This window comes from Lolium rigidum, chromosome 1, assembly GCF_022539505.1.
Source record: "Lolium rigidum isolate FL_2022 chromosome 1, APGP_CSIRO_Lrig_0.1, whole genome shotgun sequence".
NCBI classification, from domain to species: Eukaryota; Viridiplantae; Streptophyta; class Magnoliopsida; order Poales; family Poaceae; genus Lolium; species Lolium rigidum.
In genome coordinates this window covers 142,876,793-142,935,935 of record NC_061508.1, presented here as the reverse complement: position 1 = coordinate 142,935,935, position 59,143 = coordinate 142,876,793, and the positions used below count along the sequence as shown (strand labels likewise).

The window sequence follows — 59,143 nt, the reverse complement described above, 5'->3', positions numbered from 1 at the left end:
CAATGGTAATGACATTGAGCAAAACAAGCTGAATACTGGCAAAGGTGCACTTTTCATGAATAGTACTTCAAGACAAGCATCAATAAGTCTTGCATAAGAGTTAATCTCATAAAAGCAATAAATCAAAGTAGAAGGTATTGAAGCAACACAAAGGAAGATTATGTTTATATGGTCTGTTTTCAACTTGTAACATGTAGTATCTCATGGATAATTGTCAACATAGAGTACATAACACAAGTGCAACATGCAAGCATAGGATCAATGCACAGTTCACAAGTGTTTGCTTCGAGGTGGAGAGATAGAGGCGAACTGATCAAAATAGAAAGAATGGTCCTTCGTGAGGAGCATCGATCGCTATATTGTAGCTAGAGCTTTTATTTTGAAACATGAAACAATTTTGTCAACGGTAGTAATAGCATATGAGTTATGTAAATTATATCTACAAGTTGCAAGCCTCATGCATAGTATATTTCTAGCATTGCCTGCACTCAGCTTGGACTACCGATCTTTGCACGGCACAGTTCTGACCAAGTGTCACAATGTAGTCTACCATCACGTCGATAGTCTAAGGAGAAAGCTCGCATTTTGGATTTCGCTTTTTGATTATTCTCAACTTAGACATCCATACCGATGACATGGACAACAGATAATGGACCCTTCTTATGCGTAGCATGTGGCAACAATTATTATCATATGAGATTGAGGATATGTCCAAGACTGAAACTTCCAACTCATGGATCTTGCTTAGTTAGCGGCCCAAAGTTCTCTCAATAACTATGCATGCTCCAAACCATAAGGTGGTAGATTCTCTTACTTCAGACAAGACGGACTGCTATAGTAACTCACATGATATTCAACAGATAGCTGATGGCGTCCCCAGAAAGCATGGTTACCGCACAACAAGCAACTTAACAGAGATAAAGTGCATAAGTACATATTCAATACACAATAGTTTTTAGCTATTTGTCCCTATGAGCTATATATTGCAAAGGTGAATGATGGAATTTTAAAGGTAGTTACTCAAGCAATTTACTTTGGAATGGCGGATAAATACCATGTGAGTAGGCATGGTGGACACATAACGGCATAGTGGTTGGCTCAGGATGCTATGAGATAGTATTCCTCCGATACAAGGCTTTAGGCTAGCAAGGTTATTTGAAACAAACAAGGATGAACAAGTGTAGCAAAACTCACATAAAAGACATATTGTAAACATTATAAGATTCTACACCGTCTTCCTTGTTGTTCAAAACTCAATACTAGATATTATCTAGACTCTAGAGAAACCAAATATGCAAACCAAATTAGCAAGCTCTAAGTGTTTCTTCATTAATGGGTGCAAAGTATACTGATGCAAGAGCTTAAACATGAGCACAACAATTGCCAAGTATCAAATTATTCCAAGACATTTTACTAATTACTACATGTAGCATTTTCCGTTTCCAACCATATAAAAATGTAACGAAGGCTTCTCAGCTTAACGCCATGGACATTAAAGCTAAGAACACATGTGTTCATACGTAGCCAAGCGAGCGTGCCTCTCTCCCACACTAAGCATTTATTCTAAACAAAAGCAAAACAAAGCAAACCTGACGCCTCCAAGCAAAGTACATAAGATGTGACCGAATAAAAATATAGTTTCAAGAGGAGGAACCCGATAGTGTTGTCGATGAAGAAGGGGATGCCTTGGAGCATCCCTGCTTAGACGCTTGAGTCTCTTAGAAATATGCAGGGTGAACCACCTGGGCATCCCCAAGCTTAGAGCTTTCACTCCTTGATCATATGTGTATCATACCTCCTCTCTTTGACCCTTAGAAAACTTCCTCCACTACCAAACTCGAAACAAGCTCATTTGAGGGTTAGTGCATAATCAAAACTCACATGTTCAGGTAGTTGTTGGCACAATCATTCTTAACACTTCTCTGGACATTGCTCAAAGACTACTGGAAGGGTAATGGAATTCAAAAGAAAATCCACCCAACACAGCGAAAGAAGCAATGCGAGACAAGAAGGCTAGAATCTGTCAAAAGCAGAACAGTCCGTACAGCACGAATAGTTTCAAAAAGGGCACCAGACTTGCTCAAATGAAAATGCCCAAATCCTATATAACTAAAAAGTTCATCCCCACTAACCTATTTATCTTGACATGCAGCCTATCCACCTCAGCAGTGGGCCACATCAGCAAATAATAACATGCTTTCTTTAACTTTTTTTGGTCGTGGTTCAGCCACACGAACCGCGACTAAAGACGCCATTAGTCGCGGTTCCTTTACCTTCGCGACTTATGGGGCTTCCCGGAAGCCTGTTTTTCCACCAGTGGGAGGAAGCGAAGCAGAACGGACGGGATCAAGTTATGATTTGCTCGTCTTCTCCTATGCCCGAGTCAGTTGAAAAGGCTGAGTCGACAGTGCGTCGCATCCCGAAAATATTAATAACGCGATTGCCGGGCTCGCCAATACCAAAAAAAGTTAAAGAAAGCATGTTATTATTTGCTGATGTGGCCCACTGCTGAGGTGGATAGGCTGCATGTCAAGATAAATAGGTTAGTGGGGATGAACTTTTTAGTTATATAGGATTTGGGCATTTTCATTTGAGCAAGTCTGGTGCCCTTTTAAAATTCGTCTTTACGGACTGTTCTGTTTTGACAGATTCTGCCTTTTATTTCGCATTGCTTCTTTCGCTGTGTTGGGTGGATTTCTTTGTTCCATTACCTTCCAAGTAGCTTTGAGAAATGTCCAGAAGTGTTAAGAATGATTGTGTCACCTCTGAACATGTGAGTTTTTGATTATGCACTAACCCTCTAATGAGTTTGTTTCGAGTTTGGTGTGGAGGAAGTTTTCAAGGGTCAAGAGAGGAGGATGATATACTATGATCAAGGAGAGTGAAAACTCTAAGCTTGGGGATGCCCCGGTGGTTCACCCCTGCATATTTTAAGAAGACTCAAGCGTCTAAGCTTGGGGATGCCCAAGGCATCCCCTTCTTCATCGACAACATTATCAGGTTCCTCCCTCGAAACTATATTTTTATTCCGTCACATCTTATGCACTTTGCTTGGAGCGTCGGTTTGCTTTTATTTTTGTTTTTGTTTGAATAAATGCTTGTGTGGGAGAGAGACACGCTCCGCTGGTTCGTATGAACACATGTGTTCTTAGCTTTTAATGTTCATGGCGAAGGTTGAAACTGCTTCGTTCATTTGTTATATGGTTGGAAACTGGAAAATGACTACATGTAGTAATTCTAAAATGTCTTGGATAATTTGATACTTGGCAATTGTTGTGCTCATGTTTAAGCTCTTGCATCATATACTTTGCACTCATTAATGAAGAAACACTTAGAGCTTGCTAATTTGGTTTGCATATTTGGTTTCTCTAGAGTCTAGATAATATCTAGTATTGAGTTTTGAACAACAAGGAAGACGGTGTAGAGTCTTATAATGTTTACAATATGTCTTTTATGTGAGTTTTGCTGCACCGGTTCATCCTTGTGTTTGTTTCAAATAACCTTGCTAGCCTAAGCCTTGTATCGAGAGGGAATACTTCTCATGCATCCAAAATACTTGAGCCAACCACTATGCCATTTGTGTCCACCATACCTACCTACTACATGGTATTTATCCGCCATTCCAAAGTAAATTGCTTGAGTGCTACCTTTAAAATTCCATCATTCACCTTTGCAATATATAGCTCATGGGACAAATAGCTTAAAAACTATTGTGGTATTGAATATGTACTTATGCACTTTATCTCTTATTAAGTTGCTTGTTGTGCGATAACCATGCTTCGGGGACGCCATCAACTATTCTTTGTTGAATATCATGTGAGTTGCTATGCATGTCCGTCTTGTCTCGAAGTAAGAGAGATCTACCACCTTTATGGTTGGAGCATGCATATTGTTAGAGAAGAACTTTGGGCCGCTAACTAGAGCCATGATTCATGGTGGAAGTTTCGAGCTTGGACATATATCCTCAATCTCATATGAGAATAATAATTGTTGCCACATGCTTATGCATTAAAGAGGAGTCCATTATCTCGTTGTCCATGTTGTCCCGGTATGGATGTCTAAGTTGAGAATAATCAAAAGCGAGAAATCCAAAATGCGAGCTTTCTCCTTAGACCTTTGTACAGAGCGGCATGGAGGTACCCCATTGTGACACTTGGTTAAAACATGTGCATTGCAAAGATCCGGTAGTCCAAGCTAATTAGGACAAGGTGCGGGCACTATTAGTATACTATGCATGAGGCTTGCAACTTGTAAGATATAATTTACATAACTCATATGCTTTATTACTACCGTTGACAAAATTGTTTCATGTTTTCAAAATAAAAGCTCTAGCACAAATATAGCAATCGATGCTTTCCTCTTTGAAGGACCATTCTCTTTACTTTTATGTTGAGTCGGCTTCACCTATCTCTCTCCACCTCAAGAAGCAAACACTTGTGTGAACTGTGCATTGATTCCTACATACTTGCATATTGCACTTGTTATATTACTCTATGTTGACTATTATCCATGAGATATACATGTTACAAGTTGAAAGCAACCGCTGAAACTTAATCTTCCTTTGTGTTGCTTCAATACCTTTACTTTGATTTATTGCTTTATGAGTTAACTCTTATGCAAGACTTATTAATACTTGTCTTGAAGTACTATTCATGAAAAGTCTTTGCTTTATGATTCACTTGTTTACTCATGTCATTACCATTGTTTTGATCGCTGCATTCATTACATATGTTTACAAATAGTATGATCAAGTTTATGATGGCATGTCACTCCGTAAATTATCTTTGTTATCGTTTTACTCTGCTCGGGACGAGCAGAACTAAGCTTGGGGATGCTTGATACGTCTCCGACGTATCGATAATTTCTTGTGTTCCATGCCATATTATTGATGATACCTACATGTTTTATGCACACTTTATGTCATATTCGTGCATTTTCTGGAACTAACCTATTAACAAGATGCCGAAGTGCCGCTTCCGTTTTCTGCTGTTTTTGGTTTCGTAAATCCTAGTAACGAAATATTCTCGGAATTGGACGAAACGAAGACCCAGTGTTCCTATTTTCACCGGAAGCATCCGAACACCCGGAAGGACCGAGAGGGGGCACCGGGCCCCCGCACCATAGGCCGGCGCGGCCCAGTGCCCCGGCCGCGCCGCCATATGGTGTGGCCACCCCTTCGACCCTCCCGCGCCGCCTCTTCGCCTATATAAAGCCTCCGTCGCGAAACCCCCGATGCGAAGAACCACGATACGGAAAACCTTCCGCAGCCGCCGCCATCGCGAAGCCAAGATCCGGGGGACATGAGTCTCCTGCTCCGGCACGCTGCCGGAGCGGGGAAGTGCCCCTGAAGGCTTCTCCATCGACACCGCTGCCATCTCCACCGCCATCTTCATCACCGCCGCTCGCTCCCATGAGGAGGGAGTAGTTCTCCATCGAGGCTCGGGGCCGTACTCGGTAGCTATGTGGTTCATCTCTCTCCTATGTGCTTCAATACAATAATCTCATGAGCTGCCTTACATGATTGAGATTCATATGATGATGCTTGTAATCTAGATGTCATTATGCTAGTCAAGTGAGTTTTACTTATGTGATCTCCGGAGACTCCTTGTCCCACGTGTGTAAAGGTGACAAGTGTGTGCACCGTGTGGGTCTCTTAGGCTATATTTCACGTAATACTTATTCACCGTTGAATGGCGTAGTGAGGTGCTTATTTATATCTCTTTATGATTGCAATGTGTTTGTATCACAATTTATCTATGTGCTACTCTAGCAATGTTATTAAAGTAGTTTTATTCCTCCCGCACGTGTGCAAAGGTGACAAGTGTGTGCACCGTGTTAGTACTTGGTTTATGCTATGATCATGATCTCTTGTAGATTGCGAAGTTAACTATTGCTATGATAATATTGATGTGATCTATTCCTCCTACATATGCATGAAGGTGACAAGTGTGCATGCTATGTTAGTACTTGGTTTAGTCTTTTGATCTATCTTACACTAAAGGTTACTAAAATATGAGCATTATTGTGGAGCTTGTTAACTCCGGCATTGAGGGTTCGTGTAATCCTACGCAATGTGTTCATCATCCAACAAGAGTGTAGAGTATGCATTTATCTAGTCTGTTATGTGATCAATGTTGAGAGTGTCCACTAGTGAAAGTCTAATCCCTAGGCCTTGTTCCTAAATATCGCTATCGCTCCTTGTTTACTCGTTTTATCGCGTTACTACCGCTGCGTTACTACCGCTTGTTTACTCGTCCTAGGCAAAGCACTTTTCTCGGTGCCGTTGCTACTACTTATTCATACCACCTCGTATTTCACTATCTCTTCGCCGAACTAGTGCACCTATTAGGTGTGTTGGGGACACAAGAGACTTCTTGCTTTGTGGTTGCAGGGTTGCACGAGAGGGATATATTTGACCTCTTCCTCCCTGAGTTCGATAAACCTTGGGTGATCCACTTAAGAGAAACTTGCTGCTGTTCTACAAACCTCTGCTCTTGGAGGCCCAACACTGTCTACAAGAATAGAAGCACCCGTAGACATCAGCAACCATGGTCGCGCACTAAGGAGGAGGTGGATGAACATATGAAGATACAAGATTTCCACCAGCAGCATGACTCCGAGGACGCCGAGCCCTCCTACGACTACACCGTCACGTATCCGGGTGCTTCTTCTAGCACATACCCGGAATATGATCCATCTTCGTCGTACTACGGGGATACTACCTCATGGCCTCGATGGGATTGAAGTCCACTTAGACCAAAAGCCTAAGCTTGGGGGGAGGTATACCGGCATCACTCATTCTTTGCATATTATGGTTGCTGGATACTTGTATATACTTGTTTAGTCTCTTTGAGTGGTTTTCTAATGAGAGGAAGATGATATTTGGGGAAGTGCTGCTTGAAAACAGATTCTGGACTGTTACCGTAAAAATTCGTGCGCACAGCCAGAACGTTATTTTGCGAAGCCAATTTCTGTGCATGTTCCCCAGGTTGTTATCTAACTTTCATTAGTTGAACACTTTTCGAGATGAGCAACGTAAGATTTTTGTAAAAATCGATTTCTGTACTGCTGTCAGGTTTTGGCAGATTTCTGCTATCTCGCTTTTCTGTGTTTCTTTTAGTTTGCTATTTCTTGCTTTCGCTTTGTTTCTTTCCCAAAACACAAAAAGACCAAAAATATTTCTGTTGTTTCTCTTCACCATTTGTTTATCTTGGTTTCTTGCATTTGTTTCTCTTTATTTGCTATTGCTAGTTTGCTATAAGAAAACCCAAAAAGATTTTGCTTTGTTTGCTTGTTTCCTTTTGTTCTTGTTCTCAAATTCGAAAACACAAAAAATATTTGCTGTTCTTCTTTGGTTTTTAAAGTTCATTATGAGTTCAATGGTCTTCGGTGGCTGGAGCGTGGTTTTCATTTCATATTATCCAAGCTACACAAGTGAAAAGGCAATAATGACGATCTACGGCAATCTGATTGTGGTGAGAGGCTGGTATGAACTCTATTTGTTTTCATTTTTGTACATATACTCATCCATGTGAGCATGCTTAGTTGGTTCATGTGAGGTATATGTCATTTAAGAAAGTCTAGTAGTTCATGATCTCTCATGATTAGCTCCAATTTATTAATATGAGTAGCATGTCATGGATGTTTGCTTGCATTGTTTTATTCATAAGTAAGTATGGCATTGTGGTATCCTCCTCTGAATAATTCATTTATATCGACTTGGCACATGCTCACGCATGCATATGACTGAACAAGAGTCAATTAAGCCTCAATGATTTACATTGCTTCAGTAGTTCTTGTATCACTTTTATGCCTCGCTTAATTTATTTTGCCGCAAGCATGATTATGACAATTCATCGCTCTCTTGATTTGTCGCTCCCTAGTCTTTTGCTAGCCTTCACTTGTACCGAGCGGGAACGCTGCTCGTGCCTCCAAACACATGAAAACCAAGTTATTCCAGAGTGTCCACCATAAATACCTATGCATGGCATTTAAAACCATTCCAAGTAAATTCTCATGCGCTACCTTTAAAACCTTCAAAATGCTTCTCAATTTGTGTTAATGTTTCATAGCTCATGAGGAAGTATGTGGTGTTTATCTTTCAACCTTGTCATTTACTTTTGACGGACTCTCATATGGACTAGTGGCACATCCGCTTATCCAATAATTTTGCAAAAAGAGCTGGCAATGGGATTCCCGAGTCCCGAATTAATTAACTTAAATAGACACTCCTCCATGGTTTGTGATTGTTGGACGGCACCCGAAGGATTCGGTTAGCCATGGCTTGTGTAAGCAAAGGTTGGGGGGAGTGTCCTCATCATAATAAAACTAAGTTAAAAAGGCACTCCTTCATGGTATGTGATTGTTGGCAGGCACCCGAAGATTCGGTTAGCCATGGTTTGTGTAAGAAAGGTTGGAAGGAGTGCCACATAAACATGCAAATAATTCATGGGAGCCGCTCTTGAAAGTCCGGTTGGCGAGGTAGTTGGTGTACCCATTACCATTCGTTGACAACAACAAACACCTCTCAAAATAATTTTACTCCTGATTTACAAATGAAAAGCTCTAGCGCATGTTAATCCCTGCTTCCCTTTGCGAAGGGTCAATCTTTTACTTTTATGTTGTGTCTCCATCCTTTCTTTGAGCACTTTCTTGAGAGCACAACTGTCATTCTTAGTATAATATGCTTGTCTCAAAATATGATTGATTGTGGTATAACTTTGATGCTTTTATCTTTGACAATCACTACTTCTAGTCTTTCTATGAACTCCGGAGGTGCCCGGGCATTTATGTTTTGCCGATCAAATACAGGCAAGCGAGATACCACTCTATCATACTCTCTTATGAACATTGCAATCCTCGCTTATATACATGATTCATGATGCTTATTATTAATTGTTGGTACCTCTTCATGATTGACATAGCTGTTAGATGATCTTATTTGCATGTATCTTATTATGAACTGCTTAAGTATTAGCCATATCATGAGAATATATACATCATATGAACAAATGTGTTCGTGAAAGTTCTTTTATCGCTCGGTTGTTAACTGAATTGCTTGAGGACAAGCAATAAGCTAAGCTTGGGGGAGTTGATACGTCCAAAACGTATCTACTTTCCCGAACACTTTTGCTATTGTTTTGCCTCTAATTTGTGTATTTTGGATGCAACTAACACGGACTAACGCCGTTTTCAGCAGAACCGTTCCGGTGTCTCGTTTTTGTGCGGAAATCCAACTTTCAGGAAAAACCTCGGGATTTTGACGGAAGGCCCTATTTTCCCGGAATACGACGGAGCCAGAAGGACAAATCAAGTGGAGGCCCGAGGGCCCCACACCATAAGGCGGCGCGGCCTAGGGGGGGCCCGCGCGGCCCTATGGTGTGGCCCCCTCGGCCGGCCTCCGACGCCCTCCTTCGGACTACTTATTCGCCTTGACCTAAAAACGCACGGGGAGAAGTCGAAGTCGCCAGAAACCCTCCAGAACGCCGCCACATCGCGAAACTCCGTCTCGGGAGCCAGAAGTCTCCGTTCTGGCACTCCGACGGGACGGGGAATTGGAGGAGATCATCACCGCCATCACCGCCAACGCCTCTCCATCAACCAGCCATGTTTCCCCCATCCATGTGTGAGTAATTCCCCCGCTGTAGGCCGAAGGGGATGGTAGGGATTGGATGAGATTGGTCATGTAATAGCATAAGATTGTTAGGGCATAGTGCCTAGTGTCCGTAATTGGTACTTTGATGATATTGTTGCAACTTGTTATGCTTAATGCTTGTCACTAGGGCCCGAGTGCCATGATCTTAGATCTGAACATGTTATTATTTCATCATGATATTCATTATTTATGGTCTTACCTGCAAGTTGTATACACATGTCGCTGTCCGGAACCAATGGCCCCGAAGTGACAGAAATCGGGACAACCGGAGGGAATGGTGGCGATGTGAGGATCACATGTGTTCACGGAGTGTTAATGCTTTGCTCCGGTACTCTATTAAAAGGAGTACCTTAATATCCAGTAGTTTCCCTTGAGGCCCGGATGCCACCGGCTGGTAGGACAAAAGATGTTGTGCAAGTTTCTCATTGCGAGCACGTACGACTATAATTGGAACACATGCCTATTGATTGATTAGTACTTGGATACCGTTTTATTATTATCTGCAAATGCCCTCGCTATGATTGTTACATGAGTTTCTCTCATCCATGCAACGCCCGTCATCCGTCCCCGTGCCTACAGTATTTTAATCCTCGCTGTTTACTAAAATCACTACCGCTGTCTTTGTTACTCTGTCGTCGTTATTTCACTATCGCTACTCGCTATAAAACTCGTTACTACTCGATAAACTCTTGCGAGCAAGTCTCGTTTCCAGTGTGCAGCTGAATTGACAACTCCGCTGTTAAGGCTTTCAAGTATTCTTTGTCTCCCCTCGTGTCGAATCAATAAATTGGGTTTTACTTCCCTCGAAGACTGTTGCGATCCCCTATACTTGTGGGTCATCATGGCCCAGTACCATGTTCAGTGTCTCTAGACCGTCCATGACCCATAGGTCTCTTTGCGGGAACACGTTGAATTGAACTGCCGGTTAGCTTTTATTAATGGCAACAACGGTTTTCTAGGCGGAGGCACGTGAAATGTCTTGTCGCCGCTATGCCTTCCACACACCACAACGTCAATGCACATCATTGCTTCTTACTGCCCTCCCCTCTTCCCGCCTCTGTTTCTTGCGTCATCTTCGACTATAAAAGCTTGTCCACCGCGTGCTTTCTCGCCTCCCTCGCCTGCAAAAATGCCCCACCTAGCAACCATCTACGCTATGTTGGGCCACAATGTCATGCTATTGGATCCACACCTAAGGCTGGTGCCAATGCATCACCCCACTATCACCCGCCACGTTAGCTTTTTTCCTCACTCTCACCCCACTCTCACCCCACGGTGCCAGTGCACAGGCTATAGTGCCAGCTCTCACTTCTCTCTCCTCCACATCAGCTTTTCTCTCTCCTCGACATCAGCATTTCTTTTTCAGATTACAACATTCAAAATAATGCAAGAAAATTATTTTATTCAACTAAAATTGTTACCGATTACATTATAAAAAAATTAAATAAAAATTTGAAAAAATCACATGAAAATTTGAAAAAATTACATAATCTAGGCATTAGCCCACACATGCTCAATCAAATCATGCTGGAGCTGTGTATACATCGGTGAGTCCCTCATTTCGTTTTCCATCTGAATCCTGGCTGCTAGGCTTGGTGGTGCATGGTTGTGTATCGCAGGGCCGACAATGGAATAACCTGTCTCATAGATGTTCTCCAAATTTGTATCACGCTCATCGTCGATGATCATGTTGTGCAGAATGACACATGCACGCATGATCAACCCAAGAGTACGCCTCGAGTAGGAGCGTCCCAGAACTGCTAGAATGTTGAACCTAGCCTTCGAGCACTCCAAAGGCACACTCGACATCTTTGCGCCAAGCTGATTGAGCAGCGAGTGAACATTCGATGCTTTTCACTTTGTGGAAGAGTAACACCTTTCATGAACACCGGCCAGGAGGGGTAGATGCCGTCGGCAAGGTAGTAACCATAGTTGTACTCGTGTCCATTCACCGTGAAGTTCACTATGGGTGCTTCTCCCCTAAGCACATCAGTGAACAATCTGATGAAGTTTGTCTAGCTAACTTAAGCCACTCATCTATCGTATCTGTAGCGGCTCCATAAGCTAACAAACGCAAAGCCGCAGTACACTTTTGTAGGGGAGAAAACCCAGCACGGTTGAGAGCATCAACTCTTTGGGTGAAATATGGAGAGTATTCACCCAATCTATCCACAATGCGTAGAAAAAGGGATCGCCTCATCCGATACCTTCGCCGAAAGAAGCTCGGAGGATAATTGCAGTCGTCGGCGAAGTAGTCCTCATAGAGCCGATCGTGGGCACCCAGACGATCACGCCTGATGAACTCTGGGCGGCATCGCGGCCGTCTTGGCTTCGCCTCCTCGTTGAGCATCGCCTCCTCATACTCCGCCTGGAATGCACCGATCATATCACCCTCCATTCCGTCGCTCGAACTGCTGCTAGACGAAGACATGGCGTTGAGAGGAGTGGAAATGGAGAGTGGAGGAGATGAAGTGAGGTGTTGAATGAGTGAAACCATATGGGGGTATTTATAGGGGGTGGGGATGAATTTTTGGCTTTTTTTCGAATTTTTTGAGCCAGCAACGGCTACCCCAACGGCTAGCTGACGTGGACGAATCAGATCGCGCCACCTCAGCTAGCCGTTACCCCTCCCTCTCACCCCGACCTGCCAACGCTGCCGCCTCCCTCTCGCCCCCCTCTCGCCCCCAGCGCGGGCGGCAGCCGGGCGGTAGCGGGCGCTACCGCCGGGCGGTGGATCCACCGCCCCGCGCTGTCGTCTCGCCCGCCTGTCGCCTCCCTCTCGCCCCGCCTCGGGCGGTAGCGCCCCCCCTAGCGCCCGCGTTGGCACCAGCCTAAGTCCCCTGCCATCAGAAGACGACTTCGAAGGGCGGATGCTCTATAGCAGCAGAGGAGGAGGCGCGGTGGGAGGATAAGCACACGGACCCGAAGTAGGGGGGGCACCTCGCCTCTGTGGTGACCCGGCATACCACTGCATGGTGTAGTATGCAAGTCTGATATAATACTAATGAAACACCGTTCCACGAGTATTATATCGCTCAGAGTGGTACAACAGAAACATATGCGGGTCCAAGGCATGTCTATAGAATTACAACATTGACTCTGTTACATCAGATCATCACAGCCTCCTACTTTACAATGAGGTAAAACTGCAGATAAACTCCAGAAGAACGACTCGTGGTCTAATCCTAACACGAACTCTACTTGTAGAGTATTTAACTAGCTACAGAGGCTATGAATAGATTCTAGCTAAATAGGAGCTAAGTTTAGGAAGCTAGTTCCTTTCTATTGCTAATCTAGGTTTCTCCTTGTTGGATGTGGTATCCGACTCTTCCGACAGGTTCCTCGTCCCTTGAAGTAGTTGTTGACTCCTCGGTCTTCGAGTTGCACTCGTAGATCCTCCTTCGATGCCTCCATATCTAAGCAGGGGATTTAAGAGTGGGATGAGTACGAGCGTACTCAACAAGTTCATTATAGGAAAGAGGTGTCTAATGCACTAGCTACGGCATTAGACCAGAAAGTCTAATACCAATGCAAGTTTTCATAACCATTTCTTCAAAAGGTTGCTTTTATTCGGAAGAACTATGTCCGTCGGCCTTCACCGGTTTACTAGAACTTCATGGAGCTCCTTTCCGGCCGCGTTCGCAGCTTCCATATCCCGGAACAGGGAGTGACAGGTCACGGTTCTTTACACTCGCAGAGGTGTGTTGCTTTACCCATAAGAGATCTTAACCTTGGTGCCAACCGAGTTGCATGCCCGTTCACACTTCCTTTGGTGTGAGGCCCGGTATAAGGTCATAGCCAATCATATTCCTCCGCTACCTCATACACCCACCCTTTGCTGCAAACTCCGACCCTGGGTCCTCGCCGGTGCTCTTATACCAATTAAGGACGGCCCCCGACCACGACAACAGTTCAGGTCTCTACCATGAACTCCTTCGCCGGCAGCTGCAACCCATCATAGACCGCAATTACCGTGGGGACTTCATCGGGACCCCCACCCTACCACTTGTCCTCTCTTGGATCAAGGGTACCACTTGTCCTCTCTTGGATCAAGGGTCTACGGTAAAGCGCATCCGTTGATGTACAAGAGGTGGAAATACAATTGACTATTCCGTCCCACTCCAGATCTTATGGTTAACACGGGTATTACGGCACAAGAATCACTTGACGACATTTGTTGTTTAATCCTAGATGGATATAAACCCTTGCAATGGAACCTCCACCATATCAACACAATCCATGGTTCCATTGCCCACCACATAGTCATATTCATAGTTATGAAAATAGTGGTTTTGGTTTTTATGCAATAGTGATAAATATAGTACTTTGCAAGTAATTTGGTAAAAATACTCAAATGACATGAGCAAGCGATGAACTTGCCTTTCTTGACCGCAAGATTATGCGGTCAAGGTCTTCGATACGCAATAACTCCAAATTCTGAAATAGCATCACCGTCCGGTAGGGACGATGTTTAAAAGATTGGCAAGGATGCAATAATGCATAAGTATGAGATGCAATCGCTCTAAGCGTAACATAACCCCGATGTTTTAGGATTAGTGAGTTGTAAGGATTTCTTTAGGGTGTGTTGCACTTTTAGAGTGATTCCACAAACAAGGTTCTTATTAGGGTTTTGATTAGCTTGGTGTCATAAACAAGTGGTATAATAAAGCATAGTAATCAAGTTAGCACACAAGGAAAGGTAGTTGGTATAATGTTAACATGTAAAGAACAATTGTTGGTCTTGATACTATAGGATATGATTAATGATTACTTATCATATACTTCAAAAGAATAACTTTTGAAGAACATGTTCTTTAATAAAGAACAAGTATGATAATTAGGGTTGTGGAGTTCTATGGTTTACTATGGTTCTAATTAGTTTCGGAGTAAGTATTAGATGGATCACAACAAGATTGGATTCATCAAGCAACTAGGGTTTGCATGGTTTTAGTTAAGTATAAGCATCTTAAGCAATTACATGGTTGCTATCAAGGTTGGTATATCTTACTGGTGATAACTGGCTATTGTCTATAGGTCCTATTAGGCAGGGTTGATGATGACTCTCTATTTACTTCAAAAGAATCACTGTTGAAGAACATAATTCTTAAGTAATAAGAAGTATTCGAATTAAGTTTGAGTGTGTCTAGGGTTTGCTATTGGATTCACTAAGTAAGGAATAGTTGGTTCCTAAATAGGATGGTTCATAATTCTTTAGTACTTGTAGTGTTTAGTGGAGTATTGATATGTAAGGCAAAATATTGGACATGGTTGCTATTAGAGTTCATCACAATGATGTGAGGCTAAATAAGGATAATTAAGGATGATGGCTTTGGTGATAGGAACTAGGGTTTACACTTGGTTGACCCTACTTGATCATCTGTGTTTTATTTAGATGCGTACATGAAATACCAACTTATAAGTATTATGGCTTCTAGTATTTTATGGGAACAAGAACAAGTACTTAGTTGCCAATTTTATAGATCTATGAGTGAATGTTAAGTTCATATGATCGCATTTCACAATTCCTAGGGTTTTAGAGTTTCACATAAAATGATGGAGTTGGGGTTTTATTCCTAATAGAATTAGGGTTGCATTTGGAATTATGGAATTAAGATTTCCTATTTGTCATATAATGGATTGATGAGCAAATTGAATTCAGTAAATCCTAAGTACATTATTATTGAGTTTGGCATTTATCTTATTTTTTTATCACTTAAAAGAAAATATAAATAAGGTAAATGTAACTTAGGGTTTTAAAATCCCATAATAATAATATTGATGCTAATATGATGAAAGAGAATTATTTTTAGTGTTTTATTTATTAAACCATATTAGATAATTGTGAAAAATATATTTATGAATTTGTGTCAAAAATATATTATAACATGATTAAGGTTGGATTAACATTTTAAATTCAAATTAAGCGTAATAAATATATTTCTAGAGTTCAATGTACAATTTGTATTTTTAGAATGTTTGTTTGATTGCTTAGAGTAATTTAATTTTATATTCTCCAGATCATAATCAAACAATTACACAAATTATCAATGCAAAATTAGGTTAGTGGTAATTTTATAAAACATGTGAAACCTACACATATTAGTAAACTAAGCACATGTTAGTCCTATACATCCGTGTACACATTAATAAGCTAGTTTGGCTAGAGCGAATTGGGTCAATAGCACACGCGTATATTAACAGATGTACCACGCACTAACCGGTTTGAGCCCAGCCCAAAGTGCAGTCACGCACAGGTCACGCACACACGCTACCTTGCCCCCACTTGCATTCTCTTGATCGATCCCCACCTCTCGCACATGACACCCAGCACGCCTCCGCGATACGACCGCCGCCTGTCGTCGCTCCGGTTATCGCCGGCCGTCTCCGACGCCGCCGTCAGTCGGCGTAGCTCCGCCACCTTCTCCTCCACCGAGCCCCTACGAACGCCCCACCATTTCGACCTCGAGCACAACACCATGGCTAACCCTATCCCGTGGGTCTGGCGCGGTTGTCGGCGTGGCTCCGCCACGCCAACGCCTTCCGGCCCTCTCCAGCTCCGGCGTGATGGGGTTCTAGATCGCCTCGACTAGCTCTACAACTCCCTCCGGTTCGATCTGATTTTCTTGGCCTAGGTCGCTCGCCCACGACCCCAGGAACCTCGCGGTGGCCGGTCGATTTGACCGCTGCCGGCCTCTTCTGGTGTCGCCGTCTGCCGGAGTGGCTTTGCCATCGACTTCTCTTCAACAGCCGCCGCCACGACGCTTCCTAGCGCTTACACACGCGCAGACACGGGACCCTAGCTGTGGTTCAGCTGGTCGATGCGGACGCTGGCGCGCTCCCGTGGCTCGGTCTGTACCTCTTCGACGAACTCCCCGAGCTCCTAGTCGACCTCGTCGACAACCTCGACCACTTACTGCTGTTTTACTACACCGCATCCTCCCGGTATAATCTCAGTTCTCCCTACTTGTGTATGGTGATTTGTTGATGTTTTGTCTGCGGAGTACTGGGCTTCTATGTGGCTGTAGTTGCACTAATGGTCTCCTAATCACCTTGCTATTTTCGTGGCTGGTGTGTTCTGGTACATGGGATGGAGTCATGGAATTTATGCAAACTGGTGGTATGGTGGTTTGCTGGATATGTAGGTAACATGTGTGGCGATTACGCACTCATGATGTGGTTGTGCTAATGGTATGAACCATTGTCAGAAACGAACTGCTATTGTATGTATGTGTGAATATATACTCTAACGGATAGATAGATACATCTACTAAAGAGAAAATACTGTGAGTTGTCTTTGGTTTGCTGCTGTATGTGATGTCTCAAGTTGGGTGGCTTTATCATCCATGATATGTGTGCTTTGTAGTTTTGCTATTACTGTCAAAACTGAAGTTAAATATGGTTAAGTTCATTGTTGAACTTTGGAACAGCTTACATAGGAATTCAAATTTGTTGACTTAAGATTGGGTTACACATATATGTTGGATGTAGGCCCGTGCTTATTAATTGAATTGCTATCATGCTGCATGCATTTTAGTGGATGATGATATAGTATTAATGCACTGTTGTATTTTCTGATTTATGTTGCATATTTGAGATGATGAGATTCTCCTCCGATCATGTGTGTATTCTTGATATTTCATTGATATGGTTATAGCCTCATTCTTGGGTTTTGTTGATGGACCCATATGATATAATGATCCCTTTTATCACTTGTAAGTGTGGAATAGCAACTATTGGCATGTAGCTGTGCAAAATAGGTGTGTTGCTAAATTCATGTACCTTATGTACTGGATGGTTTCTTTTTATTCATGGGCTTGCTGCTCTGATAGCCTCTATTTACGTAGAACTGATAAGAACAGATCTTGTCTTGTTTCTTGGCCCTGCCCATGATGCATAGGTTCAGGCACAAATGTTTAATAAGAACATATACTGCCATGTTGCCTTTTCATCTCTGTGATGATTTAGCATAGCACTACTATGCAAGATCTGAGAGAAATCTTACTCACTTACTTTGTATTTTCTTGTGCTTACTTTTTATATATAGTTGATAAGATCAGATAGATATTTCTCTAGATGTTTGTATAAAGATTTCTAGCTCCTGATCTTGAACTTGCAGATGTTGTTGCTTCCCTATTTCTCTCTTCCCCTTACATGCTACTAAGAACAGATGCTTTTATGAAAATGTTGTCTATCCAACCTGTTGCACTTCTGTAGCTTGGTCTTCTGGCATCTGAAATAACCTTCTTCTTGTGGTCAGCCTGCTCCTCCTAGCTTCTTGATTCTTCCTGAGATCTAGCTAAAGATATAGATGTATTCTGGTTGGTTGATCATTGCTAAGATCTGCTGACATATTCTTGATGTTTTGGTTGATTCAGCTAGTGCAAATGTTTACTAGCTGAGCTGCTGATGCGTTTATGTGCTCAAAGGGCTGCTGGTAGTGAATATAGTGTGAGGTGTGAACCAAACGGTTTGGCTGGCTGTGATGGCCTGGCTTTTATACTGTTGGGTAGTCCCTGGGATGGTGACACCCGAATGGGTGACTCCCCCATTGCATGGCCAGCAAGTAGCTGGGTGTCCTCATCTGAATAGCTACAAGTTTCCACCGTTGGGGTTCATCCCCCTTGTAGATGAGCATTGTCGGTTCCTTCCTCTCAAAGTTGAACACTTCTTTTTGATTGCTAAGTGGATTTTCTCTCTATGTGAGATTCTCTATGGTGGGATGTACATGGCAGTAAGCTTTTACCAATTACCTTGGTGGTGAAAATAATCTGAGGCTTTAGTTTCTATTGACAATGTTTATTCATACTTATACTTCCTTTGTCTTTGATATTTCCTTGGCAGGCAAGGAAAGATAATGAGAAGATTGGGATCAAGATTAGAATAGGATCTTTATTTATTTATTTGTAACTTCTTTTATTTCTAACACTATATTATTTGTAATTGAATTTCTTTTATGGGACTTGTAAATGATAATTTAATAATTATAGATGTAATAATTATTTGAATTTCTTATTTATTGTGAGTTTGTATTATCTACAACTCAAATAATGTATTCTTTTATGATTGTTTAGAATCCAAGTTCAAATTATTATTTGAATTCTATGTCATTCATATTTGGTTTGAATTCAACTTGTTTCCCTCCTAAAACACATGAATTCACAAAGATCATGTCGAAATTTGTCGCACTCATATCGATGACTAACTCAATTCCACCGATGCAAGAGAAACTTCGATCCCTTTGACGGTTTTATTTGAAAGCGCAAAAATTCCCCGGATTTTCTATGCATGAATGCAATGCACACATCTGTTTCCTCTATTTTTGTAACCCCAATACCTGGGATATTACAGCCTCCTACAAGATGGTCTGCCAGGAGAGGAACACCGCCCGAGCAAGGAGAGGAATGTGCTTCTCACCTCTTACGAGGAGGTCAACGCGACCCTCGTGGACCACATTATGGACATCTCCCCGCTAGAGGGCGCCAACGGAGGAGTCTTCTTGGCTCCTCACGGCCGCTGAGTGGCAGAGGATCATTGGGATCAATGCCCAGCGGATCACCCATGACGAGAAGTCCCGCTGGGCAATGCTCGGCGGTGCAAGGAAAGCGCACCCACTCCATCGGTTATAGTGCACCGATAGGCGGTTGAAGACAGGGTGGAACAGTGTGCCCTGACCAATGTTGTCCAACTGGAGCCGTAGACTACTTAAAAAAAGAGTTGTTCACTATATTTTAAATTTTGTTTCTATTCCAGACTCTTAACATACAAAAATTCCCATAGGTGAGTCACAAAATGAATTTTTAAAAAGAGTTGTTCACTATATTTTTAAATTTGTTTCTGTTTCGTACGAAACATCTCAACTCTCAAATGACTTTTTCTTTCGTTACCCTTCCTTGTTTCTCTCAATATTTCAGACAATTGTTCAACAAATATTGATAGTCCTTGCGTCCGAAAATAAGCTGCTTCAAAATACGATTATATGTGGACATGTTTTCAGTGGGTCGCACCTAGAAAAAATTTAAGCAGCTTACTTTGAAACGGATGGAATACAAGTATTGTACTCCCAGTTTCTGGCGATACCTATACATAATAATAATTCATATAAATTTATTTTGAGAGCTAAAGTAAAAATGTGTGTCAGGGTAGGCTTTGATCAGATGGTTTTTGCAGGAATCTCTAACACGAAATGCGCGAGACAGATAATTGGGACGAAGGCATGTGGGCAAGGTTATCCATTTACGGCCTGCCGTGGTGGGTTTGCCTGAAACGGTTTCCCTTTTTTTTCAGTTACGGCCACAATTCACGGGTAACGGGTTTAGTTCCGGCGACGACTTGTCAAGACCACGCACGCACGCGTCGGAAAGGAAAAGATATTCGGGAAATGGCGCACATGCCTATCGCGTTTCCGCCGTGAACGTCCCTGCAACTCGGACGCGCTCACACGCACCAACCGGCATCTCGGAGGAAAGTGGTGGGAGCAGAGCCCTGACGCTGTGGGCCCCAGCGGCGTGGAGGGCCCAGCTGTCAGCAACGTGGACCCGGAACGGGACCCGCCCCGCCACGTGGCGGTGGGCCCGACAAGGTCCCGGCGGCTCGGCTCGGCTCGCTGCACCGCCTCCTCCACTTTCCCCACCCCTCCCTGGATCTGCTCCCCTTCTTATCGCCCTCCTCCCATGGCTTCCTCGCCCACCACCACCCCTCTCCGCCTGCTTTGACCCGCCGGGCCGCCGCCGTCAGCCCGCACCCCACCACGCCTTCGTCCTCCTCTCCCCACCACCGCGCTCGATCCGCCGCTCCCCGCTCGCAAACCCTAACCCTCGCCCCGCATCCGCCCCGACCCTCCCCGACAAGATCTCCCTCCGCGCCCTTGGATGCACCAACACCGATGTCAACCTCACCACCCCCCGCCACCACCACCTCTCCCTCCAACCCCTCCAAGCCCGCCGACGTAGAGATCCGCGAGGTCTACGCGCACAACCTCGAGGCCGAGTTCGCCGTAATCCGCGACGCCGTCGACACCCACCGCTACGTGGCCATGGACACGGAGTTCCCGGGCATAGTCTGCCGCCCCGTGGGCGCCTTCCGCACCAACGACGCGCTCAACTACGCCACGCTCAAGGCCAACGTCGACATGCTCAAGCTCATCCAGCTCGGCCTCACGCTCGCCGACTCCACGGGCGCCCTCCCGCTCCTCGGCACCGACAACCGCCCCTGCGCGTGGCAGTTCAACTTCCGGGGCTTCGACCCGCGGTCCGACCCGGCCAACGCCGACTCCATCGACCTCCTCCGCGCCTCCGGCATCGACTTCGACCGCTTCGCCGCCGACGGCGCCGACGCGGGCCGCTTCGCGGAGCTGCTCATGTCGTCGGGCGTGCTGCTCAACGCCGACCTCCACTGGGTCACCTTCCACAGCGGCTACGACTTCGGGTACCTCGTCAAGCTGCTCACGGGCCGGAACCTGCCCGACACCATCCCGGGCTTCTTCGATCTCGTCAGGGTATACTTCCCCGTGCTCTACGACATCAAGCACCTCATGCGCTACTGCAACAGCCTCCACGGTGGGCTCAGCAAGCTCGGGGAGCTGCTCGGGGTAGAGCGGGTTGGGACCTGCCACCAGGCCGGGTCGGACTCGCTGCTCACCCTGCGCTGCTTCACCAAGCTCAAGGAGGTATATTTCAGAGGCTCCACCGAGACCTATGCTGGTGTGTTGTACGGTCTTCTGGATGATGGTGCTGGCGGGGAAAACACCTCCTCCGCGGCCAACTGAATGTGTTATCGATAGACAAATAAGACTATGTTATCATGATTCGGAAAAAAAAATGAGAAAATCTTTCTGCTGAATATACATATTGCTCTCTCATCATCTCTGGTTATTCCATTCTGCTTGCCATAGCATAGCTCTTATATCCTCAGCTACGATTAACCCTCTCTCTCTCATTGCTAGCTAATTTGAATGTTTGGGTGTCTCCCTTACTGCTCCTATTGCCAGGCCTTTTTTCCCCCAAAAAATGTTAACACCAGCAGCACTGTTTAAATCATCAGGTAGCAAACGTATTTCAGTTGAACAGAAAAAAGCTTTACAACTCATTATCCTCCTTCAGTATCGACCAGCGCAGGTAGCTTATAAGTTATGTTCACCTGAAATTGGTACACCAAACCAACAGCTCTTTTCATCTTCAGTATGCACTCTTCATTTTCAGTATTGACCAGTAGCATAGCTTCCAGGTTATGTTCAGCCAACATTGGTACATCAAACCATCTTCAGTATGCATTTCATAGGGAACATAAAAGTTCAGAACTCTTCAGCATTTGTATTGACCAGTAGGGCAGCTTCTAAGTTGTCCTACCACTGTTGGAATTACGTTTAGGAACTCCTGTTTGTACTACAGCGTTTAGTGGTGCATCAAATGGTGCATCACTCGGTCATTCATATAGAAGTGTCAACTGGCTGGTCTAGATTTTGCTGCTTTATTGCCTTTCTGTGCAATTCAACATTGTGGTGATCAGAAGGGTTACAGTAGTAGTATATCATGCTGACTGTTGAGTGTTGACATGTCTTCAACTCTTCATTGTTTGTTTCGATTTTCATTCTTTCAGTAACGAGTGATTTTCATATAGCAATGTGTGGATCCTATTTGGACACAATCTAGATTATAAGTATGCTTTTCATATTTTGTATTGAATCATTGTTTGCATAACACTGGTTTATGTAATGTGTGGAGAGATAAGCGTCCTTCATATATCTTAGCAGCCTTCTATATGCAAAACATGTCTTTTATGACACTGGTTATTCCTTTGTTCCACTGATCTATCAAAGATGGCGCCATTCTCCAAATGCCGAGCTTTATTCAGTGCTCCACTTTGTTTTAGTGCCATATATATATAACAACTCCATTGAAAATGTTCACCTCATGTTTGTACACCAAACCTACAGTTTTCTCTTCACAGGTGATAAGATTTTATTGTTCCTTATAGTAGCTGTATAAATTGTGAAGGTATTATCTAGCATTCATCTGTTCATCATTTTCTATAGCCGTGTCTTGAGCAGAACATTTCTGTCCTACTCATGTTGGATGCTTGTTATATTGGCTTGTGCTTCAGTGGAACTTGAGCATTGATGCTAATTAGTTCAGTCCCTGTTTTACGTGCTCAAGCAACAAGAATGTTTTGATTATACTGCTTAAAGTTATGATAATGGTTATTCACTGCATATCGTCAACCGTTTTTTTCAACTGGCACGCCATTGCACATGCTCATATTGGAAAAACAAATGGTAGTATGATGCTATTCAATTTCCTGACTCACTTGGAGCTGCAGCCTGTGCAATCAAGTATGCTTGATACTTGGTTGTTTGATATTTTTAAGGATCATTTGATTCTCTGTTCTGTCTAGCATACTTCTTTGCTTATTGTGATGTTGGTTATGGTTCACTGCATATCGTTGCCTATGTTGACAGTTGTTTTCAACTGGCATGCCATAACTCATGCTCCAATTGGGAACTTCTCAATGAACAAATTGTAGTAGTATGATAATTATTCAGTTCCCATTGCAATCGAGCATGCTTACTCAATTCTCACTCTGGCATATGCTTTTCCTACTTCATGCTCCACTTTATTGTTAGGCAGGACCCAGCAAGTGGCAAAATACAAATTACAATGGCTGCTATTTACAGGATAGGTATACATGCCATTTAGTGATTGCATATTTTCATAGCATAGCTCTGATTTGCTGCAGATGCAGTTTTTCAACTCTTTGCTCTTAATACTTGTGGTCAGCCGGTAGCTTCCAGAAGACCACTCTGTTTGCGATGTAATACCAGTCTGTTAATATTAGAGCATCTACAGTAGAACTCCTATATTTTCAGGCCCTAAAATCGTTTTAGGGACCAGAGAGAGATGGCTTAGGGATTCTGAAACTACTGGTCTCAGTTTCCCTGAAACAGCCCGGAAATCTAATTGGGCTCTCCTGCATGTGAAAAATAATTTGATGAATGCCTTTTTTTTTAAAAAAAAAAGTATGGACATGTACATGTTCATGTCCCTTTGCAATTTTTTATGGACAAAAACACAAATATTTTGACCTGTGTAAAAAATACAAGTTAAGTGTTAAATTTGTTGCTTATTTGAAGCACTGAACTTCGTCTTCTTTGTTGAAAAATATACATGTTGATATTTGCATACAAATTTGCACGAACAGAAACCATAGTACCAAAAACAAGTAGAGAGAATTTCAGTTCTAAATTTATTTTCTATTTATTTCAAATGTACTGGTCATCCAGGGAGTATATACTTCTGGGAGCCAATACTCTATCCACTAACATTTGAAAAACACAATCATAAATACATATAAATATGAAATCCAAATTTTAATCTGAATACAAACAAATAACATAGCTCATCAACAAAGCCAGCCCGGAGTTCTCCATGCATCTCCTGCGGCAGCTGCAGATGCCCAGCCCACTGATCCCTTCTTCAGTCCTCAATCAGACTCTTTGGAATTTTTATGGAATAATCCCCTCGAATCTTCTGAACCCAGATAGCTGGTCCTCGCACAAGGGCAAAAGAGGATTGCAACCCCACAAATGCAGGATCCATATCTTTCTTGACAGCAGTTTGCATAGTGTCCATGTGTCAAAACACAACTCTCGGTTTGATATTGCTTCACAAATCCTGCGCACTCAGGTATGTCCCATTTATGTAAGATAATATCTCATTCTGTATGTGCTGTCATTGAGCTCATACTGAACACGAGGCACCTTACCACGGGGCACGGGCTATTGCAAGACCTGGAAATACGAAAGTTGGCATGCCAAATCCATAGACCATAGTTACTATTGAGGAACAACATAAAAAATGATGGTAGGATTATAGACATGTCCGGCGAATTGCCCATGTCAGCACGGCAGTTCTTCCACCTCTAATGCCTATAACCTACGGATCCGAGCATATGTGGGAACCCTCTAGTTTTATTTATTGCTAGTTTTAGAACTCAAAGATCGAGAGTAAAACTTGTGTGCATGTTTACAAAGAGATGCCTCTTAGCGTACGAGAAGGCGTCACACAGGCGTCCGTACGACGCTTTGAGCATAATTAACACGAGCCCAAGCTAATTACAGTTGCCAATGACGGTTTGCTTCAAGTCGGTTCGGTAGTGGCGTCTGTTGAATCTTAACACCCCCCCTTGTAAAAAGTTGTTTCGCGTATGTCTTTATTCCTTGTATAGTGTTGAAAATATTGGTCTCGATCACAAGCGTATATTTTCTTGAATAACTCCCCCAAAAATCTTGTGGAAAAAATACAAGGAGAACATGATTTGATATGTTGCTAAAAACTCCTTCAATACCCATGGGAAAAGTAAGGAGAAAATAATACAATGATCATTGCCCATTTGATAAATTATAAATTATATGAGAAAACCTCAATAGGATAAAACTCATCGGTAAGTTTAGAGAACAATTAATATGCCTTGTATACATCCGTTTAAAACCCAGGTGGGAAAAAGAGGAGGTATGATGAGAACCATGAGAGTAAACTCAAAAAGGGACAAATAGTGTAATATAATGTTTGAATGGGTTATAGTTCAGAGGATACTCCTCCTGATCCTTGCAAATCTTGGAGTCGTCGCATACCAATTTTGTGAACATATTTTTCAAATGTTGAAGCTGGTAATGACTTCGTGAATACGTCAGCGAGATTATCGCATGATTTGACTTGTAAAATATTTATCTTCTCACTCTTTTGTAACTCATGAGGATAAAATAATTTAGGTGCAATATGCTTAGTGATATTGCTTTTTACGTAACCCGTTTGCATTTGAGCAACACACGCAGCATTATTACACAGCATTATCTTCGAAGATAATGGTTGGAGATTCAGTAGAACCTTTTCCACATGATTGTTGTATGTGGTTCATCATTCTGCGAAGCCACACGCATTCACGTGATGCCTCGTATAATACGATTATTTTAGAATGATTTGTGGATGTAGCCACCAAAGTCTGTTTGGAAGACTTCCATGAGATGGCTGTCCCACCATGTAGGAACACAAAACCGGTTTGCGATCTGGCATTATGGGGGTAAGATAAGTAGCCAGCATCGGTATACCAATCATATCAATGTCTAGATTTCCCTAAAATTGAAAGGATATGCCAAGATCTTTTGTACCTTGGAAATATCGAAATATATTCTTGACTCCCACCCAATGGCGTTTAGCAGGAGCTGCGCTATTTCTAACTAGTAAATTTACTGCAAATGCAATATCAGGCCTGGTGCAATTTGCAAGATACATAAGCGCTCCAACAGCTGCGATATGGAACTTCGGATCTCAGTATCTCTTCCCTTGGTCTAAATTGATTTTTCCCTACGTCTAGAGAGATCGAACAACCATGGGAGTTTTTCAATGGATAGGATTTGTCCATATTGAATTTCTCCAATATTTTCTGGATATAGGCGGTTTGATGAACCAAAAGACCAGAGGGAAGGTGCTCAAGTTGTAATCATAAGCAAAGTTTGGTTTTACCCAAATCCTTCATCTTAAATTCCGTCTTTAGGTGATTGTGTGCTTCATCAATATCTTGTGTGTTGCCAATAATGTTAAGATCATCAATATACACTAAAATAATGCAAATCATGTTTCGGACTATGATAGATGATTTGAGGTCTACACTAAAATTCAAGTATTTACTTGAGTTCACAAATTTTGCAATTTGTTTTTATTACAGCACAACCATGATGATCTTAATTTACACAGACGTAAATTAATCTGTGGTTCCTATTCATGTAGGACAAAATGACAGCCAATGAATTTGAAGAGCCAGCGCTTGATGGTCATAACTACCTTACATGGGCTATGGATGTTAAAATTAGTCTTCCATCCCGTGACATTGCAGGTGCACTCATACCACCTGAGGATCCTCTTGAGGAGGGAGTTGTAGAATTGGCCGAGCAATAGAAATATACACCTTATACATAATAAGGCACAATATTCACCCAGATTTGAAATCTGAATATTTGATGGAGGAATCTCCAAGAAATATGTGGCAATCACTTAAAGCTAGGTATGAACAGCAAAAGTCCATCATACTGCCCGAAGCTAGTCATGAATGGACCCATTTAAGACTCCAACATTTCAAAACGGTGGGAGCTTACAATCATGAAGTCCATAAGATTTATTTAAAGTTGCGGGAACCAACCTTCAGAAGTGGAGAAGATAAAAAAGACTATCAACTATGCTCCCTGCTGACAGGATCGTACAACAACAAAATCGTGCTGATAACGTTTTAGAATTCAAAGATTAAGAGTACAAGTTGTGATCTATTGCTTGTGGTCAAAGCCCTATTTATACATGAGTTTGGGACGCCTTGTACATGTGCCTGATTACAAAGATATGCCTCTTGGCGTACGAGAAGGCGTCCGTACGAACACAGGCGTCTGTACGATGCTTTGGACATAATTAAGACGTGCCTAAACTAATTACAGTTGTTGAATCTTAACAGCTAGAATCCTGAGGGAATGGTGCCCTCGGCCATCACCAAGTGATTGCCAACCAAATCAGCACAAATACTATTTGCAAGAACCCTCAATGATGTTGTGAGCTTCTGGTAAGGGCGATCGCGTAATCGAAAAATAGTTTTACACCCAACCTAACAACCCGGCGCAAATCGACCGGATTATCCACGAAGACACAAACACGGTCCAAATTTACGATCAAAATACGTCTGCATGACGGCAACGCAGGCCCGCTCTCCTATTTGTCTTAGACCCGCCTGATAACGAGCCTGCCAGCTTCCTCTTCTAGGCGGCCTCGCTTTCGCGTTATGCACACGAAATCGATAGCACATAGCACACAGCGCAGCGATGCAGGTTCACGCCAAGCCATGCGTGTTGGTTTTAATGCGCGACCATCCTTTCAGCTGGCTCCGACGTATAAAGCATCCATCCCCTTACACAATCCTAGCTACCTCCTCAATCTCCAACCGCAACTTAGACGACCAGGTGTTCTTTCTTTGCAATGAGAAAGGTGAGGGCAAGGCGAACCCACTAGTCACGTTTCTTATTTTGAACCATTTCATGTTATATCTCAAAACATACATATGTAATATGTAATGAAAAAAATGTTTGCAAACTGTGAAATGCGTCCGAGCACTAGGAGCACCAAATGCGTCACCCCGATCAATCGTGGCTCGAAGGCCCGCATTAGGCAATCAGTTGAACTTGAGCGAAATCTTATTTCTTTGTCTCACTACTACAAGATGCTTTAAGCCTTCTGAGGCTCAACTTACCGAAACCATATGTTAGTGTAAAATCCAAACCCCCAATTGAATCCCAAATTTGCTCAACATGGAAGATAAAAGTATTAGTATAATCGAACCTAGTGTTCGTTTGTAAATTTCTTGGTTTGTGTGCATCAGATCTTCTATATTCAATATATCACTCTGGTGTCAAGTTCGTTGCTAGAATTAAAAGCATGAAGATACAAAAACAAATGTCAGCTGTGTTAAAACTCGCTGGAAAACAGGAAAACGCACAAGAATGCTTGATTTCACTTGCTTCCGCTGACTGGGAGATAAACACCTTCTGCGGTCGACCAAATATTCTCAGCTCGCTTGTCTCGGACACCACAGACCTGCAAAAATAATGTTTTAACTCAGGAAACAGAGAATTAACTAAATAAAACCCTCAAACGTAAAACACCTACAGAATTTTATTTTTTGCACATGGCAGCTAGGACTGCGTAACATGGATCATTTTTTGAATGTCGAACAACATTTAAGATAGAAAATCAATATTAGCATCAACTGAAGTCTAGTGTCTCTGAACACCACCAGAGACCTGCATATGGCCGTTGGTGTTTGTTTGGTTTGGCTTTTTTTTTATGTTGGCTCATGGGATTCCTGATGGCAGCCAAACAGAAAACTGTGGCTCGAGTTTTGTATAATTAAATTTCAATCAACCTATAATGTGATTTGGAGTTCAATTAAATTAATCCAATATAATTGATAGGATCCAAACAAGCTGTAAGGTCATTCCCACAACGTTTTGAAAAAAAAAAAACTAGTTCTAGCAATAATAATTAGGATTAGCCAATTTCTGGCTACTGGCTTGTGAAATCATAATAAATATTCCATTCTGCAAATATGATTTTCCTTGATAATCTAAGGATCAAGGGCTGCAACCGAAATTTAGAGTTCTCGAAAAAGCAACTGATGTTGACAGGCAAACATCAGAGCATACTATGATTCAACTTTTCTTAACATAAATATCTGGAGTTTCTTAACATGCACTACTGAAGCACATGGACAAATGAGGTCAATATATGCCCAAAAAAGGTTATCAGATCTACAAAAAACAATTGGTGCACATAAGTTGCCATTATTATAGAACTCACCTCCTGCTGCCCACCCCCAAGCCTGTTGTACTTCTTGTTGTGACTGTGCAGATAGCCTCCAGTATCAACATGCCGTAGTCTTACTTTCTGGTCCCGCTTCCATACCTTATCCTTTCCCTCAATTTCTAGCCTGCATAAAGGAAGTCATTAAAATAGATTAGAATTAGGCAACCAAATAGGTAGCATGCATCTCATCTCAAAATATAAGTAATCATACATCCAATAGTCGCCGGTATCTGATTGCCCATCGTCTCCAAAACAGCTAACCTGTAGAAGTTCACATTCTTTAGGGGCACATACTTAGTTCAAGAAAATAATGCAAAAGAAACATAGAATATAACAAAACAATTTTGCCCGTGGCAAAGCATTGTTAACATGATTTCCTCACAAGTTCATTTAAAGTAACAAAGCTGATCATGGTTAATGTCTATCTGCATCACACTACAAAAGCTGAGACATTCTCCAAACATCCAGATCATAAACAGGTCCTGGGCTTAACGCAAGATTTAGGAATACCAAGCTTTGGCACAACAATAGAGCTGCAACAGGTCAACTGCGGACACTTCCTCCTCCTCTACCCGTTTTACCTCCTCCCCGGAATGAATCAGTCTCGCCCAAAAACATCCTACTGAACATTTGGCAGGATGTTTTTCTGTGTTCTCCAGTCTTATAAGATCACAGATATGAATATATGATGGCTACTGGGAATCACGTAATGCACTAATATTCATTTCTAGAGAGCAAAACCCATTTCAAGAGGCTTACAAAATGAAAAACATATATTATTTGAAGCAAAAATAGCATATCAGGTTGTTCAATGTATCAAAATTAACCGTTAATAGGTATCAGACTAACCTCTAGGTTACCAGATAATGGTGAAGCATGCAAGTGGCTATGCAACCATCTCCTTGTCCTCATGTGTTGCAACCTGACGATGCTGCCAGTTTCAATGGCATCACCTTGTTTAGCTGATGAATCAAGAGTAGGTTTCACAATCTGCAGGAGCACAGAGCAAGTCAATAGGAGATCTTGGAAGAGCATCAGAATCCTGCCTACTTCAGGGTGGAGTATCAGACTACTTGGAAGGAAAATCATGTGTATCACACTTAACTGCCTATTCTTTAGACAGAAAATATCGTTAGGTTGGGGCTCTGGGGTTAAGAACAAAAAAAACTAATAGACTGGCAGTCTAGATATTACACTTTCAGTTTCATCATGCTACTGGTGTGATCAATCTATCTTTTTGATGATAAGTCCCATCAGTATAGCTACATAATTATCTAACCAATCTAAGTGAGAAATTTAAGTAGCGTTCCTACCTATGCAGGATTGAAAAACTGATGCCGAATGATTTGTGTTTATTATCCAGACCTTACACTCTTTGTCATTCTCGACACAGTTTCTCGCTGTTCCACTCTGTTTTCTAACAACAATGGTGAGACTATTTGCATTTTGAACAATGAACGGCCGATCTAATCCAATCCAACGCTGGCTTGTGAAATCTAGACGAGGGTCAATTCAAAACCTCCATGTGTCATGAATTGGGAACATGACATGGCGGCAATTACACGCTACGAGAGACCAGAGCAGATCCACGAAATGAGACCATATGAATGGGATGGAGACGTACCCAGTAGCTATTGGAGTCGTCGGTTTGGGGAAAGCCGGTGACGGACTGCTGGCCGCTGCCGGAGCCGTAGGCCACGTCGTGCGAGTGGAGCCTCACCTTCGTCTTATCGTGCATCAGCTTCAACGTGCTCCCGTACGTTATCTGCAACGCCACACAGATCCAGATCAATCCCGGCCCCTCGCAGAAACCAAATGTTTTCGCAGATCTTAAGATCTGGGGAGCTGACCTCGAGCCCCTCTTCGGTCACGGGGGCGGCGGCCGCGCCGTTGTCGACCCGGGAGCTGGCGCCGAGGAGGAGCGCCACGGCGAGCGCGATGAGGGACGCGGCCATCGCGACTACGGCCGTGGTGCGACGGGACCTCGGAGGAGGCGGCGGCGGCGGTGACGGCGAGGAGCCTTTCCCCTTAGCGGCGGCGGCGCCCGGCGGTGCCGTGGCCGCGTCTGGTGAGCGCGAGGCGCGCGGGGCCTTCTGGCCTTTCCCGTCGGCGATCGGCGGCGGTAGGAGGGAAGTGGTCTCGCGCGGCCGTGATCGTGTTTGCTCGCGGCCGTTGGGATTTTCACGAGGTCGGGAACGCTTTGCTTGCCGAGGTCGTTGCTTCCGTGGAGACTGGGGTGGCCGGGACCCGCCCGGCTTCCACGTGTAGAGGGCCAACCAAGGGATGACACGTGTTATGGATACGTCACCAAACGAAATTGAGACCGTAGGTGGCATGATGTGCGGCACGGATTGAACATGATAAAGAGGTTCAATGGAGACAGCAAGTCGACGGCATCTGCCTTTTTTTTTGTGAGGGACACGGCATCTGCCGGTTCATCAAAAATGACCCTTTTCTGTTACGCCCGTGCGTACCACACGTCTTTTATTTTCTAGCAGCATACGAGTGAACACAATATATTTATCTTGGAGCCTGCTACCCGGCGGCGCCGCACGGGAACTGAGGCTGTGCGGCGGATATGTTGCATGCAGTCCTTCAGCAAAGCGTACCTCAAAAGCAGGTTTGCTTACGTCATAGCCGTGCACGCGAAAGCAAAAGCCAGACAATGCATGCATATCATCCCAGAAAACGAATACGTTTACTTCGTGACTTCGATTTTACATTTTAAAAAGTCATATCTCTGAAACCATTGATTTTATTGACCATTTGTTTTTACCATTGACTTTCTCGCAAAAAGATTTTCGAAACTAAATCTCATATTGCTATATTTTGATAGTAATATTTTTTTCATCAGTAATAATCAAATTATCATCACATAATTATCTGATTATATACTATTTTCAGTCACCATATTAACTTAACGTGACTACCAGATTAATTTGCCGGGTTACCTCAGCTGCTACAAGTTACAATTACCAGGGTATCACAGTCACAGGAAAAGCTATCAGTTTAATCATTCACAATTATCAGATTGTCAAGTATGAGCTACAGGATTAAATTACCAGGGTCATCGTAACAATAGCCACAAGTCGCAATTACCAGATTATTCCAGGACTAGCTATCAGATTAATTGGCCGCAACTATCAAGTTATCACACACCAGCTACGAGATTAATAGTTCACAACAGAAAAATACAGTGTGCTCAAAATCAACTGTCGTAGCCTCGCGCGAGCTTGTTCCGCAGCGCTGATAGTTGACGAGTTTACCATCGTTTGCGACGGCGGCCTGCCTGAACCTATGGCAGTGGAACAGCGCATGTGCCGCGGAGCGGCGCGAGCTTGGCCTGCGACCACCTCCCAGCGTTCTTCCACCTCATCCTCCTAGCGCCTCCCCACTTTGCTCAGCGACAATGATCCTTCCCGGCGTGGCCGCAACCTCCACACGTGAATCTCACGGCGCCCCCGCCAGCGGCGCCCCACCAGCTAAGGCGGCGCTGCTCCCGCGGCCCCCATCGGCGACGGCTGCGCCCCTACCGGCGACTGCAGCGCTGCTCTAGCGGCGCCCCCACAAACGACGGGGCGCCCCACCGGCAATGGCGGCGCTGCTCCCGCGGCGCCCCAACAAACTACGGCGGCGCTGTTCCGGCTTCAGCTCTCCATGTCCTTCCTCGTCTCTGGCCTCTCGATCTCTCGCCACTGAAATCTAGTAAAAAATACGGGACGGGGTCACGGGAAAGAGAAGCCAAATGTGCGGATGTGGCTAGTTCAGATGAAGGGATAAGGTGGAAAAAGGTGAAGTGATCTAGATCGTTCCTTTAGATCCGACGCACACGCATGCGCCGCACGAGAGAGCCGCATGTGCGGCGCTTTCTGGTAGATTTTTCCATTTATCTTTTATCCTTTCTTTTTTCTCTTTGCCGGATTTTATTGGACAATTATAATCAATGAATGCTTCATATACTACACAGGGTACAAAACGTGCCAAGAGAGACATTCAGCTAGCATTGGCTTCTATGCTAAATCTCGATTTGTGGGATTTATTATGATAAGTTAGGAAGATATGGATTTTCCAAATTTTACGTTAATCTCAAATCGTTGAACTAGGGGATCTTGTGTAAAAAATACTCTTATGCCCTGTTTGGTTGCACAGAATTTGCCTCCGAATTGAATTGGCGATGGAATACCAAATCCACGGTTTCAATGGAACCATAATTGTTGTTTGGATGTGCACGGTATTCATTTGTAGAATCAACGCTACGAATGGAATTCTAAATCATGTTTGGATGCACATTATGTAGAATTGAATGTTTCTTGAAAATTCAGAACAACAAAGTTATTGAAATATTGACTATGCACATGTGCTAAATCAAACATTCCCCATCGTTGATAATTCAGAACAACAAAGTTCTTGAAATCTGGACTATGCACATGTACTAAATCAAACATAATTGGAGACTGGAGCGATCGAGGACGGACACCTGCGCTAGCCGGAATCTACAACCACTTTGGAGCCCCGGCGCTAGCAGATCTGATTGGAGACTGGGAGATCGAGGATGGACACCTGCGTCCAGACTCCAGACGAAGACGCACAAGCACACCAACGCGAGCACCATCCCGACGCAGATGGCGTTGACCGCGTCCGCTGCGGGGTCGCCGAGCTGCGCCTCAGATTGCGACGAGCACGCCGTGCGGAACAGCACGCGAGCCCAGGGGCGGATCCAGGAGTTGAGCATAGGGGGGGCGAAGAACACAATGACCATAAAATAGGTAGAACACGAAAAATATCAATTATTATGTCTACTAATTTGAATTTAGATCTACGACTGGGCCTATCAAACAAGTCAATAATCATGTGAATGTTGATGTTTGCAGCAATTTACTTCCCAAAATGTATATAACCATGTAATTGTCGTATATTATTACATGTCTATCTAATAGTAATCTCGAAAGAAAGTCGACACCCATTTTATTTCGAAACATGTCTTCATAAACTTCATTTCTGAAAAGGTTTGATCTATGGTTGCAGTTGACCAATGGCCACATAAAAAGCATCTACTTTGTAATGTTAATTCATTGTGGACTAGCATTTTCAGCAGTAGAGGTGGAGCTCAAACCAACTAGCTTGAAAAAATTACTAATTGGCAGTGTACTCTTCTTCATGACAAGCAACTCTATTGGTACAAAATAGTGAGTAAACTATTATAACTAGCAAAACAAACTACCACATAGAAAGTATTGTATTCAGTAATTAAACTGGAACGTAGCATCTGCAGTACTTATACACCAATACCTTGGAGTGATCAGGCTAGGAACAGAGCGTGGCGGCGTGATGTGCGCGCGCCAGGTCTTAGTTGTCGTCGACATTTGACAGAAAAGTGTATGTAACACATTTTCGCTAATCACTGATGCAGCGACCAGGGTCTGGCAGCGACCCTCGAGTCCTGTACCGCTGTACGGCCGGCCGATTGTGTCATGGCGGCGGCGATGCTCAATCTAGAAAGCGTGTGCGGCTGGTCAGCGGGCGAGGAGGAGAATATGATCGACGGATCGAGTAGATGGGTTTCGTAGGCAGCTATGCTAGCACGTAAGAGGAGTTGTGGCCTTTGGGCATTGCCTAATTGCTTTGGGTTTGGCCCATCAGATAACATGCTAGTCTGCTCGCTTAACATGTGGATTAAGCCTTGTGCAGTTGTGCTAATGGCAGGAGTATTAGGACTGATACAGGTATACAACTAGTGGCCCCTGCTGCATTTCGTTGGGGGTGGCCGAACCATGGGGGTGGCCTGGCCACCGCTCGCCCCCCCTTGGATCCGCCTCTGCGCGAGCCGCGCCTCCAGCTCCCCTCACGGCGTCGTCTTCTTCAGCGCGAGGTCCTTGCCGCCGAGGCTCCCAGCGACCTCAGGCCGGTCGCGGGGAAAGAGGAGGCGACGGGGAGAGGCGCCGCCCTCGGGCCGGTCGCGGGGAAGAGACGAGGCGACGGAGGGGAGGCGCTGCCCTGGGCCGGTCGCGAGGGAAGACAAGGCGGCGGGGAGAGATGCTGCCGTCGGGCCAGTTGCGGGGAATTGACGAGGGCCATGACTCGGGGGGGGGGGGTGAGGGACGAAGCGATACGCGAGCAATTCCACGCGTTTCCGAGCTCCAGAGCTCTGAATCGGGCGACGCGAAAAATGTACTGCGCGGGGGGCGGCTCGGAATTGGATCCCGAATTCCAGAACTCAATTCTGTGCACATCCAAACGGTAGAATCAGGACCCGAATTCTAGATTCTCTAATTCCAAGCTCAATTCTATGCAACCAAACAGGGGGTTACGTTAATTTTCGTGCCAAAAAACTATAGACACTATAGAATGGAACACAGGGAGTATATCATAAAACTATGGTCTTTCCAAGTTTGGACGCTTGATTTTGTCTGCATGATACACCCAGCTTCATCAAAGGAGCATATGTTTGTGTTGGTAGCCACTAATTACTTTACCAAACGGTCTGAAGCTCAGAAATATGATTCGCAAGGAGGTGATCCAATTTATATTTGGGCACATTTTTCATCGATTTGGCATACCCTACCCCCGACTCTCGCTGCATGTCAAGGTACGTCCTTCATGACGAAGGAGGTAAAGCAATTTGCAGAATCACATGGGATTAAGATGCTCAGTTCATCTCCTTATTACGCTCAAGACAATGAACAAGCCGAATTTACGAACGAAATTTTGATCAAGCCCGTCAACAAGAAAATCGAGGACCATCCAAGGTGGTGGCATGATGTGTTACTAGAAACATTCTAGGCTCATAGAATCTCAAGACATGGAGTGACCAAAGTTACTCCCTTCGAGTTAGTCCACAGACAAGAGGCAGTCTTACCCACAGAGGTGAATCTGGCCGTCTTAAGGTTTTCTCATCAAAACGATTTATCAACTAAAGACTACATGATCTCTTGATGGACAACATTGATTTAGTGGTCGATAAAAGAATTGCGGCTTTACAGGCTACCGAGAAGGGAAAGTTACGGGTAGCTAAGACTTATAACAAGAATGCCCAACTTAAAGTCGATAACTTCTTTAAGAAAGCTATCCGGCCGATCGGTTCTGTAATGCGAAAATTCAACAAGTGGCCACCTAACTGGGAATGGCCTCTACGGATCGTAAGGATCATATCCGACAACTCGTATCTGGTGGAATCTATGGAAGGACGCATGCTTCCTCGCGCTATTAATGGAAAATACTTGACGAAATTTTACCCATGTATGGCAATCCATCTGAACACTTAAGATGACTGATATACATATGTCACTGTTAGTAGAGACATGGCCGATGAGCTTAGGCATCGTCCTTAGATAATATATACAGGGATTATTTTATGGCATGCAAGCTTTGCTAGAAAACACAAGAGCATATGTTAGCACCAATTTTGGGCTACCTGTTGGCTAAGCAAGCCGAACATGTTGAAGACTAAGAAGTTAGATGCACACATTCGATTTTGAGCTAGATTTCAAGAGCAATCCGAATTGTTGGCCACCTTGGTTCCAAGGAGGACTTATGGCCACTTAAGTTCCAAGGCGGATCATAGGCCACCTTGGGCCCAAGGCGATTTGCGCCACCTTAGGCCCAAGGCGAATCTGAGCCACCCTAGCTCCAAGATGGATTTTGGCCTAAGGCAACCCAAGGAAGAAGGTAGCTTGGCGAGGAAGGGAGGCGCGTGAACTTGCAGAATCCAAGAGTCACGCCAAGAGGGAAGGCCAAATGAGGACTGCCTTAGATTCAAGCCGGTCTATTGGTCGCTTTAGACTCAAGCCGGATTGGTGAGCACCTTAAAACCAAGTCGGATTGTTTGGCCACCTTGGTTCCAAGGTGGATTCATTGTCACCTAAGGTCCAATGCACATTTTGGACCACCGTAGGTCCAAGGTGGACTTTGGAACACCTTAGGTCCAAGACAGATTCTAGACCATCTTAGGACCAAGGAGGATTTTGGGTCATCTTGGGTCCAAGACAAAAATTTGGCCACCTTGATCCAAACGGAAGCTGGTGGACGGCTCCAAGACCAGATTCTATTTGACCAAGCACATAAAGACAAAGGAAAATTTGACTCCAACATGAAAGGATCCAGATGACTTTATGTGGGAGTCGACACAAATACTTGGGTCTAGGTCTAGTACGAAGCCGGATGAAGACTTGCCTAGTTCAAAGCTAGAGTTAGACTATAGTTTTGCCATTCTAAAGTGATGTCCAAAACTTGTACGGTGAGTCCAGCATCTCATATATATGTGAGAGGTGATGGCCAATTGAAATAAAGCAAACAATCGTTAAATATCTATAAATCTACTTTTTACCTTCTCAAACCTTTGATCATGCTTCTGTTTTTCGGTGACTTCGCGTAGATTTTGCCTGAGATCGATAACCGAGTTTCGAGCGGTTGAACCCGGTCAAGTTCAGCCCATAATCATCGGAACCACCACAATACCACAAAAATACTCGCGAAAAGAATTGAATTTCGTGTTGGACCACCATAATGGTCATCGGAAACCCGAAGAACGGACTGTCGCACATCTCATACAAAGCCTTCCCGACCTCCGATGGGTTTAAGACTAGCCACAATGGGAGTATCATAAGTAGTATCATGCATGCCATGTTGGCAAAAATCTGATGTGGCACACCAATTAATGAGGTGAGAGATGAGAGTGGTATCATAATATGATACCGCATCATATCACGTAAAACTAGAAAACTTAAAGGCAAACACATCATGTACACACATTTGCATTGAGATTTTACAAAACATTAAATATGATGATACTATGATACTATCTTATGATACTATGCATTGTGGGGTTGGTATCATAAACTAGTATCATGTGCATGATATTAGTGTATATGATACTTCCCATTGTGACTAGTCTAAAGGAGCCTCCAGCTCCGTGTTCATCTCCTCATCTACCCTTGTGTGATTTGTGAACTGTGTCTAGCACCTGGGCCATACCATGTACCCCTGAGATGAGCATAGTTGCTGATCAAAAGAGTTGGCCATGCTGCCCAAGTGCCCATTGCTGATTCATCAGACACGCTTGAACCATCCTCTTCCAACAGTTTTGAAATTCAATTCTTTTTGCGCGTCTTTTTGTCGCCCTCCGAGAGCCGGTGCACGTGAGACCTTTGCCTCCATATAACCTCCTCCCGGTGTAGCATTTCTGCGAGCTTCTCCGCTGTTTTGAGTTCAACGTGAGACAGTCCAAACCGGCTTGGATGCTCCTGAGCTCGCATAGCTCCCTCTGCAACGTACGGATCTGAAGACGCACACTGCCAAAGGTATTTTCTCCCCAGCTTGCCAAATTACCTGAAACATTTGACAGCTTTTTAGTTACAGCCTCCATGGAGTTGTAGCTAGCAGTTGCATTCCACGACTGCGCCAAGGTGGATGAAATGTTGAAAACGAGTCATTGGTTTCCCACATGACCTCATGTATGTAAAGAGGCGCCCCTTTCTTCCTCGTAGCTGTTTCTGAGGGAAAAGACGCAAGAAGATCGGTAGATGATCCGAAGTAGGAGTAGCAAACTCCGGTAAGTGATGCAAACCTCCGCCTCCGCGCGAATTGTTGGGTACATACATGCAGATGGTTGCTGCGACCTGGAGGTTGGCGGCGTGGTGGCGCGGCTGGGGAACGTGCGGCAGTTCGGGCTGCGGGAGCTGCAGGCGGCGACGGACGGGTTCAGCGACAAGAACATCCTGGGGACGTGACGGCGAGGCCAGCGCGCGATCTAATGGACAATACGGCTACTTACGGCTTACGGCCCAGCACAGTGAAGCCCACTGAGCAAGGCTTCATGATTGATCTGCCCTGTCGGTGACCCATTGGTGGCTAGGGATGAGCCGGCGGCATGGCTGGCGAGGGCTCATCTCGGCGGCGGCGGTGGCGGTGGCGCGGTTACTGGAGCCCCTCCTGCAACCTCTGGCTTGGCCGCGGCGGTCGACGTATGGTAGATTGGCGGCGTCGTTCGGGGAAAAGGTAAGCAAGCAACTCCCCTGCTAGTGCTAATTGAATCCGCCATTACAGTAGGATGTGTTCCACGCAATCTAGACCCGTAATTAACACCACTAGATAAAAACCTAATTATCATAGCATGGCTCCCACCTAAGCATCTCGACCTGTTGATTCGTAGCATAGCAGTATACATGGCTCCCCTGCCGGCTTCACCTGTTCAATTGGCAGGCCGGCTTTGTCAACAACTTGTGTTATCAAATCGGAATTGCTCCACACACGACATCACTCATCAGTCGCTGACTCGCTGCCCTATGCAAGTCCTAGCCTTGGCTTATTTCCGCTGAGTTCTTTGATCTGCACTGATGGATTGACAAGCTATCGACTTCTCATGGAACGTACGGACTTACATAGTATTGTTAGGGCATCTCCAACGGGACGACACAAATGTACGTTGAGCGACCGTTTGCGTCCACCCGGCAAAAAAATGCGTCGGTTCACTGCTCCAGCGGGGCGATGAAAAGTCCTACGGACGCTGCATGGATGCGCAAAGTGTTCGCTTGCGTCTGGCGGACGCTTCGTCGTGCCCGCCTGGCAGCGACCCTGCGTCGATGCGTCTTCTTAGGCGCGCCAGTGACTGGCGCCACTGCGTCGCTTCGGCAGTCTGCGCCACGTTAATGGCGATGCCTCGCCTGCCGAGCGGCCGCCGCCCACCTCCGCCAACGCAGTAATGGCGACGCCACACGTCCCGCGGCCGTCTCCTGCCTCCGGCCTATATAAAGAGGGCGTGCGCTCTTCTTCCTCATCCACTCCTCCACACAAACCCTAGCCGCCACAAGCTCCACCGTAGCGTCGCCTAGCTCTTCGGTGACGAAAGCCAAGCCCGTGAGGAAGTCCATTGCGGGTCCTGGTGGCCGGCGTGGCGGTCGAGGCTGTGGGCCTGGGCGCCCCCGGGGCCGGGGCAGAGGCCGCCGTGGTGCAGTAGCTACAGCCCCACGCTCGCCGTCCCTGCGTCCTCCTCGTCTTCGCAGGAGGAGCACTGCTTCTAGTTCCTCCTCTGCATCGACGACGGCCCACTCGGCATCAAGTGGCTCCCGGACAAGTTCGCCGAGTTTAAAATTCGGAAACACAAAAGACGACGGATTTCATTCGATTTCTAGCGAGGTGGGTCGTCGCCGTAGATCCGCGGGTGGTATAGCCGTAGCCGCGAGTGTCCCGTCGACGTCGCGACCGTACCACCATGGCCGCCGACCAGTGCGGTTGAAACGGACGGCGTCAGGGCCGGCGGACCTAGCGACCTCGACGCCGCGCCCTCCTGGAAGACGCACATGCCATGGAAGATGACGGAGGTCGTCGACCTCACCGGCAACGACTAGAGGCCAGTAGACTTTGCTTTGTTATTAGATTTCGTATGTTTTGTTTTGCAAACTATGTATCTCTATCTCATCAATAAAAAGTAATAATAAAATATGTCGAACTGTACCCGATGCAAATACCCGATGCAAACGGTCACGCACAGTCATTTGTATCGTTTGAAATACATCAAACCGTTGGAGATGCCCTTAGAGACACAACGAAGGAAGAATGCAGATGGAGAAGATGGATTTTGTCTTGAGCTATGAGGTTTGGATTGGCGCTGGCCTGGATTTTCGAGTAGGCACAGAGGGTAGCCCAGATCGTACAAATATCGGATGTAAAACGTCGTGTGTATAGCAGTGCTCTTATCAAATAGCTCCCCGTTGTCTGTACTAATTAGGGGCCAGCAATGATTCCAAGTTTTATACTTGCCAATTGTTTATACTGAAGATCCCGTTGCCAAGCTTTATTCACTCAAGTATCTTCAAATATTTCCTTTTTTTACACCAAGATGATTAGGCACGCTACTCGTCGAGACTAACAAACTAAACACAATTGTTTCTTTAGCGACTGCAGCGTGAGGTGGCCTTGATCTGGTCGTCCATGCCACATGTGTACCAGCCTCGAAGCATCAGTTATAAGGATAAACTATGCGCAGTGATTGCAAATTGTTTACTACATCAGTTCAATGCCAAATCTGAAGTGTCTTAACATCATATGGTAGGTTGGCGGTGTCGTTCGGGCAAGGTAAGCAAGCCAACTCCCCTGCTAAGTGAATCCGCCGTTACAGTAGGATGCGTTCAACGCAATGTCGACCCGTACGTAATCAACAACACCGAATTAAGCTGATACGCTCTCAGTACAACTCGCCCTCAAGCGTCTCGCATCCCAGCTTCAGCTCTTTGATTGGCTGGCCTCCATCAGGCCATCTTTGCCAACAACTTGTGTATTATCCAATAGTAGCTTCCCATGGTGAATCTTTAGTTGGCAGTATTAGTTATGGACCAGCAAGGATTCAAAGTTTTGTATTTGTTTATGGTACTGAAGATCCCTTTGCCGTGCTTGACTCTCTCAAGTACGGTTTAACACCAACTCAGATTGTTTACTTGATTGGTCTATTGTCGAAAATGAAACATCTTAGTTTGAGGGGTGCAGAGATGCTATGTAAACTGAACGACAATTGCTTGCACCAAGGAAGATGCCGTGTTTGACTCGGATGCCCTTCAAATATCTATTTCTTTACCACCAACACAACAGTAGGTATAGTTTAAAATAAAAAAATAACTCAATTGTTGGGTTAGTTGGTAGGAGAAACCAGCCAGAGCAAGCGAAACTACGTTCAGATAATCCACGGAGCTAAACTGAAGATACACTAGAACACCGTGTATGCAAAAGCCAAAAATCTAAAGGGATTGCACAGTTTCTCATAAGCGCACCAGGATTGCAAGCAAGAGCTTCAATAGCAGGTATGTGTATATATACATACACACCCATAGCTGGCCTAAAATTCCATGTTCAATATATCTTCTGCATCACCGACCTGCCTCTTCTCCGGGCTCCGAGCAGGGTGGCGAGCGACACCACGTCGACCTTCCTCCTTCTTGGCTGCTGGCATCTTTGGAAGCAGCGCAATGCTAAAGTTTTCCGCGGTGAGGAAGCTTCTCTTCTGCATCTACTGAAAGCTTGCCGTGACGACGCCGTTCTTTGGCGTGGGCGTCTCCCTGTGGATGCTTGGCTTGCATGTCTCCATGCACCTGCTGCATGATTGTTTGTAATTGATCTCTCCCTCTACTCTCTATCTTCTTGCTGTAAACATCTGGGGACTGCCCCTTTTTTTCAACATAATTCAGGTGGGGATCCTCTCCCCCCCCCCGGTGAAAATTCGAAAAAAAAAAATCTTCCGCATCAGTAACAGACAAGATGCAACAGCTTAGTCAGGAAACACGCAAGCTTCATGTACAAGCCCAAATTAGTTAACCGGATGAGCAGCTCAAGCCAGTCTTGGTTGCTATTCATCGTGTTGCCTATATGTGACTTTTTTTTTTCCAAAACAGGATAAACTCGCATACCATTATCAGTTAAAGGAACATAGATGTTAACCATAACAGTTTTTTTTTTCCACACAAAAGACAGTTCAAAACACACAACGCTTTCATCAACAGGGAAACAAAGAGCAACAGCAGAACAACACCAATAGGGTGATTCCTCTTTCTGTGCAATCGAGGTACCTAGATAGGATCCCCAGCCCCTCTAGATCTTTGTTCGATGGGAGATCAATATGGAAAGAGCGGAACTCAAGAGTTCTGAGGCTGGTTCTTCAGCCATCGTGTACGTAACTGTTCTGCTTTATTAATTCAATCAGGCAAAGCTTTTGCCATTTTGGAAAATTAAAGGAGTACATCCATCCCAACCACAACTTTTGAACCGAAAATTAAGCCATTTGCATCACATAATTATACCCCCAAAATTGGACTCGATCTGCTGCTTAGCCATATCCAGTTCAATCTCACAGTGCACCTATTTTTCTCTCAATCTGTTGCTTAGCCATATCCATTTCAGTCTCACAGTGCACCTATTGTTTGACACTGCTCATTAGCAACATCCATATGAAACATGGCATTCTAGTGTAAGCTGGCCAGAGTTTCTCATCTGCACTGGTCCATCCTGTTATTTTCGCTCTGTAATATGCTTAACTTAGTTGGATCTCTGACCTGTATTCTTTGGAGAACAACAGGACAGCTCACTGCAGTTCACCACTCATCAAGCAGACAAGCCTGAAAGTTTGTTGGGGTTCAAAGTGAAAAGGAAGACGCCATGGTAGAAAATCAAATCTAAAGTCATTATCAAGCATGTATGCAAAAATTCTCAAACTTATTTCTTGATTCATTTGGCTCTGGTTGTCAATTCAAGCATGAATGTTCTGTTTCTCACTGTCGTAAAAAAATATACTAGCAGACTCTCACACCCAAGGGCCATGAGTGATAAAAACCCTGCCAGGGATTGACTCACAACCTTGCTTCAGATTCTTTACCTTTTGATGCCTAGGAATAATAAAGACAACAGTTATCACTCTCACCAAACCATGAGACTGCTTTGATAGTCTTACATTCAGAAACACACAGGGAGGTTGCTGATCTTCGAATGTAGCCCATTCGTACGTCGTCTTTGGTTTCTAGTTACACCGTCCTTTGGTTTCTACTGCTAACTAATTTTCGTGCTATCTTAGGTTGTACTCAAACTTTCTCCTTGAAAGTAGCTACTATATGATTGATGTATTTCCTTAAGGAAGCACTCTATGATTAATGTATTGTGGATTCTTCTAGCTGGCATGACAAGTACAGTGAAGATATTCTTAGTGAAAAAGGACGAGTCTATGAACTTCCTAATTCATCAGTCAAGGTCCAGCAGCTGTCAGGTATATATATCTTCAGGCTTTATTTTCCACTTCCATTAGATATTATAATTATTTGGGACAAGTCTGTATCTCAGATGTTAATAATTCTTTCATAGTGTGACATATTGCCCAATAATTTGTTTGTGTTATTCTGTGCATATGCTCTTCTTGCATTAAAGGGTATGAGGATTTTCTTGCTGAAACAGATCAGGTTAAACTTCCTGCCTTTTCATCAACGAAGCACATATAACTGGCGTAGCTACAAGTCAGGGGGGCCACCGCCCCCCAACAACAACAACAACAACAAAGCCTTTATTCCCAAACAAGTTGGGGTAGGCTAGAGGTGAAACCCATAAGATCTCGTAACCAACTCATCGTTCTGGCAAGCTTCCACGCGGCTCTTTCCATGGCTAGTTCTTTGGTGATACTCCAATCCTTCAGATCTCTCTTTACGGACTCCTCCCATGTCAAGTTTGGTCTACCCCGTCCTCTCTTGACATTATCAGCATGCTTTAGACGTCCACTATGCACCGGAGCTTCTGGAGGCCTCGCTGAATATGCCCAAACCAAACCATCTTAAACGATGTTGGAAAAGCTTCTCTGCAATCGGTGCTACCCCAACTCTTGTATATCATCATTCCGCACTCGGTCCTTCCTCGTGTGGCCACACATCCATCTCAACATGCGCATCTCCGCACACCTAGCTGTTGAACATGCCGCCTTTTAATCGGCCAACACTCAGTGCCATACAACATTGCGGGTCGAACTGCCGTCCTATAGAACTTGCCTTTTAGCTTTTGTGGCACTCTTATCACAAAGAATGCCAGAAGCTTGGCGCCACTTCATCCATCCGGCTTTGATCCGGTGGTTCACATCTTCATCAATATCCCCATTCTTGTGCAGGATTGACCCCAAGTATCGAAAGGTGTCCTTCTAAGGCACCTGCCCATCCAGGCTAACCTCCTCCTCGTGCCTAGTAGTACTAAAACCGCACATCATGTACTCAGTTTTAGTTCTACTAAGTCTAAAACCTTTCGATTCCAAGGTTTGTCTACATAGTTCTAACTTCCTATTGACCCCTGTTCGACTATCATCGATTAGGACCACATCATCCTCAAAGAGCATATACCATGGGATATCTCCTTGTATATCTCTTGTGACCTCATCCATCACCAAATCAAATAGATAAAGGCTCAAAGCTGACCCTTGGTGGTAGTCCTATTTTAATCGGGAAGTCATCGGTATCGCCATCTCTTGTTCGAACACTTGTCACAACATTATCGTACATGTCCTTGATGAGAGTAATGTACTTTGCTGGGACTTTGTGTTTCTGCAAGGCCCACCACATGACTTGTCGCGGTATCTTATCGTAGGCCTTCTCCAAGTCTATGAACACCATATGCAGATCCTTCTTTTGCTCCTTGTATCTCTCCATGAGTTTTCGTACCAAGAAGATGGCTTCCATGGTCGACCTCCCATGCATGAAACCAAACTGATTTTTGGTCACGCTTGTCATTCGTCTTAAACGGTGTTCAATGACTCTCCCATAGCTTCATTGTATGGCTCATAAGCTTAATTCCACTATGGTTAGTACAACTCTGAACATCCCCTTTGTTCTTGAAGATTGGTACTAATATATTGCGTCTGCATTCTTCTGGCATCTTGTTTGTCCGAAAAATGGAGTTGAAGAGCTTAGTTAGCTATACTATCGCTATGTCTTCGAGGCCTCTCCACGCCTCAATGGGGATACAATCAGGGCCCATTGCCTTGCCTCCGTTCATCCTTCTCAACACCTCCTTGACCTCAGACTCGTGGATTCGTTGCACAAAACGCCTACTGGTATCATCAAAGGAGTTGTCCAGTTCAATGGTAGAGCTCTCAGTCTCCCCATTGAACAGCCCGTCGAAGTACTCCCGCCATCTATGCTAGCGCCCCCAGCTTTTAGGAAACAATATATAAGGCTTATAGTACAATTTTTTGAGCTCCGCCACTCCACACAACAATTCATTTATTTGCAAAGTTTATTACTCCCTCCGATCCATAAGAAGTGTTGGGGTTTTAGTTCAAATTTGAACTAACCATTTATTATGGATTTGAGGAAGTACTAAAAGTGACTCCGCAAAGAGAGATCAATAGCATACAATGCAGTAAATGGCACATCTCATATTCTTCTTTTAACAATGATTCGGTACACCTCCTCTACAGAATATATGGTGAAGATTAGAATGTACCCCTTCGATTACAAGGTTAAGATAGTCTTTAACATGGCATAGACTCTCATTCAAATCTAAGCTTACAGATGATTAGTATTATACTTTTGAGGTTTTGGTTCCAATGGTTAATAGTTACATTGTCCCTTCCCTTTGTAGATTATGCTGTAAATAAACCCCGAACACACATTGGTTACCTCCTGTGCAACCTGGCTACGCCAAATATATAGCAAATGGCGGAGGTAGTGATTCTTTCAGTTGTGATAAAGATTGGCGTCGCTCTAGGGAAGGAAGCAGTAAAACAGGCTAGCCTGCAGTTCCAACAGTTTAATACACAGTTAACAGAGCTTCAGGGCCGGATGGGTCGCATCAGAATGGAGCTCAGGCTAATGCATGGATTTCTTTGTGGAGTGGACATACGAAATAGGAGGAATCAGACTTATGAAATATGGGTTCAAGAGTTGAGAATGCTTGCCCATGAGATCGAGGACATTATGGATGAGTATTTGTATTTTGTTGGCCATAAACATGCTACTGGATGGGGTACCTATTTGAAGAAAGGATGCAAGCAACCGAACGTGTTGATTTCCTTGAACAAGATAGCTTCAATGGTTATGGAAGCAGAGACTAATCTTGGGCACCTATTCCTGGTTAAAAGTCGGTGGGTTTCAGTTGTTGATGGTGGGAATTCCAGTAACTCAAGTGACATTGTTGAGAGGTCCCAACATCTCGCAAGCTCTTCACGTTCCCTTGGTGAAGAAGATCTTGTGGGAGTGGATGAAGACAGAGAACAACTTGAGACATGGCTGCGAGGTATGCATTTGGATTGCTCTGTCGTGATAGTGTTGCATGGAATGGGAGGGCTGGGTAAAACAGCTTTGGCAGCAAATGTCTATATGAAGGAGAGAGAAAAGTTTGATTGCCATGCCTGGGTCTTTGTCTCTCAAACTTACTCCACAAAAGATGTTCTTAAACGTCTAATAACTGAACTATACAAAGAGAGCGAAGACACACCAGGTGATATCACCAACCTGGAGATTGATGGCCTTCAAAATATACTGATAACCTTCATTGCGGACAAGAAGTACTTGATCATATTGGATGATGTTTGGACTCCAAAAGCATTTGATGAATTTTCTAGGCTTATTCGTAATGGAAAGAACAGTAGACTGATTATCACAACACGGGAAGGTGATGTCGCTGCACGTGCCACTCCAGATCGTATGTTAACACTAAAAGATTTACCAGAAGACAAGGCATGGGATCTCTTCTGCAAGACAACCTTTGCAAGCTATGCTGATCACGAATGTCCTAAAGACCTGAAACCTTTGTCTGAGGAAATAGTTCTCCGCTGCAAAGGCCTGCCTCTTGCTATTGTGTCAGTTGGTAGCCTCCTTCGTGTGCGTGAGAAAACTGTGGAAGAATGGAGAAGAATAAATGACCAGTTGGGCTGGGAGCTAATAAATAATCCTATGCTCGGCGATGTGAGGAATGTTTTGCATCTGAGCTACATCTACCTTCCAACACAATTGAAAAGTTGTTTCCTGTATTGCAGCTTATTTTCTGAAGGCTATCTTTTTGGAAGAAACATGCTTGCACGGTTATGGACAGCAGAGGGATTCATCGAGGAGAGGGGTGCAAGCACATTTGAACAAGTGGCTGAAGGATACATGAAAGAGTTGGTCCAGAGAAACATGCTACAACTTGTTCAAAGGAACTCATTTGGTAGGATGAAGATGTTCAGAATGCATGATATCCTACGAGAATTGGCAATTGATTTGTGTCGGAATGATCTTTTTGGTGTTACATATGACGAAGACAAATGTGCAGGATCTCTTGAGAAGGATGGGCGTCGATTGGTAGTACAGAAACTAAAGAAGGACATTGAACGATCAATTTCAAGTTTACACCAGCTTCGATCCATCACTGTATTAGACAAGAGTATGCCGTCACTCACTCTACTACATTTGCTGTGTGAGATGTCAACATACATGACTGTGCTAGAATTAAGTGGTCTACCTATCGTGAATATTCCATATGCTATTGGGGATCTTTTCAATCTTCGTCATTTAGGTCTGCGTAGATCAAAAGTTAAGATGCTCCCAAAGTCTGTTGAGAAGCTTTCAAATTTGTTGACACTCGACCTTAGTAGATCTGAAATAGACGAGCTACCTGGTGGGATTGTTAAACTGAAGAAGCTTAGACACTTGTTCGCTCAAAAAGTTAAATATCTAAATGGCAGATTTCTCTTGTCGTCAAGTGGTGTAAGAATCCGCAGCGGTCTTGGTAATCTAACAAACCTGCAGACACTACAATCATTGGAAGCACAGGATGAGTCTGTTAGAAAATTGAGGGAGCTAAGGCAACTGAGAAGCCTAAGGTTATTCAATGTTAAGAGAGTCTACCATGAAACCCTCTGCGAGTCTCTAGTGGAAATGCATTTTTTGTCCAAGCTACATGTTATTGCAAGTGATGAGAATGAGGTTCTTTTGTTAAATGCCCTCCCGCCAAACCTACAAAAGCTAAATTTGACAGGAAAATTAGACATAGACTCTTTCCAAGCCGTAGGTCGGAACTTATATTCCTTGCGTCTAAATCTATCACAGCTGATAGAAGACCCCCTGCCATCCATTTCTCTGCTGTCAAATTTGACAGAGCTATTTCTTGATGGAGCATACAACGGAGAAAAGCTGGTATTTCTCGCGGAGTGGTTTCCCAACCTGAAGACTCTTCAGTTAAGGGACCTTGATAATCTTAAGCAGCTAGATATACAGGAAGGTGCTATGGTGACTTTAGAAAAATTATCGCTAGTCAACCTCGACAGCATCACAGAAATCCCACCTGGTATTAAGTTCCTCGTGACCCTCCGGTATCTAGGCTTTCACGAAATCACACAGGGCTTTTTGACGTTGTTGCGTGAATGTGTTCGAAATGGTGGTATGCGTCAGTTCTGGTATACTCCGCGAGCTTGACTGCTCCTTGCTAGTCCATAAATGTGTATGTAAGTCACACAACTGCTCGCTAGTTGATTCTTTGCACTGGCACTCGTTTTCTCATGCATATTAATTACTAGTTTAACATGTGTTGATGAGAGTTGTTGCTATATACGTAGGTTGGCAGAAGGAAGGATGGAAGTGAAATGTCTTCATCTGATGTTTCAAGACTCCTGCCTTTGGCTCCTCTTGACAAACATTGGACTATTGCATCTCTTGTTCCATACCGTGCTTCGTTTTCATTCTTTGTGTTCACAGAAATAACAATTACGGGCTACTGTTGGTGTGCTTGTGAAATGTGTTTATCTGTTTCTTTTAATAACATTGCACCTATTGTAAGGCTAGATATGTGTATTGCTCGCTGTCTTTTAATTATTAGTGTTAGGATTTGGAAGTGGAAAGGTTCGTCCCGAAGAAGGTTTTCCTGCTACTTCCGAATATTTAGAGTTCGTTTCATAGACTAGAAGTTGTAATTTGACTCTATAAGTCCACCCCTTGTTGGTCAATCTGTATACTATGGTTTTTTTTCTTTGCCAATATACTTGGTACTGTTATCTTACTATGGCATTTCTTGCTTTCAAAGATAATTTGAATATCTGCTTGAAAATTGCAGTGCATGAATCCTTCAGTACAGCTAATTCTCCTTGTAAACTCATGGTAAGGACTAGGAAGCTTAAGCATGGCGACTGGCGACTGGCAAGGAGATAATTTGAATCTCCTTGTAAACTCCTTGTGATCCTCAAGTTTTGTAGTGTATGTTCAGTGATTTGCAGAGAAGCAAGAAAAAAAAAGGCAAGTAATATAATGGGTGATGTTCAGAAAGTTGCAGCGTCAACACATATTTACACTGGGTTCACTCCTTCTGATTGGACTGTTGGAGCGCCTCCTGTCGTGAGTTCATCGGCCGTCGGTGAGTCTCGTCTTCCACCAGAGAGACAGGAGCCAGAGGCAATAAGTAGGCCGCAGAGCAGAAAAGGAGAAGCTCTGCTCCGTTGGTGCGTGTGGTGATGAAGCCCTGCACCTTAAAGCGGAGGGTAAGCTGCATAGTAAAGGGAAGAAGCTCCGTTTTGCTGGCGTGTGCGGCGATGAGGCGCTGCTGCTGGTGGAGATTCAACTCCTTGGCATCGACGATCCAGTTAGTGAGCTCGTGGACGAAGAGGGGTTGGGCAGTGGCAGAAACGCCTGCAGATTGAACTCCTTGGAATCGACGTATGTGGCGATGGAGCGCTGCCACCGATCAGGATTCAGTACTTTGGCTCGTCGATCTTGTTAGTGAGCTCGTGGATGAAGAGTTGCTGAGCGGTGGCAAGCACACGCGAGCTGATCTGGTATGTTTCTTTTTCTTCAGCTGGCAGAAGCGAATTTCCTCCACATGTGGTAGCTAATTGTGTTAATTAGTTCTACACAAAGACAGATGCTGCTGAACAACAAACGAAGAGAGAAAAGAAGCCACTGAACGTACCATAGTCTTGATTTAGTTGGCTACAGCCACACAAACAATAGAAAGCACAGAAAAGAAACTGCTGACCACAACAGGAACTACTAACCACATCATATATAACATGAAAGTAATAAAAACCCACTTTTAAACTTGGGAGCATATGCTCTTGGTACCCGAGAAAACATTTTAAAATGTCAACAAAAAAACCTGAATAAAAATTTGGCGTGTATATGTCAACACTGTATGTGTGCACACTAAGTTTCACAAAAAAATAATATTTTTGTGTCATGTGTGAAAAAGATAAAGAAATGTCTTGTGAAAAGCTTTTTTAATCACCAAAGTTTGTTTTATTGCACGCGACACAAAAAAAATGTCGGTTTTCCACGGAACGACTTTATGAGCACACATAATATCGAGATGTAGGCTACAATTTTCTGTTGTTTAAAATTCATTTCAAAACGGGTGTAAAATCGACTCATCTAGATACAAAGGAAGTGCATAGGCATAGCTGAATGGGCTTAGGGTGTGCAATGTGATTGGCCACCAAAACGAGAGCATCTACATCTGAGATCAGAACGGATTTGCGGAAGCAAAACGTTCCGGAACCAAGATGGACAGACAAGACAACCGCTGCCATCCCAGCTTTTTTTTTAGGCAACCACATATTTCATTAATCGAACACCAAGTTATATGAAGCAAGACATGTGAAAACTAAAAGACAAACCAGGATAAAATGATTATCCTAAATTGTAGATAAAAACCTAAAAGATCGAGAAATACAAAACAATCTCTAGGGTTTCCTGCAACCACCGTAGCCAGCGGCCGCCGTCCAATTCCAACGACGCCGAGACGAACGCAAGAAGAGACGTCGAGCCTCCACCGTTGCAAGATCCAAAAAAGCACCATCGCCAACGAGGCTTTGTGAGTCAATGAACAGGCTGCTGCAAGCAGCGAGGCACATGTCGTTGTGGCACGTCGACCGGGGGACGTCCCCGTGCTGTCTTGGACCAAGATATGCCACCTCTCATCGATGAAGTCGGAGAAGAACGACATAACCACCACCTCCGGACCAACATCCTTCGCTCCAGAAGAACCACCTCGCCCGGGCCCAGCGCCGTCGTAAACAACGACAAACGCCAGTAACACGTCGAGAAATAGATCTCGCCAAATCTGAAGAACGGCGAGAAGAGCAAGCCGCCAAACTGAAACCAGAAAAAATTGCATTAAGTTTCCTCAGTACATGCCCATAGATTCAGACCCGCCGGCCGGCGGGCCGCCTCCGATTTCCGTGGTAGCCGAGGCCCAGCTTCATTATCCAACATACTACATATCACGCAGTTGAGGTGCCAAAAGAAAAGTGGCCTTTCGCATCATATAACCATCACATGCTGCCGGGTTGCCTGAGCAGCCGGCACGTCACCGGTCAGTTGCGCGAGTCATTTCACTTCATAACCTACACCTGCATAACATACGCCGTTCGTTTTCCTCCGCCTCGCTAAAGGCATCTTCAACGGACAACGGCATTTTGGACGCTTAAAATATGCGCGCGCCGTCCGGTTTGCGGTCACTCTAAATGATCTAGCGTCCGTTTGCATCGGGTGCTTCAGCGACACGGTCAGTTGGCAACCGACGGAACATATGCCGGTGCCGCCGGAGGTGGAGATGGAGGTGGAGCATCCCACGGATTGAACGCCGGTGGTGGAGGTGGAGCAACCCACGGATTGAACGCTGGTGGAGGTGGAGGCGGCAGTTGCGGGGCTGAGTTCTGGAGCGCCCGTTGTAGGGTCTCTTCCTCCGTAAGGTCCGGCGGCATGATGTCGGTGGCGTACCGGGCAGCGGCGGTTGCACCGGTCGCTCCATCTACGACACGAGGACGCCGAGCTTCGCTATCTCATCGTCGGTCATCGCCGGCGGGAGGTCGAACTCGCGGCCCTCCGCCTTGGCCGCCTGCCATTCATGGAAGATGCAGGCGACAAAGTCGTCTGAGTCGTCCTTGGCCTCCTCGTTGTGGTAGGCCAGCGCGTCTAGTCCTAGTCGTTGTCCTGTGGAGGCGCCGACGTCTGCCATATTTAACGACGAGGCGGCGGTGGCTACTCAAACGAGAACTCCCGGTCGCCGAAGAATCCCGCCACCCTCCTCGGATCCTCATCGGTCTCGCGCCAGCTGTGCCAGCTATTGGAGTCATGGCGAAAGCGGGATCGGCGCGGAGGTCTAGCGACAGGTACCGCCGTCTGCGCCGGATCTCGGCGCTCCTCTCTAGCTCGCGTAGAAGCACGGGCAGGACTGGCACCCGGAGGTGGCTGGGCCGCGAGCCGCCGTCAGGCAGGTGCACGTCCCGCCAGAGGTGGCACGACATCCAGTTGGCGTGCATGAGCCGCGCCACGGCGACGGGAAGGGGTACCCTGTTCGGTCGCGCCTCCTTCTTAACGCCACTGTCGGACGCCTCGAAGTCGTTCTTCTTCTTTCCCATGGTGATGCGGCAGCGCGCGGTGGTGCGGGTGGGAGCGGAGGTGTCGGTGGTGTGGGCGATGGTAGGACGATGCCGGTCGACTTTTAAAGGTCGGGCGCACGGGGGATACGATACCATTGATGGCGGCGCAGAAGCCTAGCCGCCGCCCGTCAGTCCTGGTGCGAAAGATGAAGCGGCGCCATTGATGGCGAAGGCTATGGTGCAGACGCGAAAGCGAAGACCACCGAAGCTGCGGCCGCGGAAGCGATGCGATCGATACAACCCTATAGCTCACTGCCAGGCGGGCCTGTTAGAAAAGCGAGCAGTCACTTGACACGTCCGGGCAGCGTCCGCCGCGACGCGTCCGAGGGGCAAATATGCGCCGCGTTTGCGTCTCCGCGGATGGCCCGATTACTATGTGTCAGGCTGCTGGACCTGTTGCTGACGCATTTTAGGACCACGCAGCCCTGCTGGAGATACCCTAAGAACAGTAATAACAAGGACGGTGCATACCGGTGGTCGGCCCTCCATGAATGCGCATCACCGGCTAGTTTCCCCTCATCCGTGGCCCGAGCATTTCATTAGGTTTCCACTATGTCACGTCAGATTTTTCCAGGCACTCTGTTAGAGGCATTTTTACAAAGTGCCTAGGAAAATCATCTTTTGGGTCATTTTTTGAAAAGTGCGGGAAAAGAGGAGATTTTTTGAGTCATTTTGCGAAGTGCCGGGAAAGATCATATTTTTTGGGGCGTTTTCCAAAAGTGTTGGGAAAGATCATATTTTTTGGAGTATGATCTTTCCCAACACTTTTTTGGGACGAATTTCATTGAAAGCTTGGTTAAAGGGAAGGAGATATCACTAGCATACATGAACTGGAGTAAGGTGCCCAAGTCTGATAAAGAGAAGTTGTGGAACACAGTCAAGATTTTTTTAATTATTCCTGAATCTATGAAGGCTTGGGTATTGAGTTCTGCTGCTAAAAAGTGGAAGAATTTCAAATGCTATCTAAAGAGCAAGCACTTCGATGATGAATTGACTATGAGCCAGAATATTACAAAAGGGTGTAAAGGCAGAATACCACCAACACAGTGGGCAGATTTAGTGAAAACTTGGTACACCGAAAAGTTTTAGGTATGGCATAGGCAAAATTTTGTAGCTTTAAATTAATGTGGTCACCTTGACTCTCCTGATTACATGATGTCATAAACGATTGATGTAGGCCCTGAGTTCGAAGAACAAAAATACAAGAAACAATCAAGCCAATGCCAATCATACATCAGGTTTAAGAGGGTTCGATGTCGTTCACGATCAACAGGTAGGTTTTCCTGAATGTGTACACTGTACAGAAATAAATGATAAAAATTGTAGCTCTAAATTTGCAATATGTGTTTGTTTACAGGAAATCATGCTAGGTAGAAGAGTTGGACGTGCGGAGCAGTACTGTGTGACACACAAATAAAGATGGGGCCCCGGTTGATCTTTTCTTTGCTAAAAATATTGTAAGTAGTTGTACTGTAGCTTATTTTGTCAACTCCTTCAATTGTAATGATGATGGTTGGAACCTGTAATTTCAGCGACAAATTAAGGAAAACCTAGCTGCTAATCCTACGTTGATGGGAGAAGAAGTGCATGAAGAAGATTTGTACTCCACACTATTCACGAAGGCTAAGACATCCACAAGGCATGGGATTGGCCTTGTTGTTGGTGGAAAGGCATCCGAGAAGATTGATCAAGCAATATTAGCACTTAAGCAAAGCCAAGAAGAAAATAAGGATTTGAGAAGAATGGTTGAAATTTAAAGAATGAGATGAAGGCTAAGAGTGAGATGATGGAGATGAAATGTAGCGAAATGGTGGAGCGCAGATGCAATGAAATGATGGTAATCTTCCAAGCTTCTCTAAGATAGAATTCAACACAACAAGCTGCAACCACGCAGCCAAATTTGAAAGCTACTATCGAGCAATCTGCAGTCAAACCACAAGAACCTAGCCAATCTGCAGTCAAAATAGAAGAACCAAGCCAATGTGCAGTCAAACCTGAACCACAAGAAGTTGAATCGATAGTGAAGCAACAAGAACCAAGGAAATCAGTAGTCAAGAAACAAGAACCAAGGAAAGCAACAACAGGCCAGGAAAACCAAACAATCAAGTTGAAGATGCGAAGAAGAAAGGAAAGAGGAAGAATGAAGAAGAAAAGAAATTTCAATCGGAGGACACCGTCTCCAAAAAACAAAAGATGGAGAAGGCACAGGTTAGTTTACACTTCTCTTAACTTTCATGGTTCAGCTTTGAAGAATTGCATCATGATAACCACATCTGCAAAATGAAGGCAATCAAGTTCCACAAAGTAAAGGTGGAAAAAGTAGAAGCTAATAATGCCAAATTGAACAACGGAGAAGAGGTAGTTTTAAACACTTCTACATTGCTGCTAAGACAAACATATTGGTGTGTTCTTATATTGGCATTATGCTATTTGGAATTATGTAGATAATAGAAATCAAGGCAGGGATGGAAGTGTCGCTGAGATCACCAACAAGTTTGTGCCTGGCAGCAACTGGCACAGTCATAAATGTTGATTCAAATGCTTTAGGGTCAGATGGTTGGAGACTTTAAAAAACTGGGAAGTGCTCAAGCCAGATGCATTCCATGGCCTAGGATTTACGTAAGAATACTATATCTTGTAGCATCTAATTTTCATACTAAACATTCACATATATGTTGAATGCATACAATGTACCGCAGATCAATGAGACCACAAAGTCATAGTTTCATCATTGTGACATATGGAGAGACCATGACAAGTACTTAAGGAAGAAACCTCAATCAGATATTCAGAATGTTGTTCCTGATTCGGAGTCTCAAGCATTTTCTGATAAGAAAATGAAGAGAAAGAGGAGTTCTGGAGATGCTGAGAATGGAAAGACTAATTCACAAGTTGCACAACCATAAGTTATCTCGGGTATATAGGCTGAAACCTGATGCCATTAACTTGACATTACCAACCTTAGCTGTTGCACATGTTCATGTCATAATATGCACCTTGTTTCCAGGACTAGAATAATGGGTGAACTATTGAAGATGTGGATGTCAACATGAAGATGTCAAATTGCTGATTTTCAAATTAAAGCATATACATGTTTGCAAAGTTGATGGAAATGAAATCATGTAGTTTCAGTTGCGATAGTGGAATGAGTTATGTAGGTTGAAACTGTCTAGATTCAGTTCTTGAATCTTGAACTTGAGTGATGTTTTGAAACGGATAAATGAAATGATATGTTTCCTGTACAATCATGAGCTACTACTCATCATATAATGCATGCAATGAGAACCTCAATTCATGTTTGAAAATGTCTGTAAGTGTTTATACATGCACTATTATATGATGCCTGCAAGTGTTTTTAGAGGCATTATTGTATGATGCATGGAAGTATTTTTAGAGGCATTATGGCTTAGTGCCTGGAATTGTTTTTAGAGGAATTATGGCATAGTGCCTGGAATCGTTTTTAGAGGCATTATGGCATAGTGTCTGAAATTGTTTTTAGAGGCATGTTCAGGAAGTGACTGAAATTATTTTTAGAGGCATTTGTAGGAAGTGCCTGAAATTATTTTTGAGGCATTTTTTGAAAGTGCGAACAAAAACATTTAAAGTCATTGCTCAAATAGTGCCTCAAAAAATATTGTAAGGCAGATTTGAAAGTGCCTCAAAAAATCTATTTTTAAAGGCATTTTCAATAGTGTCTTAAAAGATCTATTTTTAGGGCGGAAATTCAATTCGGCTCCCGGGTGCGTATGCTCCCTTTACCAAAAAATTTATATTTTGAAGTGTCGAAAAAATTTGACAAAAAATTCTATATGTACATCTTCATAATATATGTGCGTTCCTCGAGTTTCACAAAAAACCAACATTTTTTGTGGTCGACGTAAAAAAGAGAAAATTTATCTTGTGAACACTAAAATTTGTCTTTTTTACACACATCACATAATAAGTCGATTTTTTATGAAACAACTTTGTGAGCGTGTAGCACGTGAAGATGTACGTACAAATTTTTCATTTCAATTTTTTTGGAGTTCAAAATCCGTGTAAGATGCATTTCAAAATAGTGGGAGCATATACACCCATGTTCCGAAACACCACGCACTTTTCAATAATGCCTTAAATGATTTTTCCCTACACCATTTGATACAGAACTTTTTTTATTGCCTTCAAAGATTTTCAAAGGCATTTTTGCTATTTTTTAAAGCACTTTTTAGTGCCCCTAATAATTAATTGTGGTGTAGTGTTAGAGACGCTATCGATGAGGACGAGACCCTGGACCTCGAGCGGTTTTTGGTTAGCAATCATGGCCGGGTGGTTTCGGTGGTTCGCTGCATCACATCACGACGCGAGCGACTCCAGCGGGACCTGATCGAGAGCACGGCGAGCGAGCGTGCGCAAATTCATACGTGGATGCTGCGCGCGCCAAGAGCAAGACCCGGCGCCCAGCCAGTCTCGGAGAATGAAGCTGGGTGCCTGGGTGACGCCGTGGGTGCTTACGGTGGTCCATGCCGCAGTGGTTGCTACTCATTCTTGGCTAGTGTGGATTAGAACGACACAAAATGCGTCTTCGTCAATTCATGATTTAGTGACGGCCACGCAATCACGTACAGTTGCTCTCACATCAAAATAGTTGTACAAATGGTCGAGGAAAGAACGTACTCCCTCGGTCCCATAGTTCATATCGTAATTGTAGTTTAAATTTAAGCTGAAACCACAACCAAAATTGTAAAACAGATGGAGCAACAGGAGTGCTGGATTTGCAAAGGTACGTTTCTCTCACTAGCATATCCGTGAGCAAGAATTTGCGCAAGCTATATGGAGTGACGCAAACAGCGCACCATACATGAAAGCCACTCGAAACGGCGTGGCATTATGGGTCATCTTTTCAGGTGACACTAGCTAGTACACGAACGCATATCGGATATAGAAGGAGGGGCTTCTTGGCCACCGCTTTGAAGCCTCTCTTACACATTCATGTCACCGATAATCGGATACATAAGGTTGTTTCCGATGAACTATATGCAAACTAACAAAACTGCCACTGTCTCCCTACTTCACTTCATTGACGATAAAATCCAACCGAGGACGTACATATCTCGAGGAATAAGTGAACGGTGACGAAAACATTCACACCCATGCGTGAGTGTACAAAAGTATTTCCACAAAATAAAATCACATTCTTTCTAAAAATGCACAAGTAAACACCATTAACCAAATTAAATATCACACTACACAGATTTATGAGGACATGAAGAGCATAACATAAGAGCATCTCCAATAGCATTGGTGTATTGGATAGGTAAAAACTGGTTATATGAAGAGGCGAGAGAAGATTCTGAACACGGCGATCCCGCAGCTAAGCGTATCCTTTCCATCCGCGAGGATTAAGTCATTCTCGCTTTGAGGATCAAAAGGGTTGATCCCTCCGTCAGTATCCAGGCATACGGCGATTAAATCCATCAGCGGTTCACCATCCAAAGCATTGTGCTAATGGGGAGAGTAGTGCAGCTGATAAGGGGTTGCCCGATCTTCTCAGTAAGCACGGTGGTGATGATGATCACGGGATGAACACAGCGGAGATAACTTGATGATGAAGTGGATGATAACTTGTATGACGCCATGAGATCTCTCGATTGGTCCCTGTCGCCAGTGCAACAACTCTCAACCCTGCAAGATATTCGCAACTTCACACACTTGCGCACGTAGCCGCCGACCACGCAGCGGTAAGTTGCAACCGTCTAATTCCCGATGGAACAGCAGATCACACAAGACTTTCAGGTTATACACCAAATCAATGCAATATGGTGTAGAAATTCGATAGAGTTGCAAAGCAATCAACTATAAACTAGGGTTTATCTTAAACATGGTCTAAACCTAATTTGGGGGCGTCCTGGGCACTTATATAGGGGTTCAGGACGACCAGGGTTCGAGAAAATACAAAGATAACCGACCCAGATCGGGATCTGGTCGAGACAGACTCGGACTCGGCCGGCTCAGGAGCCGGTCGACCGGGCCTTGGACCGGGCTTGGGGCCGGATGAAAGGATCGTATGCCGCACCTAGAGGGGGGGGTGAATAGGTGCTAACCAATTTTTAGTTCTTTTTCAATTTAGGCTTGACACAAAAGGTAAATTCTCTAGATATGCAACTAAGTGAATTTACCTATATGACAAGGATATCAACTAAGCAAGATAAAGCTACGCAATAGTAGATAGAGTGGGATAGAGGTAACCAAGAGTGAAGCACGCGATGACAC

The 59,143-nt window shown here is 44.3% G+C and overlaps 3 protein-coding genes across 5 annotated transcripts; 2 read left to right on the top strand and 1 right to left on the bottom strand.

The window, feature by feature from the left end:
• Positions 1–20,409: 20,409 nt before the first annotated feature.
• On the top strand, positions 20,410–21,515 carry LOC124682499 (probable CCR4-associated factor 1 homolog 7). Its single transcript, XM_047217172.1, has one exon. It carries the CDS (start codon positions 20,538–20,540, stop codon positions 21,417–21,419), a length of 882 nt encoding a protein of 293 aa, XP_047073128.1. The 5' UTR covers positions 20,410–20,537; the 3' UTR covers positions 21,420–21,515.
• Positions 21,516–27,992: 6,477 nt separating this feature from the next.
• Positions 27,993–30,998, bottom strand: LOC124682498 (stromal cell-derived factor 2-like protein). The gene is made up of 6 exons (XM_047217171.1): positions 30,894–30,998; positions 30,668–30,808; positions 29,893–30,033; positions 29,255–29,304; positions 29,038–29,167; positions 27,993–28,275 (listed from the first exon to the last, which is right to left on the bottom strand). Exons 1-6 carry the CDS (start codon positions 30,996–30,998, stop codon positions 28,192–28,194), a joined length of 651 nt encoding a protein of 216 aa, XP_047073127.1. The 3' UTR covers positions 27,993–28,191.
• A 10,676-nt stretch (positions 30,999–41,674) lies between these two features.
• On the top strand, positions 41,675–49,449 carry LOC124682460 (disease resistance protein RPM1-like). 3 transcript variants are annotated; one of them, XM_047217152.1, is made up of 7 exons: positions 41,675–41,831; positions 41,932–42,136; positions 43,100–43,216; positions 43,592–43,780; positions 46,129–48,537; positions 48,625–48,970; positions 49,082–49,449. In XM_047217152.1, the coding sequence occupies exons 5-6, from the start codon at positions 46,203–46,205 to the stop codon at positions 48,939–48,941; spliced, it is 2,652 nt and encodes an 883-aa protein (XP_047073108.1). In that variant the 5' UTR covers positions 41,675–41,831; positions 41,932–42,136; positions 43,100–43,216; positions 43,592–43,780; positions 46,129–46,202; the 3' UTR covers positions 48,942–48,970; positions 49,082–49,449. The 3 variants fall into 3 exon arrangements, with proteins under 3 accessions (XP_047073108.1, XP_047073103.1, XP_047073099.1); XM_047217147.1 differs by having other exon boundaries at positions 46,129–48,966; XM_047217143.1 differs by having other exon boundaries at positions 46,129–48,970.
• The last annotated feature ends 9,694 nt before the right edge of the window (positions 49,450–59,143 follow it).

Bases quoted from the DNA above. Each gene is read 5' to 3' on its own strand.
- LOC124682498 (XM_047217171.1), bottom strand. From the start codon at position 30,998: ATGGCCGCGTCCCTCATCGCGCTCGCCGTGGCGCTCCTCCTCGGCGCC. The intron at 30,809-30,893 runs GTCAGCTCCCCA...GTGGCGTTGCAG, and splicing joins TGACCGAAGAGGGGCTCGAG to ATAACGTACGGGAGCACGTT. The intron at 29,168-29,254 runs GTATGATTACTT...TCCTTTATGCAG, and splicing joins GATACCGGCGACTATTGGAT to GCTAGAAATTGAGGGAAAGG.
- LOC124682499 (XM_047217172.1), top strand. From the start codon at position 20,538: ATGTCAACCTCACCACCCCCCGCCACCACCACCTCTCCCTCCAACCCC.
- LOC124682460 (XM_047217147.1), top strand. From the start codon at position 46,203: ATGGCGGAGGTAGTGATTCTTTCAGTTGTGATAAAGATTGGCGTCGCT.